This window comes from Conger conger, chromosome 11, assembly GCF_963514075.1.
Source record: "Conger conger chromosome 11, fConCon1.1, whole genome shotgun sequence".
NCBI lineage: Eukaryota > Metazoa > Chordata > Actinopteri > Anguilliformes > Congridae > Conger > Conger conger.
Genome location: NC_083770.1, coordinates 18,568,053 through 18,634,973, shown reverse-complemented (window position 1 = coordinate 18,634,973; position 66,921 = coordinate 18,568,053). Strand labels below are relative to the sequence as shown.

Sequence of the window (66,921 nt, the reverse complement as noted above, 5' to 3'; positions counted from 1 at the left end):
TACCGAACACTTCCATAGGCCAGTAAAAATGGAATGTGTTTTTCTCATTTTATTGCTTGATAATTGTGCGACCCTGTCTAACAATTATCAGTGAACCGTTAAATGCCTAGGTCTGCATTGCCAGGTTCGCTAAGTGACTCACAGCATTTTAACTCAGTTTAATGGATGAAGAGCAGGAAAGGAAGGAATTTTCAAAACCAGTAGCCATGCAATTGATCCAATATGGGCCAAAATTCCCAATGATTCATTTTGAAGCTATGTGTTAACCAACCATAATTCCCTAGGCAAACAAGCAAACGTTTAGTTTTTTTTTTTGTTTTTGCTAATGGATGTCGCAGTGGAATGTAGGTAGCATACAGCAGGGATATTTAGCATTTAATAACATTCTTCTGACACATTGCTAACCATCTTAATTACAGCTCGAGCAGTTACGTGTGAATGGCACCATAAATCTTGAAGTAAAAAAGTAACCACAACCGCCCCAGGTTCTTTCCTGCCCTCCGCAGAACACCCAACCTGTCTGAGGGGAGAGCATCTGCACGTAGTTAGCGCCGGGCGCACCCAGCTAGCGGGCGAATATTTCCAAAGTTTTTACTCCATCCTGCTTCTAACTTTACAAAGCAAACTAATGAACGGTTTAGGTGCGGTTGGCGAAGGGAGGGTTTGAAAGGGGCCGGGGCGGACTCTAATGAGGAGGGAGAGCGGACTTCTGTGCGCGCCCGCGGCAGTTCCCCGGGGCAACGGGTTTACGGCGCTTTTTAAAGGCCGAATTAAAAGCGGGTCCCCCGCACTGAACCCTAAACACAGCTCGCAAGGCTTCAACCACCGGGCCCGTGATAGGGGGCTCACTGGACCTTCACGGGCGCGACTGCCAGAGGCAGCGAGCGTTCACTTCTGAGGCCTATCCGCCTCGACCCGCCAACATTTCGGCACAATGGGGCAGCTACAGCGCCAGAACCGAGACATCGCTTTGTTAAAGATGACTTTATTAAGAAGGCCAATGAAGATGTGGAGCTGAGCTACGGGGTGCGGTCAGCTTTGTGTGGTGGAGGTCTACCATGCACAGGCTTATTAGTCTGGGTCTGCAGAGACGTTAATTAGAATAAGAGGTCTTGTTCGGCTTCCCGTAAAAGCAGCCCGCAAGACAACTGACCCAAATGTAGCGAATCTGTGACGGCAGACCCGCAGAGAAACCCCACTCAAAATTACCCTCGTGGGGAAGGACAGCGGGGAGAAATCTCACAGTTACAGCCGCTTAAAAAGTTCATTCAGAGTTAGAGACGGTGCTCAGGCATCTGGGGTCATCCGGTCACCCTGGCCTGGGAAGGGTAACAGTGTCTGTGCTGCTGGTTCAGTCCCCGTCAGAGGTCAGAGGTCAGAGGGGCAGCCTGTAGGTACTCTGCATGACTGGGACCCGGAAGGTTGGTGGTTCAAGCCCCGGTGTATCCACAATAAGATCCGCACAGCTGTTGGGCCCTTCATCAAGGCCCTTAGCCCTGCATTGCTCCGGGGGGATTGTCCCCTGCTTAGTCTAATCAACTGTCAGTCACTTCAGATAAAAGTCTCAGCTACAGTAAATAACAAATAAGAACAGGCTTGTCTCCATAGGGGAACTCTTCATAGTCCTAGATGGAACCCTCTTTGGCAGGTGTGAAAAGTGCAGAAGTTCTCAGATTTTTCCTGATAAAGAGCTCTTGAACTAGATGTGGCTCTATGGAGACACAGAGGAGCCTTCTGAGAGTGTGAAGTACAGGGTCAGTTGGGGGAAAACGGAGACCATTCGCATTTTCGGGCTCCCATTAATTCTCCAGCCTGAATAAAGAGGACCGGAGCAGGCTTTAGAGTACAGATGCAGACCCCTGTGCGTCTGTCTGAAGGACTGACTATGACAGATGTTATTAGCATCTATTTTCACAGCTCTGGGCTGAAGAACCCAACAGCGTCAGCATGAAGGTTTGGGCCTTTGCTTTATCGTTAGTGATACACCGGTTCCTCCTGAAAGGGGGGGGGGGGAGCCTTAAAGCAAACTTGGGCTGCGAGTACCTCCAGGCAGCGGGGAGTGAGTAGCAAGTCATTCTGCGAGCCTTCTGCAGGAGGGGAGCAGATGTGCTTTGGCTGACGCAACATCTGTCAGCAGGCCAGGATCAGAAAAACAACCAAGACGCCGTACCCACCGGAACCGGGAGCATCTGACGACTATGGAGCACCCAGGGAGGACCTGACGATTATGGAGCACCCAGGGAGGACCTGACGACTATAGAGCACCCAGGGAGAACCTGATGACTATGGAGCACCCAGGGAGGACCTGACGACTATGGAGCACCCAGGGAGGACCTGATGACTATGGAGCACCCACCACAGCCCTGCACTGACAGAGGTTCCTCAATCCACTCCTTCTCTCCATAAGCCTGCGTCATCACAACAAAACAGCGCCACTGCATTCTTTCCAACAGGAAATGAACTCGCTTCTCAAGTAGTCTGTCCTCATTGGAGGGGTTCTTTTTTTTTTTTTTTTTTTGGTGGGGGGGGAGAAAAATGAGGACAACTCCTCAGAAAGCTAATTAGACAGAAACAAATGTGGGCAAACAGGAAATCTGACCCTGTCCCACTGCCAAACGGAATATCATTTTCATTATTTATTTCATAATTTATTTATGGATGCGTTCAGATGGAATTAATAATAGACGCCCTCCGAGAAAAATGTTTGTGCTGCGATCCCATTACTGGCAGGACACGACCAGCACCGTTGTTTAGCTAGCAGGCGCGATTGTACAGCCCTCGCCCCCCCCACCTTCAACAAAAAACACAATTAGTGTTTGTTTGTTTGCCTTCATTCCTGGAGTTGACATTTTGAAAAATCAACAATCCTCTAAAGTATCGATGTTTCAATGAAATCACTTCTTTCCTGAAATAAAAAAAATTAAATTAAATTAATGTTGCTTGATCCAAGTAAAACCGAGTCCTTGGTAATTTAGAAAAAAAGACATCTTTAGCTTCAGACAAAATATTTGTGACACCTTTGCATAAACCAGGAGAATGAATCATACATAGAGCAGTTCTATAGTTACAGTAGAGACCATTGGATTTAATGTGAAACTCTCATTCTATAGCCTACTAGCTTAGAGAGACTGAATGACTTTGATGATTACAATTTCCTTTAACTTTATAAAGGTATCAGGCTGTTTTATGAGTGAAAATGTGCTGAAGCCATGCACTCCTCCATTAAAAAAATACAATATTTTGGGTTAGGGTCCTTGGTAAAATGTGGAGACCTGAAAACACTGTAGATACTTTTCCGGGATCTGTCTTAGCCCTGAGTCAGACCTCCTTCACTCCTGTGTCTCAGTGTTGTGCCACAGCCTTGTGCGATTAAATCATAGCTAAATCTTCACTGCTCTCTTTTGTTTCTTTAAGGACGTGCCCTTACCCCCGCCAAGGAGCTACTTAAACATCAACGTCACCGCGCTCTGGTTTTCAACGCCTGGCAAGGTCATCTCATTAGCCACTAATTGGCAGACTTTTCTTTTATTGTACTCTTCTTTTTTTTTTTGCGATGTGATTTGCGTTTCTTCTGGAAGGGGAGGAGGGAGAGCAGCGAGCTTCAGAAGCAGAGTTACTGTACACCCGCATTACACAACCATCAACCCTCCTGTCCTGCCATTAACCTTCCATAGAGCGGGGCTGCACGGGGCACCTACAGGACGTCATTAGCCCAAGAGTTATGTTTCATTTTTTGGTGTTTTCCCCAACTGGAATACACACAATACATATCAAAAGGGACGAAGTAGTGTACTACCATAGTGCTGCCTTACAAGTTGGCATACACCTCTCACATTGCTCCAAATGTGTTTAATGAGGCAAGGAGAGATGACATTAAGGACAAGAATAGTGGAAAAAAAACACTTATTTTAGGCTACATACTCAGGTTACACATACATTTAAATTCTTTAATATATCTGGGGAAAGTACCTTGGAATATTGTTCAGTGATTCAAAATGGCTTTGTCTTCGACTTATGAAATCAGTCATCCGTCAACAAAAGTAGCTGATTCTCATACAATTATCCGGCTCGAGACGCTGTTTACTGAAGGGCCTTCGTCTGAAAAGCGTCACAAGGGCGCAGCAGAGATCTCGAAATGTGACTTTGATGAGCCGATCCGCCAGAAACGCCATCGTACGGTTTGCAGGTTTAACATCTCAAACACCAAAAGGCTGTTCTGAATCCTCAGAGCTTGATCCAGACGTTCCCTTCTCTCTCACACACACAATCGTCACTGTCCTGCATACAAAGGAAAGTTGGTGGAGAGGAATGTTGGGTGGCACTTCTAGAGAATTCCTGGAGGTTTAACAGCACTCCGGTGCAACTTTTCCCATTGTTCTGAAGTGAAGCAACGGCACAGTAAGAACAGCCAAACTCAAAACAGCTCACATGCAGAGAGGCAATCGAGCATAGCAGCAATTAAATGTTTAATTACACATTTTATCCCAGCACCACTTTCACAGAAAGCATGGTTACTTATTGTAAGGATGTTTACTGATGCCTGGGTACGGCACCCACTGAAAACGGCCTTCGTTGGCTCAAAGAAAGACATGCGTCAAGGTGACAATCTCACAAAACAATAGACAACAGAGCCAGCGATTAGTATCCGTCACAACAACAAACGGTCAGAATAAAGTGCGATCATTAGGATCTTTGCATACACTACAATTTTCTCTATTTACATATGTGCAGCCATTTGGACATTTAAATTATAGATTACGTAGGCACTGTATATCTATACATAATTGAGTAAGGGATAACATATTTTAGCTTGCATTTTCCCAAATACTTTTTAATAAGAATAATCATTCCGTTACAATTGTATTTAAATGCATTTAATTCTGTGAAGTACTTTTCAACAGGAATTATATTATGATATTGCATTCCTAGTTAAATGGATTTGACTCCCTGAAATACTTGTACACTGGAATAATATATTTACATTTGTTGTAAAATGCATTTGAGTCCGGGAAATACTTTTCAACATGAATAATCAAATTGCATTTGTAGTTAACTTAAGTAAATAAAATGGTTACAAATCTTCAACCCTTTTGACTACAGGCATAATCCTGGTCTCTATTGAAAGGTTACCCTTTGGGGTTTGTTTTCCCAATAGTCAAAATTACTCTATTACTCTAAAGAAGTTAAAAAAACGCTCAAAAACTGTGGTTTTGTAATATTTCTTCTCCTAAAAATATTTTCTGATTATTGAATGGATACTGATTATTGTGGCATTTTTTATTTAGACACTATAACACATGTGGTTGGACCCTTGCCTTAAAAAGGACACTGACATTACATTGATTTGTGTAGTCTGTCGATTTACAAAATGAAGAGAAGGTGAGGGCCCCCCACACTTGTTTTGCCACCCACATGTTACAAAATAAGGAACTGCTGCTGCTAAAGCAATGGCATCTTAAAATAGGCTATACAGATGAGATGTATAGCCGTGACCGTGCCAAAGCGTGAGTTAACGCTTTCAAGCGCTATATCCTGTTACCATAGTGATAAAAGATTGCACCATGAAAAAAGGAATGAATGCAAAAAAGACTTAAGGGGTTAAATGTATTTGAATTTGTGAAATACTTTTTAACAGGAATAATCTAGTTTCATTCATAGTTAAATGCATTTGACTCTGTGCTTGCAGCAGGGCTTTAACCCACTGGACTCCAGCGGAATTCACCAGTGGCGGAATGACGCACACTGGGTGGGGGCTGGATGGGCCAGGAGAAAAATGATGGTTGCAATTACCGACCCGTTTCTGAAGTGCTGCTCTGCTTTGTGTTAGGAGGAGAAATGTCAAACAGGGAAGAAACCCATGTCTGACTGCTCAGCCGTTTTTTAACACCTGTATTGGGGCAAAATGAGAAAGATACTCACAAATCTCTCTCTCTCTTATGCCCTGCTCCCCCTTATCAAAAAGCAGCAGATTAACTCAAGCTAACTGCCAGATTTAAATGAGAAAAATATCGTTCTTTTTTTCATGGTTAACAATGTCACATCATTGGAGAGGGCCAGGGAGGGGGGGTCTGTAGGGGTGGGGGGCTCCACACGCCCCAGGCTTCACCCTGATCCACAGGGAGCCCACGCCAAAGAGGTGCTGACACTGACCTCCCTAAAACTCAGTTTATGAAACAACCCCCCTGAAGATGTTACCACGTCTCCTTCAACCCTGGTCAGCTGCACAGGGGAGTTCTGTTAGCACTATGTACACTCCTTGGCTTGTCTCCATAGAGGAACCCTTTCTAGTTCTTTATGGAACCCTCTATCATAGGTGTGAAAGCTTCCAGACAAATAACCATTTTGCCAGACAAAGAACATTTTATCGAGATTCTTCTCGATAAAAGAAGGGTTCTTCTATGGAATCACAGGGTTCCTCTTGGAACCAAATTTGTTGAAGACTGTATCCAACGGTATTAGTATACCTGAATATCTGGGCTTTACAGAACCGGATCTCTTTTCCAGCTGTACATACAAGGGCCATGGGTTTTGGTTTGTACCAGGGACAGGTGTGTGCAGTGTGGTTCTGAGTTTGTACCAGGGGCAGCACAAGTGATTCATTTAAGGCCACACACCTTGTTTTTAAGGCCTTAATTAGCTGCTGATTGAAAGGCAAATTCCACAAAACCAGTAGATACTGCGGCCCTCCAGGACTGGAGTTTGACACGCCTGGTGTAGAATTTGTTACCTTGACCCTTCCCAGCATGCATTTATGCGGGGTGGCCTGAACCTGCGAGACTCTGGCAGGGAAGAGGCGTGTAAACGCGTATAAAACTGGCGAAAGGGCTGGAAATTATTCAGCAGCCATAACTGACAGACAGAGAACAGGCCTCACATCCTCCTGCGTATCTCAGACTGAAACTCCATCCTCCAGGGCAACCCCAGTCTGAGGGCAGGAAGGGTCGGGGGTCACAGGTGCACAGGGGTCAGAGGGCAAACCGGTCCAAAGGCAAGTATGCACATATGTGCACATACACACGTTCCCACAATTGCACACCGCTTACACAAAGGCATGTGCACACACACACACATACATACGCACACATACACATACACGCACACACATACATACGCACACACCAAACACACATACACACATACATACGCACACATACACACACACGCACACACACACACACATACATACGCACACATACACATACACGCACACACATACATACGCACACACCACACACACAAACACACATACATACGCACACATGCACACACATACATACGCACACACCACACACACATACACACATACATACGCACACATACACACACACGCACACACACACACACATACATACGCACACATACACATACACGCACACACATACATACGCACACACCACACACACATACACACATACATACGCACACATGCACACACGCGCACAAACACATGCACACACACATATGCATGTATGTGCGCACACATACACACACAAACATTAAAAAACACATTTTTATTTGATATACTTTACATGCCATGTCGTGTTTAACCGGCTATATTCAGTGTGGAGAGGCCCCGCGTCCTCTCTCTCTCTCTCTCTCTCTCTCTCTCTCCGCTGCCATCGGGCAGGCGATCACGAACGCGCGTTCGTTGGGCGAGGAGCCTCATCTGTTACGGCGAGCCCAGCCGCACCTCCGAGCGAAGGCGGGCGACAGGGTGTCAGGGCCGCCTGACAGTGATGGATGCGCCAAATTCTCTAGGCAAGTCAGGCGCTTGGACACATTAACAACAGGCACCTGCTTTCCCGTACAAATCTATTAAAAGATAACGGCAATGGCCGCTCGCGCTATATTAGTAAATTATAGCTCCGCGGTACCTGTGAGCACGGATTTCCTTTTTTCTCACACACACACGCACACGCACACACACACACACACACACACACACACACACCCCTCCGTGTGAGTTGGCCAGTCTAACAGTGCCACCTAGTGTTACACCTGAGTTACTTCAGTTTCCACATTCAATGATCTGACCCACCTTCACACTCAACGTGGACAATGTCTCCTCACATGCTTTAATATATGATATGCAACAGATATAAAATCAAACTTAGGCTATCCATAGGTGTTGGACTGTGCATGTTCAATATATAAAGGCATAAAGAGAGCAAAATATATACAAAACCATAACAAAAAATATATTTAAAAAATATACTGTACATTAGGTATAACAAACGTACTGTAATGAGTTCTGGAATACAAACAATATTTAAAAGATTAGCAGTGATAATCTAGACTAAGTGGAGAAAATGCATTGCAGATGGCTCGACACTAATCCACAGAATGAATATTGTACAAGTGAACCTAATCGCCATCTTAAACGTACGCACAATGTATGTTCAGAAACATAAGCCGACTAATAAAGTTAAAGAGAGTATAAGACTCACATAATGATTAATCTGCCTCAAACTCATGACTCCCTTAAAAGCCTTCACTCTGTCTTTGTCTAAACCTGCAGCTGTTAATTCCACACATAAATATAAAAGTTGTGGGTTGTTATTATTGATAAAATAACATATTCCACCATGTTTTGTGTTTTTCTTCACTGGTCTCTTGCCCGTTTGAGGAGAGCATCCTCTTTTCAGAACCTGCTTTGCTCAAAGAACTGTGCAAGTTAAACGTTGCTTTTCCTCCACAATGTCTTTTTTATTTTTCTCATTTTTGTCAGGTTACATTGGCAAAGCACTTGAAATGTATTTACATTACCCCCAGTGAAATTAATAGAGTTATCCCCCAAACTGATTTTCGCGAACAAATATGCCATACACTCATCTGCCATAACAGCATAATAACATAACGGGTTTGTCTCAAAGTTTGCGTTATTTGTTCATTAATTTATTGTTTTACCACTGCTTCCTGGAGATTTGTTTTGTCATTTATATTAAATGATGACACAGGGAAATACCATTTTAAAATAACAGAAATATGAGGAATTTTCAAAACGGAAGGACTGGTACATTCGAGATACGAACCCCACTCCTATTGAGCTACTCCCCAAACCATCTGTGGGCCACCCTCCTGGGCCTGGTTCACCATTACATTACATTATTGGCATTTGGCAGACGCTCTTATCCAGAGCGACATACAGCTGATTAGACTAAGCAGGAGACAATCCTCCCCTGGAGCAATGCAGGGTTAAGGGCCTTGCTGAAGGGCCCAACGGCTGTGCGGATCTTATTGTGGCTAGACTGGGATTAGAACCACCGACCTTGCATGTGCCAGTCATTTACCTTAACCACTACGCTACAGGCTGTGCCTGTACCCAGAGGGGTCTGTCTTTACGGTGAGCCACTGTCACCTTTGACCTGCACTTGTGGGGGTTTAGGCCTCAATAGCCTATGGCCTTATCGACAATCACACAACAGCGTACAGGTACACTTGCGTACACTCGTATACACGCACACATAAAATGTGCAAGTAGTGGTACTCAGTGCATTACTCAGAGCTCACTGCCCACACCTTTCCAAGACCTAAGGGGGGGCTTTTACTGCAAGTGTAGTGTGGTTGGCTCGGCTAGTTCGCTAGTAAGCACGGATGGTGCAGTGAAAGCGAAGGCTGGTAGCAGGTTATCGCGACAACACTCCCCGATGACGTAACCCTCAAATTCAAAAGAACGTTGCTGCCCTTGGCTAGAGGCGAGTTCGTCTTTAGCTGACTGGTAACGCGTCGTTCAACAAATATTTGGACAAGTGAGAGGCCGGGGTTCAAATCCCACCTCGGACTCAGGCAATTTCTCACCTGTTACACAAGCTTTGAGAGAATGCGCGTGTGTGTGTGTGAGAAAGAGATCAGGTCAGACAGCCACCTAATCCGGAAGATGACTAAATTACGATACGATCCCAAAACGAACTCGCCGTCCAGTTACGCGCTGGACACCGAGGGCCAGCCGCTCAGGCCACATTCCGGGGGACACAGCGGGCCTGAGGCGGCCGGCTGCCTGCAACAGTCATATTTCATTACGGGAGGAAGGAAGACGACCGCGTAGGCCTTCAGAAAAAGAAAAAAAACAAATCAATAGCATCCTCTTAAAGCCCAGGCCGTGAGTTGTGTATTATTCGCCGTGGCAACAGCGCAGGACTGTAAATCCAATTCTCCTCCACAGTGATAATGAGGGGAGACTGCTGCCTAAATGATCACAACGCGGTCGATATAAAAGCAGCGATAGGTCTGACGCGGAGGGCCAGGTAGAAGACTGAACCTTGTAAATTTGCAGTAAGTAAATATTTGAGTGCACAGGGCAGAATGAATGGGAACAGTAAATACTTTATGGCCGGCACTTTGTCAGCGATGTAAGTGCCTACGCTCCTCAACACTCGAGCCGGCGCAGAATTTACAATCATTTGAAAAGTGACAATGCGCAGAAATGACTACTTTTTCAGACCGCCGAAACCCTTAATAAATCTCCATCCGGGATGCCTCTTATTGTCAGTTATCATCTGGTGACAGTGCTTTCTGCCACCGTTGTCCTGACAGAAATATGATATGTGAAACAGCGATGTCACATCACTTAGCGTGATTTAGTCCGAGTTGGCCCGCGCCATTTTAATCAATCAAATTTGTCACGTTTTACTGTAATGATCTGGTGGTGGGGCCCCGGCGATAAGGTGATGTATAAGCCTTATCTGCAGCTTGATTTAAAACAGCCCGGAGATAATGTGCTGGGGAAGCCACCCTCTCTTTCCTCACCAGGTTTCTGTCAAATTGGCAAATCAGCTGGAGTATTATTGCCTTCACTGGAAGTGGGGGTCCTATCCCTTCACACGGTGACTTTATGTGCACTGGGAAGCCTATATATCTATACACACGGGTCATGTGACAAGCTCCATGATGTCAGTAAATCATTGAGTTTCAGACCAGGCCCTGTATGGGGATAGCGTAGATCCAGATGCTTTCTGGGTTGTTGTTATTTCATGGGTCAAATAGAGCCCATGACCCAAAAGTTTTTTGTTTTTTTTGTATGACCTGCCTTGCAAAAATAAAATAAAAAATAAAATAATTAAAGCTCTCATACATCAACAAGCCACCACTTCAGATTAAGTCCTGCTTCACCTGATTTCAACTTTTGCCACTGGTGTGAGTGATTAGCGCCTCTCTGTGAGCACTGAACAATGACAGAGCACATTTGTAGCCGACCGGCCGGCCAGATGGACAATCAAACAGTGACCAACCATATACACTTTCAAACTCACGCCTTCCATTAAATCAAATGGGAGAAGAAGAACAAGTTGATAGCATTTCTACATTTTCACACTTTACCTGCTTGTAGTATCCCTAAAAGCATAAAGCCTGCTGATGAGTGTTCTCCACATGTTGTGTAGAAACAGCCAGCTAAATCAGTGACATGCCATATCCATATACTTTTAGTATGCTGCAGTCTACAGGACAACACATTCAAGGAAAAAGGTAATAAAAAAACTTTTGTGTAGGTGTCCCTTTCGGACATCATCATTCATTGTTGGGCTGAATGTCCGGTCTGTTGTGTTGTGTTGTGTTGTGTTGCGTTGTGTTGTTCTATGTTATGTTATGTCATATTATGTTATGTTATGTTACAGAATGTTATGTTAGAGTATGTTATGTTACTGTATGTTATGTTGTGTTGTGTTATGTATGAGTATGTTATGTTACTGTATGTTATGATGTGTTGTGTTATGTATGAGTATGTTATGTTACTGTATGTTATGATGTGTTCTGTTATGTATGAGTATGTTATGTTATGTTACTGTATGTTATGATGTGTTATGTTATGTATGAGTATGTTATGTTACTGTATGTTATGATGTGTTATGTTATGTTAGAGTATGCTATGTTACTGTATGTTATGATGTGTTATGTTATGAAATAAGCAGCAGAAGAACAAAGAGGGGTTGTCACAGTGGGCAGAGAGGACGGGGTACCTGTTACTACAATGGAGTGACAGGACCCGCACGCCAACAGCTTGACCCGGCCCAGCTTCCCCGGGGTGAAGGCCTCCAGCACCCCCTCTTGGGGGCAGATGTCCCTGCCCCCTCCCTGGCCCGTCTGACCAAGGTCTCCAGAGCCCCAGCACAGGAGCTCCATGCCCGGGTCACACACTGCCTCCTACAGGACGGATAAGAGAACAACACATGCTGCCTATTACACGGTCAGATAGATAGTCCAAAAAAACCCCCGAAAAATACTAGAACATTAATTTAATTTAATTTATTTGTATATTTGACGACATTTCTGTAAATGAATTCTGTATAGAGTTCGCAAGGATGACTAATTTTCAACTGTAAAATGCGTTTGGATTTGGAAAGAAGGAAGAATTAACTCATTTTACACTCAAGAGTAAGCTACATTTAATTCCTCTTGGACTCTGCAGATGTGAATTAACAGTGAACATTTTATATTTTACTTCATCAGGCAACATGAATTGTCGCTCCGCTTAAAACAGTTTTTTTATTTTGCTATATTAAAATGAGGATACAACACAGGCAGACTGGAGAATAAATAGATACTGTGACGGATTTGCTAAAAGATTGAGGATATTTTTTCAACAGCTGGAACAAATCACTAGAACAACAAAGGTGCACTTTATCACAAGTCCCAATCAATAGGATGACAATGGCAAACAATGACATCTACTCTCAAAGCGGAGGATCAAATCACATTACTACAGTATATTGACATTGCTGAGGCTATAGCTATGGCATCTTTAGCACACTTCTGGCTTATTTTCCCCCAAGCCTGTATATTCTGCAATATTGCTCAAATAAAATAAGTCACTGTTTCAGAAGAGAAATCTTGAGGATTGTGTAAAAGTATTTTATATTTAAGTATCAATCTTGATATTGACATATTGCTTTTTTAAACAAAGGAAATTATTCTCATCCATTTTCCAAACAAAGATTTAAACACACATCTTTAACTTAATCATTGTTCTAACTTTGTCGAAATTTTCATTTGTTGAACTACAAGACTTCTCTATGGCATTTCTTATACCAGTTTCACAAAAACAGTTTAAGCCTAGTCCTAGACTAAATTGAGCTTTGTATCTTCATTCAAAATTGGACTAGGCTTAATCTGTGTCTGTGAAACTGGCCCTATATCTCACATCTTATAAGCTAAAAATTCACAGAACACAGAAATATGGCTTTATGGCTATGTGAACTTTTAAATTACCAGTTGGACCAAATACATTACATTTTATTTACAGTTAAATATTCTAAGCCACTTAAAGCAACGAGTAAACACTGGTTTTAAACAAACACGTTTTTAATGATTCCAAGCAGCACTATCCCAGTTATTAAAGTTCTCATTGAACCTGGCTCTGAGGCAAATCGCAGTGGTGGCCTAAACACATTTTTATCATTATTTAGAAAATTGCCCTTTATACTAATTAGAGATTGACCCTGAAAATGCTGCATGACCTGAACGTCAAATTCACACGAATGCCTTGACAGTGTTATTATAGTTTTATTCCCAGGGAAGGAAGAAATCTTAATTCTCTGAAAGAGCAAACCAATAGGTAACCTATTACAAAAGTTTAAGAGATCAATAGCTAATTTCTCTGCATTGATTACCACTTGAACATTTAAAATGTGCCCTGCAGCCACAATATGCGTTCGGGAGCGAGTTCCCAACCGGTCCTCATAAGTATTAAAATTATTGATTAAGAACAGAGGACTAAAAATGTCAAACTGTTCATTAATCTTATGAGCTGTACTTGATCAAGACCACCTCTTACACTAAGAAGACAGAATATATTTGTTTTTACAGTATTCCACAGATCACATGAAACTAATTAAGTATATAAATTATATTATTTGAAATATATTATATTTTATAAAGCGTTTATGTACTGTTACTTCACATGTAACATCTTGAACAAAATGTGCGCAACCCAGTTCTGAATGTGACCACCAAGGTGCAGGACTGAAGGTTTGATGTAGCCCTACAACCAAGTTGATCCAGCCGCCCAAACCACCATCAGCAGGCCCCGCTGTGTGAGCATATCTCCTGCTAGTGACGTGGATCACCACCCTGCTTCAGAAGCCGTTAGCGTGGATCACCACCCTGCTTCAGAAGCCGTTAGCGTGGATCACCACCCTGCTTCAGAAGCCATTAGCGTGGATCACCACCCTGCTTCAGAAGCCATTAGCGTGGATCACCACCCTGCTTCAGAAGCCATTAGCGTGGATCACCACCCTGCTTCAGAAGCCGTTAGCGTGGATCACCACCCTGCTTCAGAAGCCATTAGCGTGGATCACCACCCTGCTTCAGAAGCCATTAGCGTGGATCACCACCCTGCTTCAGACGCCGTTAGCGTGGATCACCACCCTGCTTCAGACGCCGTTAGCGTGGATCACCACCCTGCTTCAGAAGCCATTAGCGTGGATCACCACCCTGCTTCAGAAGCCATTAGCGTGGATCACCACCCTGCTTCAGACGCCGTTAGCGTGGATCACCACCCTGCTTCAGACGCCGTTAGCGTGGATCACCACCCTGCTTCAGAAGCCGTGAGCGTGGATCACCACCCTGCTTCAGAAGCCTTTAGCGTGGATCACCACCCTGCTTCAGAAGCCATTAGCGTGGATCACCACCCTGCTTCAGAAGCCATTAGCGTGGATCACCACCCTGCTTCAGAAGCCGTGAGCGTGGATCACCACCCTGCTTCAGAAGCCGTGAGCGTGGATCACCACCCTGCTTCAGAAGCCGTGAGCTTCATCACTACGACACTATCCCCTTTTGTGAGGAGCAGGAGCAGGAATGCCAGGAGACTTCCCCGCTCCTACAAAGCGCACTTCCTGGACTTCAGGCAGTTAGAGCAGGGTCCCTGGGTCAGAATCAGAGGTCATCTTCAAATACACTATTAGTCCAGAAAATGATTATTTTCCGGCAGGCAAATGTATCGATGTCAATTTCCAAATGCATACAAAACCGAGGGAAGGCACACCTACTGTAACTCTCACAAAAAAAGCGAACTGGTCATGCAAATCTGCCTTTCATTTGAAAAAGCTATGTATGTTGGTTCTGCTCATACATGGCATATCACACGTATAAGACTCATATATGGTATATCATACATATAAGACTCATATATGGCACATCACACGTATAAGACTGCAGCGTAAACACGGTGAGAATGCTGAACAATCAGCTCTCATGTATCCACGTTGACTTTCCTCAGCTGGTTTCACATTATCAAGAAAATGTGAAACGAGTACTTTCAAGTGTTGCGGTTTACTTGGTTTATTTAATCAAAGCAGACGTTTGACACGCTGAAAGGTCTGGGTGTCACTATGCAGTGCAGAGAAGCGCTGTTCCTGCACTGTTTCAGCACTGTTCCTGCACTGTTTCAGCACTGTTCCTGCACTGTTTACGGTCCGCCGTGTGGACTGGATGTGGCTGAAGTACCATAAGGGGTCAGCTGTCCCTGGCCAGGCAGAAAAGGTCCGACATTTTCTTTTCAAAAGTGAATGTTAAATAAGACCAGAAATTACTGACCTGGGAAGACATGCCCTGGACTGCCAGCGTGTCACTTGTGAAAGAGCGAATGGCGTCTGCAGAGGGGGCTGTCGCCATGGCTCCCCCCAAGCCAGCTTGAGTTGTTCAGGCCACTCCCTCCCCCCTGCCCACCGCCATTCATCACACAGCCACGGCAACCATCACCGTAGTTACCGCTGTCCTGGCGCACCCACATTCAGCTTTGTTCACTCTGAGCTTAGCTCACCACCAGCGGCCTGTTATTGCAGCCTGCAGCCTACAGCCACCTGACTGACTCACTGGCCTCTCCACATGTATTACATTCCCAACCCAAGCAGAGAGAGCCCGGTCTAGCCAGCCTTAGAATCAAGTCAGTATAACAACGCCATCAAAAACGGTCTCACAATCAAAATTAATGATCCATATGCCAGTAGTGTTCTCTTACAAAATCATCTGCACAACTGCCAGAGCAGCCAGATCTCCATTTGCTAATAAAAGCATTTTAAAGCCAATCAGGATTTTTATTTTGCACCCAGAAACCACCTCCTCTATTTTCATTTTATTCTTTCACCAGAGTGGAAATCACATCAAATTTTAAAATGTAATTTTGTCTTTTATTCAGCGAATGGCAACACGTTTTAGTATCTGGCACCTCCACTGAGAAGAAAAAATGATAGCCACTTAGGTAAAGTTATTATGTCATTCATGTTAACAGAACACCTTTCTTCCATGGATTGGCCATTGTTTTTATGTTTCCTTGTTCACCGTTTTTATAGCCAGTTATATTTTGGCACATTTAATATGAGCATCTGCAACACTTCAATTACAGACATCTGCACATTGAAGGATCGTTTGTTTAATACTACATATCTGAATGAACATCAACATCAAAAAATTTATTTTCTTCAATTTCTTTGAAGAAATTTTAATTGCTGTGACCTTTAAATTTTAAAAATATTTCTGATGAATGAGTTGATATTATAAAATGGATGCATCTGTAACCATAAAAGAGATTTAAGGTTTAACTTACTGAGTGTTTATTGGTTGCCACTTAAAGGTTGGCTAGAGGCTGTTCCTGGAAAATGCCCAGTAGTGTTCCTGAGAGTATTACATATGTGAAGTTAATTTGAGTAGGTTTGAATTCATGTTACTTTTTCTGGGGGGATTGCCATTTTCAAATTAACTGCCAAAAACGTTTGCATAGCCAGACAGTCCACATTGCACTCTCAGAAAAAAAAGCAACAAAAAGTGCCGCAAGAGGTACAAAAGCTCGTCGCTGGGATGGTACCTATACGTACATAAAATTGTATTTGCCATTGGATTAATAATTAATTTGTAAATGTTTTGTTTGTAAAAGGTACTTATTCCTACATGTAAACACCCCTGCAGCCTGTATTACACTTTGTAATACAAAATCCTTAAAAAAAATACTTAAATCCAAAACATTCCCACCGAATGAGAGGAAATTAAACATTCCATTGCAAATACTGTACACGCGCTTCGTTCTGAATTCAATATCGCAAAAGGCTCATGGCTCATGTATTTTAGTTACATTACTTGAACAGCAGGGGGCACTTAGACTCCATATACGCACCAAAACGATTAATCAAGCTGATCCCTATTACAGTTTTTTACAATCGTTTTCACACTTGTCTCAATACCATGTCCACTTTTTCAAAACTCTTCACACAGTGTGCTTTTGAAACACGCACCTGAGCACATCAGTTAACATTTGGTGCAAAATGCACTTCAACCACCAAAACACTTCATATTTCACCCAAAAGTGACTCATGCTGCCATAACTATAGCACATGCTTTCTCCCATAAGACTACTTTGTCACACAATGTTCAATGAACTACAAAACACAAACAACTTGGAGCATTGGTAAATACATATATTATGTGTTTCCCTTTCCTCTATTTGTGCATCCACAAATATTTCAAGCCAAGCAGCTAAAGAAACTTTTGATCTGTTGATTTGCCTCTCACAATAGATGTCATGACTGAGTGTAGTAAATTTACAGTAAGCTGTTTTGACATTTGTTCTCACAGTGCAATATACTGTAATTCAGAAAATAAAAATACAATACAATCAATTACTCAAAATACATTACAATCAATAACAAATACATACCAAAAAGCAATATTTTCACTATATACAGTAATTCGCACATATATTGTCTGCCTATTGGTATCTGAGTTCCTCTGCATTTGGCCATAGATTTTCATCAACATCACTCCAAATGTTATCTCTTTCTATACACCGAGGAAAACATCTCTTTGTGTGGCTTTTCCAGCCCTGGATGTGTTCCACTGTTCCACCATACACCCAGCCGGCATTGCATCTGGAAGTGACTTTTCATGTGGGTGGTGGTCCTACACCTTCACATATATTGGTATCTGAGTAGCTTGACACCCTCAGAGTTCCTGTCAAAGGGGACAGTGTACAACTGTTTCATCCTGATCTGATGTTTCTGTAGCACTCTTGAAATGGTTGTAGTGCTTACACTGTCAGTGTTTGGAAATATTTTGTTGTCTGCGATTATGTTGTTGCATATTCGTCTTAGCCTGATGCTGTTGTTGACAATGACCATCCAAACTATTGTATCCTCCTGTTGAGGAGTAAACATTCTTCCCCTTCCCCCTGTGTGACTGTGTGAGGTAACCGCTGGGTCCTGTAGTGAGTCAAAGACAAATGTGCACTGATACATCTGCTTTTTCTGGAGACTTCTCAAATCACAGTACTGCTGTAATATACACATCAATTGAACTCCTTCAGTCACAATGCTGCAAATACTGTATAGTACCTGTTGGTTTGCCTGAAAATCCTCACTATTGAAGCCACTGTGGATCTAGGCAAGTTTGGTTGAACCCTCAACCTGCTTCCCTCAGGGACAGACCATGATTTACCAATGACTGTGGCTCTGATTTCATCAGACACAACTGTTCTTGCTCTTCTGCAACATCTTCTTCCTCTGCCTCTGGCTGCATCCATTTTCCCTACCAAGGCTAAAGAATTACAGTTTTTTACAATCGTTTTCACACTTGTCTCAATACCATGTCCACTTTTTCAAAACACTTAACACATTCACCATATCATTAGACTATGGATAAACTGTGGATATTTTTGCATTGCTTTCATACTAAAGGCATTCAATCACCACTTCTTCCAAAATTCATGAATACCGCTCTCAGTCAATGTTCACTACCAGCAAAAGTTTGTCCAAATACAGCACATTTTGCAGACATTTAGATACTCTGTTCAAAACAGTTAACTTTCAGTTCAAAACCCAATAAAATTCTGATCATTGTGGAAGGAAATATGCTGCATTTTGGCAGAAAAATGAAACTATATGCTACGTAAGACAGATCATTCTGATTTGAGCAGAAAGTTTATTCAGTTTATTCAATTTTTTGGTTTGCAGCCTTGTTACCATCTGTGCAAAAGTGATCATACTTGCATTGAAATGTGCACGTATATAGGGTAAATATAGATGTAGTTGTTACTGAAGAGATTTTTCCGCTATTACTGCTGTATATGTACTGCTGAAACACCTGGCTGTCATTTCAGTGAACAACCTGCCCAGGTGTTTGTTGTTTGTGCCCCGTTACCAAAGGGGCCATCTTTGGATTGGCATTTGAATTCTTTAGCCTTAGTGGGGAAAATGGATGCAGCCAGAGGCAGAGGAAGAAGACGTTGCGGAAGAGCAAGAACAGTTGTGTCTGATGAAATCAGAGCCACAGTCATTGGTAAATCATGGTCTGTCCCTGAGGGAAGCAGGTTGAGGGTTCAACCAAACTTGCCTCCTAGATCCACAATGGCTTCAATAGTGAGGATTTTCAGGCAAACCAACAGGTACTATACAGTATTTGCAGCATTGTGACTGAAGGAGTTCAATTGATGTGTATATTACAGCAGTACTGTGATTTGAAAAGTCTCCAGAAAAAGCAGATGTATCAGTGCACATTTGTCTTTGACTCACTACAGGACCCAGCGGTTACCTCACACAGTCACACAGGGGGAAGGGGAAGAATGTTTACTCCTCAACAGGAGGATACAATAGTCGGGATGGTCATTGTCAACAACAGCATCAGGCTAAGAGAAATATGCAACAACATAATCGCAGACAACAACATATTTCCAAACACTGACAGTGTAAGCACTACAACCATTGTCAAGCTACTCAGATACCAATATATGTGAAGGTGTAGGACCACCACCCACATGAAAAGTCACTTCCAGATGCAATGCCGGCTGGGTGTATGGACATAACAGTGGAACACATCCAGGGCTGGAAAAGCCACACAAAGAGATGTTTTCCTCGGTGTATAGAAAGAGATAACATTTGGAGTGATGTTGATGAAAATCTATGGCCAAATGCAGAGGACAGGATGGATGGGCCAGGCCAACAGTAGACTTCTGATACTGATAGGCAGACAATATATGTGCGAATTACTGTATATAGTGAAAATATTGCTTTTTGGTATGTATTTGTTATTGATTGTAATGTATTTTGAGTAATTGATTGTATTGTATTTTTATTTTCTGAATTACAGTATATTGCACTGTGAGAACAAATGTCAAATACTGTAAACCCTCTGAAGAATACTGTTGCTTTTGTGATTTGTTTCTTTATCATATATTGTTTTACATTACACAGTAAAAATTGTTATTCTGGGTTTCCAATATAGTAAAACACTCATTCATTTACAGTTTACTGTAAATTTACCACACTCAGTCATGACATCTATTGTGAGAGGCAAACCAACAGATCAGAAGTTTCTTTAGCTGCTTGGCTTGAAATATTTGTGGATGCAAAAATAGAGGAAAGGGAAAAACATAATATATGTATTTAGCAATGCTCCAAGTTGTTTGTGTTTTGTAGTTCATTGAACATTGAGTGAAAAAGTAGTCTTATGGGAGAAAGCATGTGCTATAGTTATGGCAGCAAGAGTCACTTTTGGGTGAAATATTAAGTGTTTTGGTGGTTGAAGTGCCTTTTGCACCAAAGGTTAACTGATTTGCTCAGGTGTGTGTTTCAAAAGCACACTGTGTGAAGAGTTTTGAAAAAGTGGACATGGTATTGAGACAAGTGTGAAAACGATTGTAAAAAACTGTAAAATGCCAATCCAAAGATGGCCCCTTTTTTATATGTGGTAATGGGGCACAAACAACAAACACCTGGGTAGGTTGTTCACTGAAATGACAGCCAGGTGTTTCAGCAGTACATATACAGCAGTAAGCGGAAAAAATCTCTTCAGTGACAACTACATCTATATTTACCCTATATACATGCACATTTCAATGCAAGTATGATCACTTTTGCATAGATGGTAACAAGGCTGCAAACCAAAAAATTGAATAAACTGAATAAACTTTCTGCTCAAATCAGAATGATCTATCTTACGTATTTCAAGCATATAGTTTCATTTTTCTGCCAAAATGCAGCATATTTCCTTCCACAATGATCTGAATTTTATTGGGTTTTGTACGGAAAGTTAACTGTTTTGAACAGAGTATCTAAATGTCTGCAAAATTAGCTGTATTTGTACAAACTTTTGCTGGTAGTGAACATTGACTGAGAGAGGTATTCATGAATTTTGGAAGAAGTGGTGATTGAATGCCTTTAGTATGAAAGCAATGCAAAAATATCCACAGTTTAGTTCACATAGTCTAATGATATGGTGAATGTGTTAAGTGTTTTGAAAAAGTGGACATGGTATTGAGACAAGTGTGAAAACGATTGTAAAAAACTGTAAATAGATTGCGCCCTGTGGTTTTGAAATCCACGTTACATGGGACGTTTATACGTGGAACATATTCACGTCAACCTTCAAAGTCACCCTTAAGATGTGCGGGAGACCTACAAGTTTCCAAGTTTTCTGTATTTTAGGTGTGGGATAGGCTCACCTCTTCCTTCGCAAACTCACTCCATCACTGCATGTTTATGTTTTATCAACTTTTATCAACGAGTTGCAGGAGGAATTTTGAAAGAGCGCTTACCATTCTTTCTGTATGTCCCGCGTCTACGGATGCGGTGCAATTATTTGTGAGAGTGCGCCTGCTCATGCACGCGGTCCTAGACAAGAAGGAGCGCGACCACGATCAACTTACCTACTATCCTGTGACCAATACGGTGTTGTAGATACGGTGATGTCAGGTTAAAGCTTTGAGGCACTGTGCTCTTTAAATATAAGCAGCCAATCACTGAAAACGTCTTTTAACTACTTATAACCAGAATTTCACTTTTGCATAATGAGGGTGTTAAACCAAAAACAGACTATTTAACAGTTTGCAGAACTGTATTATGATTAAGTGTTTTATGAAGTCTTTTAATTTTACAAGACAAATTTGCCGAATACACATTGTTTTTCGTGAATAAGCGTTTGAAGAACTGTATAGCACACCTCTTGGTAAAATGGGACAATAATTTCAGCTAAATTGGGACAACACTTTTTTAAAGTGCTAATAGTTGCAATAAGATCCCAACTTTATCAATTATGCAAATAATTAAGTTATTGTAATTATTGTTGTATTCATACAACACCTGATTCCCTATTTGACTCTGTTCATTTCTGTCCAATTGTTCAATTGTACCATTTTCAAATAAAAAATACTGAAATTTGAACTGAAAATGAATATCCCAATTTAAATTACAAGCTGTCCCATTTCACCTGAACATTCCATCAGCGTGAGAAAAGGGGCCTTGGTGCTGTTTTAAGGTCAGTAGTTTCTAAACAAGTATACAACGTCATTGGAGTGAGTAACCACCTTTTTTGGTGGTCTCCCGGTAATTCTACCAAAAAGTGTCCCAAATTACCTGATTCCACTATATGTGTGCCACGGGTTTTACATTTTATTCGGTGGCCATCGTCGACTATCTAGTCTAGTCTGTTCTGGTCCTCTAGTGCACTTAAGTTGGCAGAAAAAACAATGCATCTAACGTACTACAAGGCTATTGCACCTACAGACAACACATCTGCCCGAAAGGCATCACAACTTGCTGGAGTGTTCTCGATGAAATGTGGAAGTTTAAAAAAAAATCTTTTTATCTATGTGCCCAGATTGGATGTGGAGCGTTTTCCCCTCAGAAAGTTGGAACAGGAGTCCGATAATGAGATGAAGCGATAGGCGGAAGAATTTTTGGCGGTATACGGAGTAAAATGTCAAATTAAAAAAATGTAGTACTTACTACTACTAGTAAGCCAGACTGTTTAAAATTGATGCAGCCAAAAGGCACTTTTGCTGTTCGGTGGGGGGACATACGCTTCAACAAGTTGATTCCGTGCCATCAGCGCACCGGAAATATGAAGTAACTGGAAAATCGCACATCAATCCAAGACATGTGGACAACAGATGGGTTGCATAACAGGATATTACGCAAGCAGAACGGTTCTTATTCGTGGATAAAAAGTATTTCACTACTACTGCGATAATTAGGCATACTATACGTACTATAAGTTGGCGCAGGCATTTCAAGCCCGGATCACACAATAGGCTACTACAAGGGTAGGCAAAATGTTTGAAGGAACAATTGAATCATTTACCATAACATACGATAGCTTGAACGAGAGAGAAACTTTATCATGCGGCGATGTCATAAAAGGGCAAATAAGTTTCAAAGTTAGTCAACAAATGAATATCTGTGCAATCATGCTTGCTATAAAGGGGGAAGCCAATGTCGTGTGGTACAACGGTTACGATAAGAATCGAAGAACCTACAATGCAAGAGAAGAGTACTTCAACATTAAGGAGGTACTTCTGGGAGAATATAATAACGGTAAGCTGTTTGTAAACTGTGCTAATGGTTTTTAAATAGTTATTTTATACAAGCCTAAATGTTGTAGAATTTATATGCTGTGGTGATGGTAAATTATCTAACATTAGGTGTAATTCATCAGTGCCGTTATCTGGGTTTCTTTACGAAGTAGCTATATGATGTCAATGCAAGTTTCAGCAGTAGGGTGCACAGCTCCAGTCCTGGAGGGCTGGTCTCCGAGCTGGTTTTTGTTTCAGCCAATTAACTTAACGCTGATTAATTAAAATGACGCTGGTTCACTCCAGTACAAATGTCTGCTCAAGACATTATTTCGCTAATGAAATAATTAAGAGCAGAATTGTAACAAAATCCTGAAGCGGATCAGCCCTTGCACCCCTCATTTAACTTCAGACCTTAGTTCAGACCTGAGCCAGTTTGAATGCAGATCCTTGGACTAGTGATTGTAACCACATACCTCCGTAGGCTACACTGTAACAGACCCAAAGAATATCAACACTTTGTCATTTCTGAGCATTTTTTTTTTTGCTTCTGACTTTTCTATTTTGAAACACCTTCAGGTCTTGGGGAAGGCAAAATCGTCCTTCGAGAAGGAACGCACGTCTACCCTTTCAGCATCCAGCTACCACAAGGGTGTGTCTTCTTATATAAAACTAATAATCAACTACAGTGTTATCTATATATATTCTAAAACTCAAATCAGTTGTCTCCTTTTTTTATCATTCAGCAGCAGTTGAGGTTCTCAAGAGCAGAAATATTATTAAAATGCAGAAATAGCTTATATTCGGCTTGACAATAAATGACAATGAAGTAAGTAAAATGAAATGATTTTAAAATGCACGTCACTCTAGGGTGCATTTTCAGTAACCATTGTAACCTTTGCCCAAAGCAGTGGTTCCCAAACTCGGTCCTTGGGGCCCCCTGTGTATGCTGGTTTTTGTTCCAACCACAATTGCAATCTCAGAACTTTAACAAGTTCCATGTTCAGAGGGATTATTCTATGTTCAGAGGGATTATTTACCCTCTTAAGCCACATTTTCTCAGACATAGCTATGAATGCCACAAAGAATAAAACTCCCATGTTTTTAATGTGCTATACAGCAAACAATGATGTAAAAATAGGTAACATTTTTTTAAATCAAATGTTAGACTGGTTAAGCAATGTGCTCCTAACTGCTGAACACATGTGTTTAATTTCTTTCATAAATGTATCAACACAATGCAGGTTTGGCTCTGTTTTCGAATTTTTAAAATCATTTTCCATGTGGGCAGCACGGATGGTGCAGTGGGTAGCACTGCTGCCTCACAGCAAGGAGGTCCTGGGTTCGAATCCCCGTCGGCCGGGGCCTCTCTGTGCGGAGTTTGCTTGTTCTCCCCGTGTCTGCGTGGGTTTCCTCCGGGTACTCCGGTTTCCTCCCACAGTCCAAAGACATGCACGTTAGGCTGATTGGAGAGTCTAAATTGCCCATAGGTATGAGTGTGTGTGTGAGTGAATGGTGTGTGTGCCCTGCGATGGACTGGCGACCTGTCCAGGGTGTATTCCTGCCTTTCGCCCAATGTATGCTGGGATAGGCTCCAGCCCCCCTGCGACCCTGATCAGGATAAGCGGGTTCAGATAATGGATGGATGGATGGATGGATGGAATTTTCCATGTGTGGTTAGTTTTCGCTCCAATTAGGAGCCTATTCATTCATTTCAGTCTTTAGTTCGATCAGTTAAAAATAAGTTAACAGCTTGTTACAGTTCTGGGATTGCAATTGTGGTTGAAACAAAAACCAGCACAGGGGTCCCCCAGGACCGAGTTTGGAAACCACTGCCCTCAAGGTTGCGTTTTAAAAAGCCATGTTTGTTTGAAATTGCAATTGTCTCTGTCTCTAACATTGGCTAATCTAGAATTATATCTAGATTGTGTCCACTCATAACCATTTTCAAATGTTTTTCCCATATAGAAATTTCCCTTCATCATTTAAAGGGCTTCATGGAAGCGTGGTGTACTGTTTGGAAGCTGAGATACACAGACCGTGGCGAATGCCTAAGGAGTTCCGGTCGGAATTCAATTTTGTCAACGACATAGATGCCAATCATCCACAACTGCTGGTAAGACATTAGTCAGTGCTTTTAAACATTGTCGCATGTTGAAATATCAGTCAACTGCATCTGCAACATTTACTTTTTGTTGAAGGGGAATTGTTCGTAGACCCACCCCTGGAAGGACTGATTCCTTACAATATTTATTAGTTCTGTCTTTTTTTTCCATAAAGAATTTTGTTTTTTGCCATTTAGCTGGGATTACTGTTGCTTCAAACTGGAGAATAACAACAGAAAGTGTGCCACAGGGTTATGTACCACAGGTATGAATAGTGCACAGTAGTTAGCCTGCATGTATGGGTGATGCATTCTTGTGCATTTGAAGCCTGGCTGATTTCCACCAGTTCATTCACCACCCCCCAAACGCACACACACACACACACACACACACACATACATGCACACACACACACAAACACACACACAAACGCACATACACACACAAACACAAGCAATTTCATTTCTCAGTAATTCAGTAAAAAAAAAGAAAAAAGAAGATAGGACCCCTAGCGGTCATAAGCAGTATCGGTTAACCGGTTAACCGTTTAAAAAATGGGATTGTAACCAGTTACAAAAACTGATGATTTGTCACATCCCTACTTGCAACCATGCTTGCATGTTAGTTGCTTCAAGTTAACAAATTGTGTTCAATGCATAGCCATGTGTAGCGGTACATATTGTAGAATTATATATTTTTGTCTATCTTGCTTTGCTGGGGAGCCAGTTTAACATTTGCAATCAGCAAATAAAGTTGAGCTGATTTAATTGTGTTGGATGGACAGCTATGCTTCTCCTATATCAACATGTGTAATCAGAAGACATTTCTGTCATTGCAGATGTTTCTTGGCATAGGGGAAGTAGGTGATTTGCAGTAGCCTAGTGACATACCTAATGGAATACTCTCTTCACCTCTACTTATAACAAAGTCAAGGTTGACCTCTCACCGTTCTGATCCAGGTGCCACAGGTTGCTTCCAGTAGCAAGGAGCTGTGTTGTCTCTGCTGCACCACAGGGCCTGTCGCTCTAGGCTTTCAGCTGGAGAAGAAAGGTTACGTTCCAGGTACTGGAGAACTTCTCACAAATGCAACATGCGCTACCTGGGCTCTGTGCTACAGCTTGTAGTCCTAAAACCCAGAAGCGAAGTTGCATTTTTTTAGCCTTGGGTTCCATCGCAGGTTTGCAACGCCTTTTTCCCAATAGGGATTTTGATTTCTGGCAAAAATAGGGTCTGTAGTTAATGAAAGCTTAAGATGCTTTTGTTTTGTTGACGTTAAATGCATTACATTACACCCATTAATAACTCCATGAATTTCAAAGATGTAATTTGCTTTAAAAGGCAAGTTGCTAATAATTGCCATATTGAATCTGCAACAACAGTTTTGTTCATAACAGCGATGAAATTCACAGCTGAGATATTAACAGATGCAACTTGTTGAACAAAATGTGAAACTCTCTGAAGCTTACCGTAACAACAGACCTTATTTTCAGCCAAAAACGAAATCCCTATGGGGGGAAAAACCATTGGGAATACCCAGTGGGAACCCATGAAGGATTAAACTTCCAGATTTACCTCTAGTAAATTTTTTTTTTGCACCATTCTTTGCAAATTCTAGAGACTAGTGTACGTGAAAATCCCAGGAGATCAACAGTTTCTGAGATACTCAAACCACCCTGTCTGCCACCAACAATCATTGGTCAAAATCACTTAGATCACATTTTTTCCCAATTCTGATGGTTGATGTGAACATTACCTGAAGCTCCTGACCCATGATTATATGCATTGCACTGCTGCCACACACTTGGCTGATTAGATAATTGCATGAATACGTAGGTGTAATAAAGTAAAAATGTTCCTAATAAATTGCTTGGTGAGTGTATATTTGCCTACAAAAAGACATCATCAATGTAACACCAAAGCCCATAATTTGTCACTGGAAAGAAATGATGTTACATTGGATTCTCTAAATTGTGCGTGGTTTTAGATTGTATGTGTGGATGAGACTGAAGTATCTATTGTTTGTTTGTAAAATAGATTTCATGTATGGCACGCAATCATGATCATGAGATCACCATTTGATTTGTCTTCCTTGCAGGAGAGACGATTAAGATCATTGTGGAGTTTGAGAATGCCACTTCACGTACACTTATCCCAAGTGTGGCACTCGTTCAGACCCAGACCTTCTACACTCGTTTTCGAACGTCAAAGAAACATGAAAGCAGAGATCTAGCCCTCGTTGAAGGGGAGCATCTCACACCCCACAATAGTACTGTATGGGAGAGTGCGATGCTGCAGATACCTGCCGATACCCCGACCAATCTCTCCCGCTGCCGGATTATGGAGGTGGAGTACTCCTTAGAGGTGAGCATCCCCACTCTTGGATCATTTTGTCATTGTATGGTTACAACTGTATTCACGTACACTCTCAAAAAAGAGAGTGTACTACTTTCGTAAGTAAGAAAGTTAACTACTTTCGTGTTACTTTCAACACATTTTGAGGCAGTTACTACTTTTGTGTATATACATTGTATGTGCTACTGTTATTTTATGGAGACTTTTTAATGCAGACTGTTGCAAGCAAAAAAAAAAGTATTCTCCTTACCTATACACGGAGATGTGTTAAATGACACATTATGTGTTGTTTTTTACGCGTCTGGTTTGAAAGTGTGTTGAATCGCGTGTATGGTATGGTTGTTTGCAGGTGCGTGTGAGCATTCCAAGGGGATTCAACCTCAGAGCCACTGTCCCTCTGGTCATTTGCTCTATTCCCGCCTGTCAGCCTTCTGCTTAGGCGATCAACTGCCATCTTGTTTTTTGCCAAATTGCCATAGAAACGAAACTGGAACTCTTCTCAACACCTGTGTGCCTTGTTTTATTTTTGTATTATTTTGTGGTTGGCAGGGGTTATGGATATTGTTATTTCCATATTAATTTTTAATGTCAGGCATGAATGAGGTGCTGAAGCGTTTATTCTTTTTTGTTTCAGCTCCTCTCCCTGTACCAAATGATTGCTTTAACACAGGTCACTTGTAAAATACGACACACACACACATACACACATACTATGCTTTTATAACATAAACCAGGGCGGCCTGTAGCATAGTGGTTAAAGTAAATGACTGGGACACGCAAGGTCGGTGGTTCTAATCCCGTTGTAGCCACTATAAGATCTGCACAGCCGTTGGGCCCTAGAGCAAGGCCCTTAACCCCGCATTGCTCCAGGGGAGGATTGTCTCCTGCTTAGTCTAATCAACTGTATGTTGCTCTGGATAAGAGCGTCTGCCGAATGCCAATAATGTAATATGTAATGTAATCTTCTATAGGACAAAATGTCTCAAATCTTTGTTAGTTCTTAACAGGGTTTACTAGTACTATTAGTCTGTAATCTTTTATAATGTTAGGCAAGAGGATGAACTTTAGATCAACATTGATCACTTTTTTCACCATTCAGCCAAATGTATTTTCAATGAATATACACCCGGGCCTGTCTGAAAATATTTGACTAGACTAAAATCATATGATGCAATCAAAGAAAGTGAAAAGTGCTGTGCATCGAGGGAAGAGACAGAAAGCCCAAGTTGGAGGGAGACGACACGCACATTGCCCTCCAGGAATGGAATTTGAGACTTCAGAATTATAGAGTGCAAAAAATGTAAAGGTGAATTCATTACCATGCCTTAGGCTAGAAGTAATGCACATTGGATGTAACTGTCCTGTTTTCTGGGGTGGAACATTTGGGTTGCAGTGGTTCCACAGAGCACTCACAAATGACCTTGGAGTGTGACACGCTGGCCGGGTGCTCATGTCAGAGAGGATGTGGTTTTTGTGCAAAAATTACAAAAAAAGGCAGACCAGTGACGCAATTTAATATTCTGTGCTTTGTAGAGTCCAACTTAGTTCTTAGTTCTAGATTTTACTTGTAATATTTTTTGGGTTGTTTGTGAACATATTTCAGTGTTTTCAGGTGTGATTTCCTTGTTTAGACGCTAAAATGTGATGTACAAAGTAAATGCAGTATTGCCATCTATATCCGCAGTCTGTTACATTAGTAGTTAGTAAATAGTTTCAGCACACACATAAAATCTGAAGGCTACATAGTAACTAAAAGTGATACTGTGAGTTATTTGGGCATGTTATTGGCATGTACAGAACTGTGCAAAAGTTGTAGGCGGATGTGGAAGAGTGCTGTAAAACAAGAATGCTTTCAAAAATAGAAATGTTAATAGTTTTTTTTTTTTATCACTGTCAGTATAGCTATTTCATAAGTATGGTGCAAAACTTCTAAGGGCAAAACATGTTGTTACTGGATGTGTTTGGCTGGAATCTTCAGCCTGTGTTTCCCAGGTAACGGGCACGCATGCAGAGACTGGTTTATAGACAGCCACTCATCCAGGAAATTACTTGACACTCCCAGAAAATATGGTAACGTTACCATACAAATATCACAGGACCTACCTTGGTTAGTTTGAACGATACGACAGACAGCCCTGACTTTGCAGAGTTAGAGAACAAGCTTTTAGATTTTTCAAGATTTTGATACAGCTTGTTAGCTACATATTTACTTCCTCGTTGCTTAGTTGCCCTCCTGGACCCCTTGGTTGTGGATACTTCCAATTAATCTGTCGGGAAAATTCACGGAACAAGAGATCTCCCTCCTAATCATGATAATCAATCACAAGTCAAAATCAGACTCAACCCTAATGAGCAAGCTGGTTCCTCCAAAACTCTTAATGATTCATGCTAAAAGTGTATCAATATATATATGCGGCCTGTAATCAATATATCATTAATTATGGATGAGCTTATGGAAACGCAAGAAACCACAGTGTCAACTGTAGAATATGTAATCCAATTAACCTATATGATTAATTACAGATGAGCTTATGGAAACGCAAGAAACCACAGTGTCAACTGTAGAATATGTAATCCAATGAACCTATATCATTAATTACAGATGAGCTTATGGAAATGCAAGAAACCAGAAACAAAAGAATGCGTCAGGCTGAAAAACCACACTTACTCCATTAATCAAATATTAAAGTATGATTAATTATGCCTGTATATTTTCAAACTTATAAACTACTAATTTCTGCTAGAAGTACACAGTGACCTATATGTAACCTGAGTTGAATAAAATAATGTGTATGCCCATATGTAACCTGAATTGAATACAATAATGTGTATACTTAAAAGGAAAATTGGAAAGTACAGAATAGCACCATGTTTTGCATAATTCATCTTTTATGATTCCTCTTTGTTAAAAAGCAGATTGCGGGACGGGGGTATCTTGAACAGCTTGCAGGGCAGGGCATCTTACTTTGTAAGCTGTCTTTGCCAAAATAGTTTGCGGGACAGTTTACAGAACAAGAGGTCTGGTATGCTTGTACAATGTGATAAGAACATTTATTTTTAAGAACAGCTTACAAAGCAAAAATATCTTGTAGGCCTGTGCAGTATAATAAAAACATTTATTTTTAAGAGGTCATTTGGGCGATTGCCACAATGATGTTGGCACCCAAGAGTGTTAAATCATTGTGGCGCCACAGAGACCAGCTGGTGTTTTTAGGAATGTTTTAGGAGGAGTTACGTTGAACACAGTGTATAAAATGGGTGTAAAACTGACAATCGAGGTTCAACTCTGCAGAGGCTTTGTGCACTTGTGCTAATAAAGCCTGATATTTCTGAAGAGCTTGCTGCCGTGGTGTCTTTTCCCCGTGAAGTTGTTTTTCTACAAATTAGAGATTGGACTTTGAATTCTGTCATTTCCTAGACACGACAAATCCTTCTAAGTTGCTGAGTACTGCAGGATGTAGCAAGGGTTCAAAGTAATTATTCGCAGTGATGCAAACTCCATGTTCGGTTGTCCGTGTTCCGCCCAGTGGCGGTGATTAGGGTTGCCACCCGTCCTGGATTCTCCGGGACTGTCCCGGATTTTTGTTGTCTGTCCGGTAAAAAATAATGAAACGAAATGTCCCAGAATCTTAAGTATTTTCAAGTGTTGCATACATTAGTATTGCTTAATGAAATGTAGACAGTGTATCCAGTGTTTGTTCCAAATGGTGCAGAGACTTTATTAACCTTCACAAATTACAGTATTTATTTTTGTAATGAAAGGGGAATTGGCACCAAGAACAAGGTAGTTGCGCACCAAATTCCTTCAGGTTCACGCACCCTTGAGGGCGATTGACAGTCCGGCTTACTCAGTTTGCCAGCTTCGTATGTGTCCAGGATTTTTACAGGACTGAGATGGCAACCCTAGCGGGGATATAGCAGGTGCAGCGGCACTGGGGCTGTGGTTAAGGAGGGCTCATGTCTTTTAGGAGGGCCCATGCCCATGTCTTATATCAGTATGTCCGTTTATTTTTCCAGGTCTTTATATTTTAACCACTCACAGAGACTACCTTTGCTTTTCACAGTGGTGTGTGTTTATATCCTTAAATAAGCAAACTCATCTGTCATGTTTATTATACTTTCTTTGTACAATATACAATTGGACAATTGTAATATGTGATCATGCTAAATTTATATTGTGTGTCTATTTTACAGAAAAAAGACTATAATGTATGAACTATTCAATTAAATAACTTGTGACTGGCTAATTAATTTTGTGTTGGTATAATTTTCTGTAAAGAGTGCTGGCGGGACATTTTCCAATGTGAACTGTCTTGATCATGTGTTGATAGCTAGTCTAATGCATAAAATATTGAGTGCCATTTAGCTGCCTAGTGTGAAGATGCCCTTGAAGCACAAAAGTAGGTAGCAGAAAAGAAGGGATAAAAAAGGACCAGGAGGAAAAGGTAGCAAAACTATCTAACCTGGACAGCTTTTTGAAAAAAGAAATTGCTCAACTGCTACCCTGTTCCCAGTAGCAGTTGCCCATCGCAACCGCTGCACCCGACAGCAGCAAAACCTTGCAGGTAGGATAGCGAGCTAGATATAACATTAGCATTCTGTACTTTTTCAGGAGAAAATCCCGCTACATTTGGCTGAAAGGTGAATGTTTTCTAGCAACTACAACATAGCCATACTATAGCCAGGTAAACCCTGAGCTGTATTGGTGTTAACCTGGTCCGTCTATATGTCAAAAACGTCTCGCAGGTTATATTTCCACCCCCTAGACGTCTAGATCCAAGTTTTGCTCAATGCAGTAACGTTAATGTGCGTTAAAGCTAACTTCATTCTTACATTGCTCAATCTTGCAATGATCAATTAACATTAGTCAAAGTCTGTAAATGTACTTCACAAATGTACTGCATTGCATTCAAATTAGCCAAGGAAGCTGCTAATTCTCCTAGCAGTTACCATGTATTAGATTTGTTTGTTCAATTGCAGGACTGGTTTTCTGCTGTAAACTCAGTGTTCCACCGATGTTAATTCAGGGGGCTGTAGGGGGATATAGAAATTATAAATTGTATCGGTTAACAAAGATGAAGCGACCAAATGGGTGTGTGGACGTTTGATTGGCAAGTTTGGTCCATTTAGTTTTATTAACTGCAGGAGGAGTTGCATCCATAATAAGAATAAGTACCAGCAATAAATAGAAATATACTGTTAATTTTTTAAATAATACTGACAAGTTGAACGATAAAACAAAAGGTGAGAAATTAATTGATTTCCATACATTAGTTCATATTTTATTGTAAAAAGAAAAAGAAAAGAAGTGAATTAGGCATAAAAACACATTCAGTGAATTTTTTGTGTTGTTCTTTTACTCTGATACTGACACATGAGTGGCCTATAGGCCTAAGCTTTAATTATGTAAAAATCCCAACTATCGTGAGTTGTTTTGTTGTCTTGTTGATTTGATTCTATGACCATCCACGTTGGTCTATGTTTCTGACTTGATTTATACAAATGTTCAAAAGTATCGCAAACAATGTAGCCTGTGTCCCAATAACCAAAGTTACTCATGAGCCAAATAAAATCCAAACTATTTTCTGTAAAATGTATGTTTAATGGTGCTGTGTTTACGTGCGTGCGTGCATAGGTTATATGGTTGTATACGTAGGCCAAAGAATATTTCCGAGCTAGAGGTGTTCTGCCAGGAGGAATCAGGAAAAGTCCAAAAGAGAGAACTGAAAGACCCTTAGCAGACTACAGGAGGCACCAGAGCAAAGAGCTCCCTGCCGACCAGACAGTAGCCGGAAATCACTGGGTGGTCAGGAGGGAACCAATTTTTCTACAGTCTATGGTACTCGTCTGAGTCGCGGTACCTCCAATAGGAATCAATGGGACCAGAAAGGGGAGACGGTGTCCAGCTATGCTATTTATACTGCGTATCTCGATGCGTGGTTCAAATCACGCCCCCTGCCACAAATTACGGTCCTGCACGTTACACCCTGGTTTTGTTTTGCAGTGTGCGGACAGACTCATCTCGATGTACTGTGAACCAGATATTGGAAGATATGATTACATCCGTTGGATTAGATTACGACGAGCCGAATGGGAGAGACTTTTTCTCATGCGGCGATGTTATTTTAGGGCGACTTATTTTCGACTTATCAAAAGAAACGAGAGTTAATTCTATCACTTTGTTTTTAATGGGAAAAGCAATAGTTCAGTGGGCTTCTGGATCAAAAAAATATAGTCTTGGAAGCGACGAATATTTTAAAATAAAGTGCGACATCGTGCAACAAGACGGTCGTATATTTCATGCATTAGCTTATGTTAAATTACTTTACGTGTTTCATTTACTGTGCAATTGTAGTTGGATAACTAACCAGCACTGTGTCTATGATTGCATTGGAGTGCTAATGTTCCTTTCCATCTTTACAGTGGCTAGTGGTGCTGGTGAGACGGTCCTTCGAAGAGGAACGCATACCTACCCATTCAGGATGCAGCTACCCCTAGGGTGTGCACATGTTGTGATGTGAAATCTAATGAATGGTCAATTCACTTATTATAATGTAAAAAACTTTCCCCCTTGGTTTTCCAAATAGAAATTTTCCGTCATCGTTTCAAGGGGCTCATGGCAAAGTGACGTACGCTTTCGTTGTTGAGATACACAGACCATGGCATTTTGCCCAGAAATACCGGATGGAATTGAAATTTGTCAGCCAATTTGACGCCAACAACCCACAACTGCTGGTAAAATATTGCTCCGTGCATGTACATATTAACACGTGTTCATTATTGGTATTTATAATACTACATCATGTGTTCATGAATGAAAAGCCTTTGTTGTTGTCCGTGCAATTTGAATTGCCTGGGGCATGATCTGAAAACGTTTTGCTACGGTTTCTGTGGTGAACGATATGTTTTTCCCAGCGGTGTGCAACGTTTTGCGACAGTCTTTGAGATATGTTTGCTCTCGTTGTGTCGGGGGTGTAGCCCATCGTGTAGCCCGAATTAATAATGACGTAGACGTGGAAAACGCCTTCTCAGACGCCATAGGATCAAACCGTACGATGTAAGTCAGTCCGCCCACGGTTTGCATCAGGATGTTCGCGCCACCGTTTCTGTTTAAGTAAATGGTAAATGGCAGGCATTTATATAGCGCCTTTATCCAAAGCGCTGTACAATTGATGCTTCTCCATTCACCCATTCATACACACACTGACGGCGATTGGCTGCCATGCAAGGCCCCGACCAGCTCGTCAGGAGCATTTGGGGGTTAAGTGTCTTGCTCAGGGACACTTCGACACCGCCCGGGCGGGGGATCGAACCAGCAACCCTCCGACTGCCAGGCAGACGACTGCTCTTACTGCCTGAGCCATGTCGCCCCTAAAATAAACATTGTTTGTGAGTTTGTTGTAGGCCTGTTCACACTAAGCATGCTCAGAAGGCCACATGGTGAGGGGAGGCAGGGCTGACCTGACTGAGCATGCTCGGAGGGGCGGGGCCTTAAGTAAACGTTTTGCTACGTTTTGTCGAGGCTGAACTTGACCCTGGGTCTCTGTTGTGTTATGATTAGGCAGTCTGCATTATTAAACCTTGTTACCATGTCATAAGGAGCTGACAGTTCTGCATCCTGTCCATTTAAACATCTCAAGAGAACGTTCTGAACTAACTAGTTGACTTTACTAACTAACTAATTGCATTTTGGTTGAACAACAAGTGTTAAGAAGTGATGTAAGGTGACCTGGGGGAAAATAGTGTAGCACATATCTTCTCCTTCTTAACCAGAGTTAGCCATTTTTTTTGTTTTCCTTATGATGTGCATCTTCTGGAATGGAGGCTTCAAAACAGTGCTGGTTTTAGTTTTTAGCTGTAGTTCCAGCCAAATAAACTTGGTGAGGTGATTAGCCTCTGCCTGCGTGACCATTTGTGACCTGTGTACCAATATCAACTTCTTTAATTCATCAATGAAGTACTGAGCAAATGCAAAAAAAACAAAACAAAATTCTGTGACTTTTAGCATACCTTAGCTTACATACCGTCACATAAATCGTAATGGACTGATGGTTGACTTCTCACCTTTCTTATCCAGGCACCGCTGTCTGCGTCCAAAAGCAAGGAGCTGTGTTGTCTCTGCTGTGCCTCAGGGCCTGTCTCCATGGACGTTCATCTGGAGAGGAATGTTTACTTTCCAGGTACTGGAAAACTCCTCACTAATGCAATCTTTTAATCTACCAAGAAGTGCTCTTCAGACAATTAATTCACATTCATTGGGGGTTCGGTGACGGTCCCAATATCAATGTGTTCTCCTGTCCTCCACTCGTCTCCTTCTCCTACCGGGAAGTATGGTGGGAGGAAACGAGTGGAAGAAAGGAGGATGCATTTTTTAGAATATATGTTGAAATGTCACCCATGGTATACAACTTTCTGTCTTGGTCCAGGTAAACGGGTATAGTTCTATTGCTGAGCTAATTATGACTTTATCATAGTATTTTTAGTGTTGAATTTAAAGGGCATCAAGACAGTACTGAAAGAAAGAGAAACGCAGCTGTTACATAGTCAGCACTAGGTGCGGCACCAGTAGTCTCACACGATCACTTGCAAGCACACAATTTGCCAGTTTAAAATGAACGCTTCTCTTTCACAGGAGAAATTATTCTGATCAACGCAGAGTTTGAGAACTCCTCTTCCCGGACAATCATTCCCAGGGCAACGCTCATACAGACGCAGAAATTCTACACTACCAACAGATCGGAAAGTACCACCGTAACCAAAGAGCTGGTCTGGGTGGATGGATGGCGTGTCATGCCCCATAGGTCAGGAGTATGGGAAGACGAAAGGCTGCAGATACCTGCCAACGCACCCCCCACCATCTCAAACTGCCAGATTCTGGAGTTGGAGTACTCTTTACGGGTGATCATCTTCAGAGCTGGACTACTTTATCGCATCCTTACATTCGTATCACTGTTAATTTCTGAGCACATTCACATATTGATTCATGTTGTTGTTGTTCATGATGTTGTTCTTACTTGATTACAGATGAGGATGTACACTCCTTATGGAACCTACTTCAGTCTAGTTTTCCCTCTAGTGATTTGCTCTGCTCCTGTGGACCCTCCTCCTGCTTAGACACGGTCTTCTAAAAACCCCAGATCGCCATGGAAATGAGACTGCTGTCATCAGTACCTGAATGGGTGTATGCCTTTTTAACATAATCTCTGTATGCATGTTGAAGGGGTTCCAGTACATCACCACTTTTTTTCATTTACATGAGATCTGTACAGACTCTACAATTTCAGGGTTACATTTTCTGTCTGAGGTATTTTTATTTCTGCCATTTTTGTACTGTGTTTTGTACCGCCTGGTGCCTGGTTTAATACTCAGAACAACTGACCTGCATAAATAATGTGTTACACTTTTTTGTTTTTTACTATTGAGCCATTCCTATCTCTGGAACCGTCAATTGCCTTATCTGAACTGAGGTCAGAGTAGCTTGAGAGAAGTACCCGTTTGCCTGATAACGGCAGATGAAAGGTCTTTGTAAATATTTCCTTTTTTTAATATTTTATCTTCTTGAGTTATCTATTTTTGAGTGTTGCTGCTGTTTTTAATCCTGATGACTTGAGAATGAATGTGCTGCTCGGTCGGATATTTTTTTTTTTTTTCATACAGTCTATGGAGGGTCTGCTACTGTGTATGTTTACATGCATCATTTGTTATTGGAGCCACACAAGCTCTTTGGATTTAACAAGCCATTCTGAACTGGGCTTGGGTGGCTGAAGGGTGGGAGGTGATTGACATTTGCAATATTTTAGTGGGTTGGGGACAGTCTTCGCTGTCTCTAAAGCTTACCTGTTCTAACCTCATTTGTAACTGTTTAACCCTGTTGTGATATTAACACAGAATATCCTCTGTGATAGATTACCTCTTAACTAGTAACACTGAGCATGTACACACAATTGTAATCTTTATATAGGGTTTTATTTATACTTATTTATATTGTAACTGTTTGAGGATTTTCAGTCTGCCTTGTTTTATGCTGTTCAGTATGTGCATCAAATGCAGATCCATCATGGATACAATTTTGTCACAGGGATGCTGATCCATTTTTAAAAAAGAGAAATTCTGTGAACAAAATTTCTGCTTGTTTGGATGTAGAAATATCTGCCAACCAAAAAGTACCTTGAACTCACAGAAGTAATTAAGATGGCAGATTAAAGCAAAAATGCGCAGTGCAGCAAGTATTTGGACAGTGACATAATATTTTATGTTTTGTCTTTGTGTTCCAAAACGAGCAAAAACTACAAAAATTGTATTACTGTCCAAATATTTACACATGGTACTGTATATGCGGCTTGGTGATAAAGATAACAGGCGCAGGTTTTGTGCAAGTTTATTTCTGTTACTGTATTTGAAGAGCCCAGGGAGTCAATGTATTTATAATGGTGAAACCAATAGCCTTTCACCAGTGTATAAATTGTGTATTGCAGTATATACAGATATACTGTAGCATCACCTAATGCTTCATGATGGGCATATTTTATCGGGAATTGTAAAGGCATACTATTAGGATGTTTGGCCTTCCTGTCATCCTGTTTACAATCAAAGTAGTCTCTTCTGTCCTCAACTCCACTCTTCCCTCTTTTTCCTCAAACAGAAAAGAGGATCATGCTAAGTGGGTGGGGCTTGGTTAGTGCTTGGTACCCTCCTGGGAAAACTAAGTTGCTGCTGGAACCAGTGTTGGTGGGTCTGCAGGGGGTGATCTTCCCTCTGGTCAAATTACCCACAACTCCTCAAAGCAGTGATGGGGACACTGCTGTAGGAGACAGCGTCTTTCAGATGAGACGTGAAAGTGAGGTCCTGGTCATTAAAGATCCCTTGAGTAGGGGGTAGTGTCCTGGCTAAATTCCCAACCAGGCACTTTCAACCAGCCACCTAATAATGCCCTGATCTCTCCACTTCAGCTGGTAAGTGTTGTGGTGTCATAATGGCAGCCGTGCATCCCACCACAAGTGCTACACATTAGTGGTGGTTGATGCAAGCTTCCCCTCATCACTGTAAAGTGCTTTGATTGTCTAGAAAAGTACAATTTTAATGTGGTAATCTTTCTATCTGCTGTACATCTTAGAGGAAGAAATACAGGGAGGGGAGCACAGATTCAGCAAATAGCTCAGCAAATGTTCAAGGTGAAAAATCTGCATAGTATGCCTTAAAAAAGACATAATGCCAATCCCTGGCCCTTCAACAGGCAATTGAGCTTTAAATAAAAAGCCTGATTGAATGTACAGAGCTGCTGCTTGTGGAACAGGGGCTACTATTTTATATGTAGTTTAACTGTTTGTTTTGTTTAATAAATAAACATTTGCATGTAGGATGTAACATCTAAGTATGATATGTTATAATACTATTGTATATGACCGCCTCTATTGGGGATAATGGAATGCACTCACAACAGAACCCAGGATGGTGGAGAAACTTAACAAAACTAATCTATCATCATAATAGCATAATAATCAAAATTATATGTAATCTGAGTTCATATAAATAATATAGGAATGTTTCATATTCAAGTAGAATACAGGAGTGAGGCTAAATAAGTTAATAAATCTAATGAGTTGCTTAACTTCCAAAGAAATGCCAAATTTAGGCCTACTTCATATACATGCCTGAAATGTGTGGAGACAGGGTGTGTCATATAAAACGCCTTTACATAAAATTGACAATTGTCATGTTTTCATTTTCATTAAAAAATGCTTTATTTGTGAGGCAATGGCACTTATGACAATACATAATCGCATGAATAAGTAGGTGTAATAGTTAAAATGTTCCTAATAAAGTGCTCGGTGAGTGTACATATGTAACTTGTGTATGTTCTTAAGAAAATAAAAACATGAAAAAATGCTCTACCTCTGATCTAGCTGTTATTGTTCATGGCATCACATGCATGAATTGTGCAGATTTGTGCAGTGACCACAGGCAAAGAAGGAAAATTAAGAGTTAGCTATATATCATGGCATAGAAGGCTTATTATTATAGTGTTGTTGAGATTAGCAGAGATGAGAGGAAATGTGGAATATTCATATATTTTCTGAAAGAGACAGGGTTATCAATGAGATTGTAAGAAATAATCCGAAATGAGAATGAAGTAGGATGAAATCATCAGGTTTCGTGGTGGAGGCGGGCATTTTTGTTTATTTTTGTATACCAGCAGAGGGCGATAATACGTCACGGATGTAAAACGTCCAAATATAGCCAAGCAGTTGACTACATTCAACTGAAAAACTACTTGCCTACAGTTTGTGAAGCAAACATTCCAAAGATGTTCGGAGATAAAACGTTTAAATCCTTTACTATAGATTTCGACGCACCGAATGGGATACACGTTTTCTCAAGCGGCGATGTTGTTTCAGGGCGAATTATTTTCGAATTATCTAAAGAAATAAGAGTTAATTCGATCACTGTGATTGGAAAGGGAAAAGCAAAAGTTGCGTGGAGCACCGGGTCTGGAAAGAGTAGAAGACATTATTCTGCAAGAGAGGACTATTTTAATATGAAGAGCGACGTCATACAACAAAACGGTTTGGCAGCTTTGTATCTTGTGTAGCTCACATTAGCTTGCTGTCTTTGCGAAGTGTTAAATTTCCGTGTTTTTCGTTTACTGCGCAGTTGTAGTAGGGCAACTAACCAACAGCGTGTGCATTGTATGATTGTATTTGAGTGTTCACTTTTCTTTCCACCTTTACAGGGGCTATTGGTGGTGGCGAGACGGTACTTCGCGGAGGAACGCATGTCTACCCTTTCATAATGCCGCTGCCACAAGGGTGTGTAAACATAAGGCGTTATGTAAAATCCACTTTCAGGACAATTGACTCATTATGTTCGAATACTGTAGTTCAATTCTTCGGAAATGCCAACCATATGATGACACGTTTTTCTTGATTTTGCAAATAGAGATTTCCCGTCAGCATTTCAAGGGGTTCACGGCAGAGTGACCTACGCTTTGGTAGTTGAGATACACAGACCATGGCATTTTGCCAAGGAATTCCGGGCAGAATTTAATTTTGTCAGCCATATAGATGCCAACCACCCACAACTGCTGGTAAGCCAATGCCTGTGTATGTCCATGTTGTCATACAATTTCCACTTTCCGTGAATAATCAAGACCAATTTACATTCTGGACAGATGCAGGTGAGACCGGGGACCAAAAATCTTAGGTTTTTGTTTCATTAAAAAATATATACACTTCTTAGAGCGAAAAGTAAATCGATAATTTGACAATAGAACATCCGTACAGTACAAAGTAATCCCTGCCGATTACTATAGTTCAGACAATAGTAGCGGGAATGAAATTTTCAAAGTGCCCCGACTACAGGTCAATATTTTGTTTAACTGCATATGAAGCCATTCATGGAAAGAATGTGTCGGGAAAAAGTGATGAACGAATGCTACATAGGACTGAATAAGTGCACGGGGATTACGTGGAATATAGGCCTACAACGTTACATTAAAATATATTGTGGCTGATGCATTGATAATGTGTTGGAACACGTTACAATAGTTGTACTACTGCATGGCTCACAGTTTCTGTTTGCTTGTGAGAATGTGTCAAAACTGTACCATTTTATAATCCACTAGTCAGTGATTTAAATGACGTACAGTGGTGTGAAAAAGTGTTTTGATTCCTGATTTCTTATTTTTTTGCATGTTTGTCACACTTAAATGTTTCAGATCATCAAACAAATTTAAATATTAGTAAACACAAAAAGCAGTTTTTAAATGAAGGTTTTTATTATTAAGGGAGAAAAAAAAATCCAAACCTACCCTGTGTGAAAAAGTGATTGCCCCCCCTGTTAAAACATAACTTAACTGTGGTTTATCAAACCTGAGTTCAATTTCTCTAGTCCAGTGGTCTCCAACCCTGGTCCTGGAGAGCTACTGGGTCTGCTGCAATTAACTATAATCAACTGCTCTAATTTAATTTACTCACCTCACCTGGTTACCTGGGTCTCAACAGGTGCTGATTTTAAGGTGAAAACAAAAACCAGCAGACCCAGTAGCTCTCCAGGACCAGGGTTGGAGACCCCTGCTCTAGCCACACCCAGGCCTGATTACTGCCACACCTGTTCTCAATCAAGAAATCACTTAAATAGGACCTGCCTGACAAAGTGAAGTAGACCAAATGATCCTCAAAAGCTAGACATCATGCCAAGATCTAAAGAAATTCAGGAACAAATGAGAAAGAAAGTAATTGAGATCTATCATTCTGGAAAAGGTTATAAAGCCATTTCTAAAGCTTTGGGACTCCAGCGAACCACAGTGAGAGCCATTATCCACAAATGGCGAAAACATGGAACAGTGGTGAACCTTCCCGGGAGTGGCCGGCCGACCAAAATTACCCCAAGAGCGCAGCGACGACTCATCCAAGAGGTCACAAAAGACCCCACAACAACATCCAAAGAACTGCAGGCCTCACCTGCCTCAGTTAAGGTCAGTGTTCATGACTCCACCATAAGAAAGAGACTGGGCAAAAATGGCCTGCATGGCAGAGTTCCAAGACGAAAACCACTGCTGAGCAAAAAGAACATTAAGGCTCATCTCAATTTTGCCAGAAAACACAGGGTTCCCACGGTACCTGGAAACCATGGAAAACATGGAATTCATTTTTTCATTTTCCAGGTTTGGAAAAGTCATGGAAACTGAGCAAAAGTGAACACTTACATGGAAATTGAAACAGTTGTCCTGGAAAATTTTATTGGATGATGTGTAAAATTGTAATAAAATGAAACTATTGAGCACAGAATTAAGATGAGTTTATAAAAACTCTTTATATGTGAACAGCTTTTACTGTAGATACAAATGGATGATCCCATGTCGTAGAGCATGCTCTTGGCATCCTATCTGGTATATTGGATGTTGGAATTGCAGGCAACCTGGTGATATGGACTTTGAAAGTATAGTTTCGGATTGGTGGACTTCGGGAATAATAACCGAGAAACGTTACTCGCGATCTCAATAGAAGGGTCAAATACATGCATTTCCCAGCCAACACGGGAGCCTTGACTTCTACAGTGAAACTTCTTATGCAAGTTTATCCTCAAATGTAAGTAGCTGTGTGGCAAACCTGGGTTTATCAACGTTACTTAGTAAGCAGTGCAATCTTGCTAACTAGCTAGCTAGCTAGCAACTTGCTAGCTAGCAGTTTACACTAGAATTGTTGAGGTAAGTTTTACCTTGCTTTTAAAATACTAGAACTATGTTTGATCCCCATATGTATTTCACTCATTGACTTTTCCTAAAACCGTGTTATTCACCACATTTAGGGGAGTTTGTTTTGAATTTGGATTCATTAATGATGGTTAGCAAGCACATGCAGTGCAATCTTGCTTGCCAACATTCAGCTTGCTAACTAACTAGCTAGTGTTGGCTTATGAGTCTTACGTAGAAGGGGTAGTATGCCTACTCTTACTCTGTAAAAGCTTTTGTAAATCAAACTAATGAACCTAAAAGGGAAAACATAAGGCTGGTTCCCCTGTGGTCCCTTAGCTTAACAGTATAGATGTATAGAATCAGTCTGGTGATGACCAGACTGATTCTATACATCTATACTGTTAAACTAAGCTTACTAGTGAGGTTGCTGTACTGAGGAACCACAGGGGATATCTCAGTGGCAAAGAAGAGTATGCAGAACTGTGGAACATTATGAAATGTCTCTTCATGCTGTCTCATGGACAAGCTGCAGTAGAAAGGGGGTACTCTGTTAACAAGGATATGCTTGTTGAAAACCTACAGGAGAAGACGCTAATAGCAATGCGCTTGGTCCACGATGCAATGGCTGGGCACACAGATGAAGCTCTTCCAAAAGACCTCAAGCAACACTGCAGAGGAGCAAGGACAAGATATGAGATGTATCTGGAAGACCAGAAGAAGTTGAGAGAGCAAACCACCAAAGAGAAGAAAAGAAGGAAATCCAGAAAGTGAAAACAAAGTGGCAAAAAGTAATGACAAGTGCTGAAACAATGGAGAAGGAAGCACATGAAATGGCAGTCATGGCAGAGAAGAAGCACGATTTTACACTGCTGTCAAAATCAAATGCCTATCGGAAAGGGGTTGCTGATAAAAAGGAAGAGGTGGCAGCTCTAGACAAAGCCCTGAAAGAGCTGCAAGAGTCTGTCAATAAGTTAAAGCAATGAGGTATGTGCAATAGCCTTTATGGATGTATGAAAGATTGTAATATTTATTTACATTTATTTATTACACTGTTTTAGCTTATGGAGATGTCCAATTTTAACTCAAAATAACATTCTGTTTCAGATCTTCAGACTGTAGAGAGGAGGAGGAAGAGGAGTGGAGAGGGGGAGGAGCCAGGAGGGCACAGAAGGAAAGAGGGAGGAGGAAGAGAAGAGGGGAGAAGATGAAAGAGGAGGAGAAGAGAGGAGGATAAGAGTAGAGGATGACAGGAAAAGGGAGAAGAGTGGAGAGGAGTTGAGAAGAGTAGGAAGAGAAGACAGGAGCGGACACGAGAGGGGAGGTGTGGAGAGAAGAGGACAGGATGAAATAGGAGAGGAGTGAAAGAGGGAACATATATCAATCCCAGTGCTCATGTGTCTCAAAGTTCCAGTTCAATAAATTGTTGTTCATCTACAGCTTGTTGCATTATTTCATGCATTGATATTATCAATAAGACATAATCTCTAAGCATTTACAAAGTAGACTTAACTGGCACATCTTTTAAATCAAGTAAGTAGTCAGGTGTCCTAGGGGGTTGTGTGTGTGAGGGGAGGGGGGCGCGGATGGGGGTGGAAAGCTTCAGGGGCCTATAGATCATCACTTAATATGGTACCTGGAAAATCAGGAGGTGGCATTGAAAGCAAGCGTGGGAACCCTGAAACATCTTGATGATCCCCAAGACTTTTGGGAAAATACTCTGTGGTCTGACGAGACAAAAGTTGAACTTTTTGGAAGGTGTGTGTCCCATTACATCTGGCATAAAAGTAACACTGCATTTCAGAAAAAGAACATCATACCAACAGTAAAATATGGTGGTGGTAGTGTGATAGTCTGGGGCTGTTTTGCTGCTTCAGGACCTGGAAGGCTTACTGTGATAAATGGAACCATGAATTCTGCTGTCTACCAAAAAATCCTGAAGGAGAATGTCCGGCCATCTTTTCGTGACCTCAAGCTGAAACCAACTTGGGTTCTGCAGCAGGACAATGATCCAAAACACACCAGCAAGTCCACCTCTGAATGGCTGAAGAAAAACAAAATGAAGACTTTGGAGTGGCCTAGTCAAAGTCCTGACCTGAATCCTATTGAGATGCTGTGGCATGACCTTAAAAAGGCAGTTCATGCTCGAAAACCCTCCAATGTGGCTGAATTACAACAATTCTGCAAAGATGAATGGGCCAAAATTCCTCCACAGCGCTGTAAGAGACTCATTGCAAGTTATCGCAAATGCTTGATTGCAGTTGTTGCTGCTAAGGGTGGCCCAACCAGTTATTAGGTTTAGGGGGCAATCACTTTTTCACACAGGGCCATGTAGGTTTTCTCCCTTAATAATAAAAACCTTCATTCAAAAACTGCATTTTGTGTTTACTTGTGTTGTCTCTGACTAATATTTAAATTTGTTTGATGATCTGAAACATTTAAGTGTGACAAACATGCAAAAAAATAAGAAATCAGGAAGGGGGAAAACACTTTTTCACACCACTGTATATGTGGCATTCACGCATTATCAGTTAATTGAAAAATACTTTGGCGAAAAATCATTACTTGCATGGTGCAAAAACACAGATTTGTTAATAACTCAACGTGTTCAAATCATCCTGCCGCTCACACATGATAATATAGAGATAATAAGTGAAAAGAAAGCCATCATTCTTGCATGTTGTCTCAACGTCTCCCCTACCTGAAAGGAAGTTATGGTTGACTTTCCAGGAACCATTGGCGGCTTCCAATAGCAAGGAGCTGTGTTGTCTCTGCTGTACTTCAGGGTCCGTCGCCATGAACGCTTATGTGGAGAGGAAGGGTTATGTTCCAGGTATTGGAAAACTCCTCACTAATGCAACATTTACTGTACTGTGGAATGACTTCACATTCACCCAGGACTGTGTCCCAATATTCAAAAACAAGTACTAAAAGAAAGCGAAAAATGACTAGTATTAAAATCTGCTATATTTATTGAATGTATGTGGTGCTTTCAATGAAACATCAGTGAGTAATTTTTTTTCATATATAGAGTCATGGACAAAAGTATTGTATTGCAATTCTGTCAGATAATGCTCAGTTTCTCCCAGAAAATTGTTGCAATTACAAATGCTTTGGTTTTAATATCTTTATTTGTTTGGCTTGCAATGAAAAAACACAAAAAAGAATAGACAAAAATCCAAATCAGATATAATTTTACACCTAAATCAAAAAAGGGCCGGACAAAAGTATTGGCACCCTCAACTTAATATTTCGTAGCACAGCCTTTAGAAAAAATAACTGAAAACAATCGCTTCCTGTAACCATCGGTGAGTTTCCTACACCTCTCTACTGGAATTTTGGACCACTCTTCTTTTGCCAACTGCTCCAGGTCACTCAGATTTGAATGGTGCCTTCTCCAAACTGCTTTTTTGAGATCTCTCCACAGATGTTCTATGGGATTCAGATCTGGACTCATTGCTGGCCACTTCAGAACTCTCCAGCACTCCCTCAAACCATTTCTGAGTGCTTTGAAGTGTGCTTTGTGTCATTGTCCTGCTGGAAGACCCATGACCTGTGACTGAGACCCAGCTTTCTGACACTGGGCCCTACATTGCGCTCCAAAATTCTTTGGTAGGCTTCAGATTTCATGATGCAATGCGCACAGTCAAGGAGTCCAGTCCCAGAGGCAGCAAAGCAACCCCAAAACACCCTGGAACCTCCACCATATTTGACTGTAGGGACTGTGTTCTTTTCTTTAAAGGCCTCATTTTGTTTTCTGTAAACATTGCGTTGATATCCTTTACCAAAAAGCTCTACTTTAGTCTCATCTGTCCACAAGACGTTCTCCCAAAAGGTTTTTGGCTTCCTCAGGTAAGTTTTGGCAAACTCCATTGTGGACAGATGAGACTAAAGTAGAGCTTTTTGGTAAAGGATATCAAAGTATATCTGATTTGGATTTTTCTCCATTCTTTTTTGTGTTTTTTCATTGCAAGCCAAACAAATAAAGATATTAAAACCAAAACATTTGTAATTGCAACAATTTTCTGGGAGAAACTGAGCATTATCTGACAGAATTGCAGGGGTGCCAATACTTTTGTCCATGACTATATTTATGAAATTTTATAGCTTAGTAGCCTTTTACTGAGTCACTAGGTGTGGCACTGGTTTTGTTGTAGTCTCACACTATCGCTTGTTCAAAATGACCATAAATCGCTTCTCTTTCACAGGAGAAATGATTCAGATCAACGCAGAGTTTGAGAACTACTCTTCCCGGACAATCGTTCCCAAGGCAATGCTCGTACAGACGCAGACCTTCTACACAATCAGCAGATCATCGAGGAGAACTGTAATGAAAGAACTCGTCAAGATTGAGGGAAGGCACCTCATGCCCAATAGTACAGGAGTGTGGGGTGACCAAATGCTGCAGATACCTGCTAATACACCCCTCACCATCTCAAACTGCCAGATTCTGGAGGTGGACTACTATCTGCAGGTAAGCATCTTCAGAGTGTTGGACCAGTTTATGGCATCCTTACATTAATTTGAGTTAATTCCTGACCATATTCACATCTTGATTCATGTGACTATTGTTCATGATGTTGTCCTAACTTGATTACAGGTGAGTCTGAAAATTCCCAATGGAGTCAACCTCAAGGTTATTATCCCTCTGGTGATTTGCTCTATTCCTGTGGACCGTCCTCCCGCGGTCTTCTAAAAACCTCACAGATGCCTTGGAAATCAGACTGCCACTATCCTCAGTACCTGAATGGGTCTGTGCCTCGTGTTGTTTTTTATATCATTTTTGTAGGTTATGTAATATCACCACTTCGTCCATTCAAGCCAGGTCTGTACAGAATCTACAATTTCAGGGTTGCATTTTCCTGTCTGGAGAATTTTTAATCTCTGTATTTTGTATTGCCTGGTGTCTGGTTTATTACTGGCTAAATAAGATGTTTTAACTTTGAAGCTATTTACAGCACAAATCAATTTCCTTATCTCAGCGAAGGTTAGAGTTGTGCTACAGAAGTATGTGTTTGCCGGTTATCGCCAGACGAAAGGCCTCGTATTTGATTTGCAGATATTTACTGTAAATCTTTTATCTAGTTTTGAACGTTGATGCTCTTTTTAATCCTGATGACTCGAGAGTGAATGTGGCAGTCGACATTGGCTCAGGAGGTAAGAGCAGTTGTCTGGCAGTTGGAAGGTTGCCGGTTTGATCCCACCCTGGGTGTGTCAAGGTGTCCCTGGGCAAGACACCTGACCCCCAAGTGCTTCTGACGAGCTGGTTGGTGCCTTGCATGGCAGCCAATCACCGTTGGTGTATGTGTGTCAATGGGTGAATGAGATCAATTGTACAGCGCTTTGGATAAAGGTGCTATATACAACATGCAGATCATTTACCATTTGATGCTCGGTGAGATTTATCTTCATAAATTATTATTAATTCCATGCATATGTAAAAACATACCTGTATTTTTCTACATTATCTTACACAAGTAATGTATAAAAAAGTAAATACATTTCACATTCATATCCCAAATGCCATCTATAGTGTCTGCTGTATGTTTATACAGTGCATCCGGAAAGTATTCACAGCGCTTCACTTTTCCCACATTTTGTTATGTTACAGCCTTATTCCAAAATGGAATAAATTCTTTTTTTTCTCAAAATTCTACACACAACACCCCATAATGACAACATGAAAGATGTTTTTTTTGTTTTTTGTTTGCAAATTTATTAAAAATAAAAAACTAAGAAATGTACATAACTATTCACAGCCTTTGCCATGAAGCTCACAATTGAGCTCAGGTGCATCCTGTTTCCACTGATCAACCTTGAGATGTTTCTACAGCTTAATTGGAGTCCACCTGTGGTAAATTCAGTTGATTGGACATGATTTGGAAAGGCACGCACCTGTCTATATAAGGTCCCACAGTTGACAGTGCATGTCGGAGCACAAACCAAGCATGCAGTCAAAGGAATTGTCTGTTGACCTCCGAGACAGGATTGTCTCGAGGTACAAATCTGGGGAAGGGTACAGAAACATTTCTGCTATTTTGAAGGTCCCAATGAGCACAGTGGCCTCCATCATCCGTAAATGGAAGAAGTTCGGAACCACCAGGACTCTTCCTAGAGCTGGCCGCCCGTCTAAACTGAGCAATCGGGGGAGAAGGGCCTTAGTCAGGGAGGTGACCAAGAACCCGATGGTCACTCTGTCAGAGCTCCAGTGTTCCTCTGTGGAGAGAGGAGAACCTTCCAGAAGGACAACCATCTCTGCAGCAATCCACCATCAGGCCTGTATGGTAGAGTGGCCAGACGGAAGCCACTCCTTAGTAAAAGGCACATGGCAGCCGGCCTGGAGTTTGCCAAAAGGCACCTGAAGGACTGTCAGACCATGAGAAACAAATTTCTCTGGTCTGATGAGACAAAGATTTAACTCTTTGGTGTGAATGCCAGGCGCCATGTTTGGAGGAAACCAGGCACCGCTCATCACCTGGCCAATACCATCCCTACAGGGAAGCATGGTGTGGGGATCCCCCCATGCTGTGGGGATGTTTTTCAGCGGCAGGAACTGGGAGACTAGTCAGGATTGAGGGAAAGATGAATGCAGCAATATACAGAGACATCCTGGGTGAAAACCTGCTCCAGGGTGCTCTTGGCCTCAGACTGGGGCAACGGTTCATCTTTCAGCAGGACAACAACCCTAAGCACACAGCCAAGATATCAAAGGAGTGGCTTCAGGACCACTCTGTGAATGTCCTTGAGTGGCCCAGCCAGAGCCCAGAACATCTCTGGAGATATCTGAAAATGGCTGTGCACCGACGCTCCCCATCCAACCTGATGGAGCTTCAGAGGTGCTGCAAAGAGGAATGGGCGAAACTGCCCAAAGATAGGTGTGCCAAGCTTGTGGCATCATATTCAAAAAGACTTGAGGCTGTAATTGCTGCCAAAGGTGCATCAACAAAGTATTGAACGAAGGCTGTGAATACTTATGTACATGTGATTTCTTTGTTTTTTATTTTTAATAAATTTGCAAAAATTTTAAAAAAAACTTCTTTCGTGTTGTCATTATGGCGGCACGGATGGTGCAGTGGGTAGCACTGCTGCCTCACAGCAAGGAGGTCCTGGGTTCGAATCCCCGTCGGCCGGGGCCTCTCTGTGTGGAGTTTGCATGTTCTCCCCGTGTCTGCGTGGGTTTCCTCCGGGTACTCCGGTTTCCTCCCACAGTCCAAAGACATGCAGGTTAGGCTGATTGAAGAGTCTAAATTGCCCATAAGTATGAGTGTGTGAGTGAATGGTGTGTGTGCCCTGTGATGGACTGGCAACCTGTCCAGGGTGTATTCCTACCTTTCGCCCAATGTATGCTGGGATAGGCTCCAGCTTCCCTGCGACCCTGTTCAGGATAAGCGGGTTCAGATAATGGATGGATGGATGTTGTCATTATGGGGTGTTGTGTGTAGAATTTTGAGGAAAAAAATGAATTTATTCAATTTTGGAATAAGGCTGTAACATAACAAAATGTGGGAAAAGTGAAGCGCTGTGAATACTTTCCGGATGCACTGTATGCAGCATTTGCAACTGGTGCCATACAGGCTCATATCGGATATAACAAACTCCTTTGACCTGGGCTTGGGTAGCAGATGACTGACATTTGCAGTATTTTAGTGAGTTTTAGTGTCTAGAAAAGTGCTATATACACTCAGTGATCACTGAGGTAAACCAGCTTGTTAATGCAAATATTTAATCAGCCAAACATGTGGCAGCAACTAAATGTATACAAGCATGCAGACGTGGCAAAGAGGTTAAGCTGTTTTTCAGACAAAATGTCAGATTGGGGGGAAAAAAAATGTGATCTAAGTGACTTTGACTGTGGAATAATTGTTGGTGCCAGACAGGGTTGTGATTTTCACGCACAACAGTCTCTAGAATTTGCCGAGAATGGTGCAAAAAACAAAACACATCTACTGAGCAGCAGTTCTGCAGAAACACGTTGTTAATAAGAGAGATCAGAGGAGAATGGCCAGACTGATCGAAGCTGACAGGAAGGTGACAGTAATGCAAATAATCACACATTACAACAGCGGTATGCAGAAGAGCATCTCTGAACACACAACACATCAAACCTCTAAGGCTGCAACAGCAGAGGACTTAAAAAGTAAAAAAATAAGTCTAATAAATACCTAATAAAGTGCTCACTGAGTGTCGATACAATGATCTATCTTTCTATCTACATCTAAGAACAGGGAGAGGAGTACAGATTTGGCAAATGTGGTCAAAGACAGATGGCCAGTCTGAGATAGTTGAAGGTAAAAATATTGCATACACAGCTGCTGCTGTGCAACAGGGCCTACTATTTAAATGGGGCTCATTTTTAAATATGAAGGATATCAGGTGTAGCATCTAAATATGGCATATGTTCATAATAATACTTGTATATGACTTCTACTCAGGATAAGGGAATGCACTCGCAACAAAACCAAATATGGTGGAGAAACTAACAAATCACATGTTATTTGAGAATGGTGTCTGCCATTTGTAATCAGATTGTAGATAATAATCTATAGGCCTAATCTGAACATTGTTACAGTTTTTTACAATCATTTTCACAGTGTGCTTCTGAAACACACCTGAGCACATCAGTTAACATTTAGTGCAAAATGCACTTCAACCACCAAAACACTTAATATTTCACCCAAAAGTGACTCATGCTGCCATAACTATAGCATATGCTTTCTCCCATAAGACTACTTTATCACTCAATGTTCAATGAACTACAAAACAAAACAACTTGGAGCATTGGTAAATACATATATTATGTGTTTCCCTTTCCTCTATTTTTGCATCCACAAATATTTCAAGCCAAGCAGCTGAAGAAACTTTTGATCTGTTGGTTTGCCTCTCACAATAGATGTCATGACTGAGTGTGGTAAATTTACAGTAAATTGTAAATGAATGAAGGTTTTACTATATTGAAACCCAGAAAAACTATTTTTACTGTGTAATGTAAAACAATATATGATAAAGAAACAAATCACAAAAGCAACAGTATTCTTCAGAGGGTTTACAATATTTTGACATTTGTTCTCACAGTGCAATACACTGTAATTCTGAAAAGAAAAATACAATACAATCAATTACTCAAAATACATTACAATCAATAACAAATACATACCAAAAAGCAATATTTTCACTATATACAGTAATTTGCACATATATTGTCTGCCTATCAGTATCAGAAGTCTACTGTTGGCCTGGCCCATCCATCCTGTCCTCTGCATTTGGCCATAGATTTTAATCAACATCACTCCAAATGTTATCTCTTGCTATACACCGAGGAAAACATCTCTTTGCGTGCCTTATCCAGCCCTGGATGTGTTCCACTGTTATGTCCATACACCCAGCAGCCATTGCATCTAGAAGTGACATCTGTTCATGTGGGTGGTGGTCCTAAACCTTCACATATACCTTCAAAAACTTCATATTGGTATCTGAGTTCCTTGACACCCTCAGAGTTCCTGTCAAAGGGGACAGTGTACAACTGTTTCATCCTGATCTGATGTTTCTGTAGCACTCTTGAAATGATTGTAGTGCTTACACTGTCAGTGTTTGGCTCAGATCATGATTTACCAATGACCGTGGCTCTGATTTCATCAGACATAACTGTTCTTGCTCTTCCGCAACGTCTTCTTCCTCTGCCTCTGCCTGCATCCATTTTCCCCACCAAGGCTAAAGAATTCAAATGCCAATCCAAAGATGGCCCCTTTTGTATATGTGGTAACGGGGCACAAACAACAAACACCTGGGCAGGTTGTTCACTGAAATGACAGTACATATACAGCAGTAATAGCGGAAAAATCTCTTCAGTGACAACTACATCTATATTTACCCTATATACGTGCACATTTCAATGCAAGTATGATCACTTTTGCATTACATTTACATTTTACATTATATTTTAGTCATTTGGCAGACGCGTTTAATCCAAAGCGACTTACAAGTGCATAGGTTCTACCACAAGTCAAAGCATCACATCCAGAACTAGGAAAATACACCTGGACTGCTGTTCTAAACATATAGTTGTCATCATAAGTGCAATAATTTCTTTTTTTTTTTTTTTGGGGGGGGGGGGGGGGGGGGGGGGTTAGACAAGGATAGGGGTATCAGAAGGGGGGGGCAGGGTAAATCAGGAGGGAGGACTAAGGTAGAGTTTGAAGAGGTGTGTTTTGAGTCTGCGTCGAAATAGGGGGAGGGATTCTGCTGTCCTGACAGTGGTAGGCAAGTCATTCCACCACTGAGGAACCAGAACGGAAAACAGGCGTGAACGTGCAGCTCGACCGCCAGGTGCCCGTAGAGAGGGAACCGTAAGGCGACCAGAGCTGGCAGACCGGAGTGGTCTAGCTGGGGAGTAGGGAGTGATCAGGGATTGTATGTAATGTGGGGCAGTCCCCTTAGCAGCCTGAAATGCCAACACTAGGGCCTTGAATCGGATGCGTGCGGCAATAGGAAGCCAGTGGAGGCCAATGAGAAGCGGGGTGACATGAGCCGACCTGGGCTGACTGGTGATCAAGCGGGCTGCAGCATTCTGGACCAGCTGGAGGGGCTTGATGGCGCACGCTGGGAGACCGGCTAGGAGGGAGTTGCAGTAATCCAGGCGGGAAATGACGAGCGCCTGGACTAGGAGCTGGGTGGCTTTCTCAGTCAGGAGATGACGGATGCGGCGTATATTATACAGAAAGAACCTGCAGGTTCTGGCAGTGGAGGATACTTGTGGAGCCAGGGAGAGGCAGTTATCAAGAGTCACCCCAAGATTCTTTGCCGTACGGGAGGAGGAAACTACAAAGTCCTCCACAGTCAGTGAGAGGTCGATTGACGGAGAGGACTTAGCAGGGATGTAGAGAAGCTCAGTTTTGGCAAGGTTGAGCTTCAGGTGATGGGAAGTCATCCACGCAGAGATATGCAGTGAGTTTTAGTGTCTAGAAAAGTGCTATATACACTCAGTGATCACTGAGGTAAACCAGCTTGTTAATGCAAATATTTAATCAGCCAAACATGTGGCAGCAACTAAATGTATACAAGCATGCAGACGTGGCAAAGAGGTTAAGCTGTTTTTCAGACAAAATGTCAGATTGGGGGGAAAAAAAATGTGATCTAAGTGACTTTGACTGTGGAATAATTGTTGGTGCCAGACAGGGTTGTGATTTTCACGCACAACAGTCTCTAGAATTTGCCGAGAATGGTGCAAAAAACAAAACACATCTACTGAGCAGCAGTTCTGCAGAAACACGTTGTTAATAAGAGAGATCAGAGGAGAATGGCCAGACTGATCGAAGCTGACAGGAAGGTGACAGTAATGCAAATAATCACACATTACAACAGCGGTATGCAGAAGAGCATCTCTGAACACACAACACATCAAACCTCTAAGGCTGCAACAGCAGAGGACTTAAAAAGTAAAAAAATAAGTCTAATAAATACCTAATAAAGTGCTCACTGAGTGTCGATACAATGATCTATCTTTCTATCTACATCTAAGAACAGGGAGAGGAGTACAGATTTGGCAAATGTGGTCAAAGACAGATGGCCAGTCTGAGATAGTTGAAGGTAAAAATATTGCATACACAGCTGCTGCTGTGCAACAGGGCCTACTATTTAAATGGGGCTCATTTTTAAATATGAAGGATATCAGGTGTAGCATCTAAATATGGCATATGTTCATAATAATACTTGTATATGACTTCTACTCAGGATAAGGGAATGCACTCGCAACAAAACCAAATATGGTGGAGAAACTAACAAATCACATGTTATTTGAGAATGGTGTCTGCCATTTGTAATCAGATTGTAGATAATAATCTATAGGCCTAATCTGAACATTGTTACAGTTTTTTACAATCATTTTCACAGTGTGCTTCTGAAACACACCTGAGCACATCAGTTAACATTTAGTGCAAAATGCACTTCAACCACCAAAACACTTAATATTTCACCCAAAAGTGACTCATGCTGCCATAACTATAGCATATGCTTTCTCCCATAAGACTACTTTATCACTCAATGTTCAATGAACTACAAAACAAAACAACTTGGAGCATTGGTAAATACATATATTATGTGTTTCCCTTTCCTCTATTTTTGCATCCACAAATATTTCAAGCCAAGCAGCTGAAGAAACTTTTGATCTGTTGGTTTGCCTCTCACAATAGATGTCATGACTGAGTGTGGTAAATTTACAGTAAATTGTAAATGAATGAAGGTTTTACTATATTGAAACCCAGAAAAACTATTTTTACTGTGTAATGTAAAACAATATATGATAAAGAAACAAATCACAAAAGCAACAGTATTCTTCAGAGGGTTTACAATATTTTGACATTTGTTCTCACAGTGCAATACACTGTAATTCTGAAAAGAAAAATACAATACAATCAATTACTCAAAATACATTACAATCAATAACAAATACATACCAAAAAGCAATATTTTCACTATATACAGTAATTTGCACATATATTGTCTGCCTATCAGTATCAGAAGTCTACTGTTGGCCTGGCCCATCCATCCTGTCCTCTGCATTTGGCCATAGATTTTAATCAACATCACTCCAAATGTTATCTCTTGCTATACACCGAGGAAAACATCTCTTTGCGTGCCTTATCCAGCCCTGGATGTGTTCCACTGTTATGTCCATACACCCAGCAGCCATTGCATCTAGAAGTGACATCTGTTCATGTGGGTGGTGGTCCTAAACCTTCACATATACCTTCAAAAACTTCATATTGGTATCTGAGTTCCTTGACACCCTCAGAGTTCCTGTCAAAGGGGACAGTGTACAACTGTTTCATCCTGATCTGATGTTTCTGTAGCACTCTTGAAATGATTGTAGTGCTTACACTGTCAGTGTTTGGCTCAGATCATGATTTACCAATGACCGTGGCTCTGATTTCATCAGACATAACTGTTCTTGCTCTTCCGCAACGTCTTCTTCCTCTGCCTCTGCCTGCATCCATTTTCCCCACCAAGGCTAAAGAATTCAAATGCCAATCCAAAGATGGCCCCTTTTGTATATGTGGTAACGGGGCACAAACAACAAACACCTGGGCAGGTTGTTCACTGAAATGACAGTACATATACAGCAGTAATAGCGGAAAAATCTCTTCAGTGACAACTACATCTATATTTACCCTATATACGTGCACATTTCAATGCAAGTATGATCACTTTTGCATTACATTTACATTTTACATTATATTTTAGTCATTTGGCAGACGCGTTTAATCCAAAGCGACTTACAAGTGCATAGGTTCTACCACAAGTCAAAGCATCACATCCAGAACTAGGAAAATACACCTGGACTGCTGTTCTAAACATATAGTTGTCATCATAAGTGCAATAATTTCTTTTTTTTTTTTTTTGGGGGGGGGGGGGGGGGGGGGTTAGACAAGGATAGGGGTATCAGAAGGGGGGGGCAGGGTAAATCAGGAGGGAGGACTAAGGTAGAGTTTGAAGAGGTGTGTTTTGAGTCTGCGTCGAAATAGGGGGAGGGATTCTGCTGTCCTGACAGTGGTAGGCAAGTCATTCCACCACTGAGGAACCAGAACGGAAAACAGGCGTGAACGTGCAGCTCGACCGCCAGGTGCCCGTAGAGAGGGAACCGTAAGGCGACCAGAGCTGGCAGACCGGAGTGGTCTAGCTGGGGAGTAGGGAGTGATCAGGGATTGTATGTAATGTGGGGCAGTCCCCTTAGCAGCCTGAAATGCCAACACTAGGGCCTTGAATCGGATGCGTGCGGCAATAGGAAGCCAGTGGAGGCCAATGAGAAGCGGGGTGACATGAGCCGACCTGGGCTGACTGGTGATCAAGCGGGCTGCAGCATTCTGGACCAGCTGGAGGGGCTTGATGGCGCACGCTGGGAGACCGGCTAGGAGGGAGTTGCAGTAATCCAGGCGGGAAATGACGAGCGCCTGGACTAGGAGCTGGGTGGCTTTCTCAGTCAGGAGATGACGGATGCGGCGTATATTATACAGAAAGAACCTGCAGGTTCTGGCAGTGGAGGATACTTGTGGAGCCAGGGAGAGGCAGTTATCAAGAGTCACCCCAAGATTCTTTGCCGTACGGGAGGAGGAAACTACAAAGTCCTCCACAGTCAGTGAGAGGTCGATTGACGGAGAGGACTTAGCAGGGATGTAGAGAAGCTCAGTTTTGGCAAGGTTGAGCTTCAGGTGATGGGAAGTCATCCACGCAGAGATATCAGCCAAGCAGGCAGAGATCTGTGTGGTGATTTGGGTGTCGGGGGGGAAGGAAATGAAGAGTTGGGTGTCATCAGCGTAGGAGTGATAAGAGAAGCCGTGGGAAGAGATAACAGAACCAAGGGACATGGTGTATAGCGAGAAGAGGAGAGGCCCAAGAACCGAGCCCTGCGGGACTCCAGTGCGTAGGGGTTGAGGGTCGGAGAGTGCGCCCCTCCCAGTCACCTGGTAGGAGCGACCAGAGAGGTAGGAGGAAAACCAAGATTATGCATAGATTGTAACAAGGATGCAAACCAAAAAATTGAATAAACTGAATAAACTTTCTGCTCAAATCAGAATGATCTTACGTATTACGTATTTCAAGCATATAGTTTCATTTTTCTGCCAAAATGCAGCATATTTCCTTCCACAATGATCAGAATTTTATTGGGTTTTGAACTGAAAGTTAACTGTTTTGAACAGAGTATCAAAATGTCTGCAAAATTTGCTGTATTTGGACAAAACTTTGCTGGTAGTGAACATTGACTGAGAGAGGTATTCATGAATTTTGGAAGAAGTGGTGATTGAATGCCTTTAGTATGAAAGCAATGCAAAAATATCCACAGTTTAGTTCACATAGTCTAATGATATGGTGAATGTTTTAAGTGTTTTGAAAAAGTGGACATGGTATTGAGACAAGTGTGAAAATGATTGTAAAAAAAACTAATATAAATAATATAGGAATATTTCAATTAATATTCAAGTCAAATGCAGGAGGTAAGCAAATTATGTAAATTCATTTATATAGTAGTTATCTTTCCATGAAATGCCAAATTCAGGCCTACTTCTTTGAAATTCTGTATAATTTGTGGACCGGGTCGTGTCATATAAAATGCTTTTCAATTGTCCTGTTTTCGTCTTCATTCAAAGTATATCATGAAAGTCTTCCAAATGAAATAAAAATATAAAAAATGCTCTACCTCTGATCAAACTGTTGTTGTTCATGACATCACATCCATAATTACTGCAGATGCACAGTTATAGGTAGCTATATATCATGGCTTAGGAGGCTTATTATAGTGTCGTTGAGAATAGCAGAGATGAGAGGAAATGTGGAATATTCATATCTTTTCTGAAAGAGACAGGGTTATCAATGAGATTGTAGAAAATAATGGGAAATGAGAATGAAGTAGCATGAAATTATCAGGTTTCCTGGCGGAGGCGGGGAATCAGTTTTTTTCTTTTTGTAATATATTGTATACCAACAGAGGGCGATAATACGTCACGGATGTAAAACGCCTAAGTACAGCCCAATCCCAAGGCTACATTCAACTGAAAAACGACTTTGTTTACAGTTTGTGAAGCAGACATTCCAAAGATGTTCGGAGATAAAACGTTTAAGTCCTTTTCAATAGATTTCGACGCACCGAATGGGATTCACCTTTTCTCAAGCGGCGATGTTGTTTCAGGGCGAATTATTTTCGAATTATCAAAAGAAATAAGAGTTAATTCGATCTCTGTGATTGGAAAGGGAAAAGCGAAGGTTGCGTGGAGCACCGGGTCGAGGAAGAATAGAAGACATTATTCTGCAAGAGAGGACTATTTTAACATGAAGAGCGACATCATACAACAAAACGGTTTGGCAGCTTTGTATCTTGTGTAGCTCACATTAGCTTGCTGTCTTTGCAAGTGTTAAATTACATTTCCGTGTTTTTCGTTTACTGTGCAGTTGTAGTAGGGCAACTAACCAGCGTGTGTATTGTATGATTGCATTTGAGTGTTGTTGTTTTTTTCGACCTTTACAGGGGCTATTGGTGGTGGCGAGATGGTCCTTCGCCAAGGAACGCATGTCTACCCATTCACAATGCAGCTGCCACAAGGGTGTGTACACAAATCCACTTTCAGGACAATTCACTCATTATGTTCGAATACTGTAGTTCAAGAGATTATTCGGAAATGCCAACCATATGATGATACGTTTTTCTTGATTTTGCAAATAGAAATTTTCCGTCAGCATTTCAAGGGGTTCACGGCAGAGTGACCTACGCTTTGGTAGTTCAGATACACCGACCATGGCATTTGGCCAAGGAGTTCCGGGCAGAATTGAATTTTGTCAGCCACATAGATGCCAACCACCCACAACTGCTGGTAAGGCATTGTCTGTGCATGTCCATGTTGTCATAAAATGTCCACTTACCGTGAATAATAAGGAACAGTTTACATTCCGGACAGATGCAGGGGAAACCGGGGAAACAAACACTTTTATTTTTTCGTTTAATTAAAAAATATATACACATATTAGAGCAAAAAGTTAATCGATAATTTGACTATGGAACATCCGTATAATACAAGGATATTCCTGGCGATTACTACAGTTCAATCAAAAGTAGCGGCAGTGAAATTTTCAACGTGCCCCGACTACGGGTCTATTTTTAGTTTGACTGCATTTGAAACCATTCATATGTAAATAATGTATCGGGAAAAATTGATTAGAGTGAGTGCGACTTAAGACCGAATAAGTGCACGTGGAATATGAATGGTAAATGGTTGGCATTTATATAGCGCCTTTATCCAAAGCACTGAAGCAATTGATGCTTCTCATTTACCCATTCACACACTCACTCACTCACAGCAATTGGCTGCCATGCAAGGCACCGACCAGCTCGTCAGGAGCATTTGGGGTTAGGTGTCTTGCTCAGGGACACTTCGACACAGCCCAGGTGGGGGATCGAATCAGCAACCCTCCGACTGCCAGACTGCTCTTACTGCCTGAGCCAATGAGACGACTGCTCTTACTGCCTGAGCCAATGAGACGACTGCTCTTACTGCCTGAGCCACGTCGCCCTTTATAGGCCTACAACGTTACATTAAAATATATTGTGGCTGATGCATTTATAATGTGTTGGAACACGTTACTATAGTTGTACTACTGCATGGCTCACAGTTTCTGTTTGCTTGTGACAATGTGTCAAAACTGTACCATCTTATAAGCCACATGCCTGTGATTTAAATGATGCATATGTGGTGTTAACACATTATCAGTCATTATCATGCGAAAAAAACACAGATTTGTTAATAACTCAACGTGTTCAAATCGTCCTGCCGCTCACACATGATAATATAGAGATAATAAGTGAAAAGAAAGCCATCATTCTTGCATGTTGTCTAAAGGTCTCCCCTACCTGAAAGGAAGTGATGGTTGACTTTCCAGGAACCATTGGCGGCTTCCAATAGCAAGGAGCTGTGTTGTCTCTGCTGTACTTCCGGGCCCATCTCCATGAACGCTGGTCTGGAGAGGAAGGGTTTTGTTCCAGGTACTGGAAAACTCCTCACTAATGCAACTTTTACTGTACTGTAGAATGACTTCACATTCACCCAGGGTTGTGTCCCAATACTCAAAAACAGGAGGAGAGGAGACAAGTGGAGGAAAGAAGGATACATTTTTTAGAATATATGTTGAAATGTCACCCATTGTATACAACTTTCTGTCCTGGTCCAGGTAAACGGGTATAGTTCCAGTATCTATTGCTGAGCTAATTATGACTATCATAGTATTTATGGTGTTGAATTTAAGGGGCGTCAAGACAGTACTGAAAGAAAGAGAAAAATGAAACCCAGGGACTAGTATTAAAATCTGCTTTATTTATTGAATGTATGTGGTGCTCGGCTTAGTAACCGTTTAGTGACAGCTGTTAAGGAGTCACTAGGTGTGGCACTGGTTTTGTTGTTGTCTCACACCGTCACTTGCAGACACACAATTTGTCTGTTCAAAATCGCTTCTCGGGGTGGCACGGATGGTGCAGTGGGTAGCACTGCCGCCTCACAGCAAGGAGGTCCTGGGTTCGAATCCCCGTGGGCCGGGGCCTCTCTGTGTGGAGTTTGCATATTCTCCCCGTGTCTGCGTGGGTTTCCTCCCACAGTCCAAAGACATGCAGGTTAGGCTGATTGGAGAGTCTAAATTGCCCGTAGGTATGAGTGTGTGAGTGAATGGTGTGTGTGCCCTGCGATGGACTGGCGACCTGTCCAGGGTGTATTCCTGCCTTTCGCCCAATGTATGCTGGGATAGGCTCCAGCCCCCCTGCGACCCTGTTCAGGATAAGCAGGTTAGGATAATGAATGAATGAAAATCGCTTCTCTTTCACAGGAGAAATGATTCAGATCAACGCAGAGTTTGAGAACTCCTCTTCCCGGACAGTCATTCCCACGGCAACGCTCGTACAGACGCAGACCTTCTACACAATCAGCAGATCATCAAAGAGACTTGTACCTAAAGAACTCGTCAAGATTGAGGGAAGGCATCTCATGCCCAATAGTACAGGAGTGTGGGGCGACCAAATGCTGCAGATACCTGCTAATACACCCCTCACCATCTCAAACTGCCAGATTCTGGAGGTGGACTACTATCTGCTGGTAAGCATCAGTGTTGGACCAGTTTATGGCATCCTTACATTAATTTGAGTGTTAATTCCTGACCATATTCACATCTTGATTCACGTGACTATTGTTCATGATGTTGTCCTAACTTGATTACAGGTGAGTCTGAAAATTCCCAATGGAGTCAACCTCAAGGTCCTTATCCCTCTGGTGATTTGCTCTATTCCTGTGTACCGTCCTCCTGCAGACTTCTAAAAACCGCACAGATGCCTTGGAAATCAGACTGCCACTATCCTCAGTACCTGAATGGGTCTGTGCCTTGTGTTGCTTTTTTACATCATATTTGTAGGTTATGTGATATCACCACTTTTTCCGTTCAAGCCAGGTCTGTACAGAATCTACAATTTCAGGGTTGCATTTTCTGTCTGGAGAATTTTGTAATCTGCCATTTTAATCTGGTTTAATACTCAGAACAACTGACGTGCGAACATTTTTTGATTTTATAACTTTGAAGCTATTTACTGCACAAATCAATTTCCTTACCTCAGCGAAGGTCAGAGTAGTGCAACAGAAGTATGTGTTTGCCGGATATCCCCAGACGAAAGGTCTCGCATTTGATTTGTAGATATTTACTGTGAATCTTTTATCTAGTTTTGAACGTTGATGCTCTTTTTAATCCTGATGACTCGAGAGTGAATGTGGCAGTCGACATTGGCTCAGGAGGTTAGAGCAGTTGTCTGGCAGTTGGAAGGTTGCCGGTTTGATCCCACCCTGGGTGTGTCAAGGTGTCCCTGGGCGAGACACCTGACCCTCAAGTGCTTCTGACGAGCTGGTTGGTGCCTTGCATGGCAGCCAATCACCGTTGGCGTATGTGTGTCAATGGGTGAATGAGAATGAGAACAGTTGTACAGCGCTTTGGATAAAGGCGCTATATACAACATGCAGATCATTTACCATTTGATGCTAGCTGAGATTTATCTTCAAAAATAATAATTAATTCCATGCATATGTAAAAACATACCTGTACTTTTCTACATTATCTTACACAAGTAATGTGTAAAAATGATACATTTCACATTCATATCCAAAATGCCATCTATAGTGTCTGCTGTATGTCTACATGCAGCATTTGTAACTGGTGCCATACAGGCTCATATCGGATATAACAAACTGCTTTGACCTGGGCTTGGGTAGCAGATGACTGACATTTGCAGTATTTTAGTGAGTTTTAGTGTCTAGAAAAGTGCTGTATACACTCAGTGATCACTTTATTTGGTAAACCAGCTTGTTAATGCAAATATTTAATCAGCTAATCATGTGGCAGCAACAAAATGTATGCAAGCATGCAGACGTGGCAGAGAGGTTAAGCTGTTTTTTGGACAAAATGTCAGATTGGGGAAAAAAAAAAGACCATGGAATGATTGTTGGTGCCAGACAGGGTGGTTTGAGTATCTCAGAAACTGTTGATCTCCTGGGATTTTCATGCACAATAGTCTCTAGAATTTGCAGAGAATAGTGCGAAAAATAAAACCCTTCTAGTGAGCAGAAGTTCTGTGGGCAGCAACACCTTGTTAATGAGAGAGATCAGAGGAGAATGGGCAGACTGATCGAAGCTGACAGGAAGGTGACAGTAACGCAAATAACCACACATTACAACAGCGGTACGCAGAAGACCATCTCTGAACACACAACACATCAAACCTCTAAGTAGATAGGCTGCAGCAGCAGAGGACTTAATAAGAAAAAATCTAATAAAGTCTAAAATACCTAATAAAGTGCTCACTGAGTGTAAATACAATGATCTATCTTTCTATCTACATCTAAGAACAGGGAGAGGAGTACAGATTTGGCAAATTTGGTCAAAGACAGATTGCCAGTGCATCATGCCTGAGATAGTTGAAAGGAAAAATACTGCTTGGTATGCCTTAAAAAAGACAAAAAAGCCAATCCCTGATCCTTCAACAGGCAATTGAGCTTTACAAATAATCTGTACAATGTTATGTAATAATTATACACATTTGTATAATCTTTATAATTTGTGGACCAGGTCGTGTCATATAAAATGCTTTTCAATTGTCCCGTTTTCGTTTTCATTAAAAAATATATCATGTAAGTCTTCCAAATGAAATAAAAACATTAAAAATGCTCTACCTCTGATCAAACTGTTGTTGTTCATGACATCACAGGCATAATTTCTGCAGATGCAGTTACCACAGGCAAAGAAGGGAAATTAAGAGCAACTGTATATATCATGGCTAAGAAGACTTTGTAAGAGATGAAGGTTAGTATGCATGTATTGTAGGGTTAAGTAGATAAGCCAAGCAGTTAGTCTGCCTGCTTGGCTGATATCTCTGCGTGGATGACTTCCCATCACCTGAAGCTCAACCTTGCCAAAACTGAGCTTCTCTACATCCCTGCTAAGTCCTCTCCGTCAATCGACCTCTCATTGACTGTTGAGGACTTTGTAGTTTCCTCCTCCCGTACGGCAAATAATCTTGGGGTGACTCTTGATAACTGCCTCACCCTGGCTCCACAAGTATCCTCCACTGCCAGAACCTGCAGGTTCTTTCTGTATAATATACGCCGTATCCGTCATCTCCTGACTGAGAAAGCCACCCAGCTCCTAGTCCAGGCGCTCGTCATTTCCCGCCTGGATTACTGCAACTCCCTCCTAGCCGGTCTCCCAGCATGTGCCATGAAGCCCCTCCAGCTGGTCCAGAATGCTGCAGCCCGCCTGATCACCAGTCAGCCCAGGTCGGCTCATGTCACCCCGCTTCTCATTGGCCTCCACTGGCTTCCTATTGCCGCACGCATCCGTTTCAAGGCCCTAGTGTTGGCATTTCAGGCTGCTAAGGGGACTGCCCCACCTTACATACAATCCCTGATCACTCCCTACTCCCCAGCTAGACCACGCCGGTCTGCCAGCTCTGGTCGCCTTACGGTTCCCTCTCTACGTGCACCTGGCGGTCGAGCTGCACGTTCACGCCTGTTTTCCGTTCTGGTTCCTCAGTGGTGGAATGACTTGCCTACCACTGTCAGAACAGCAGAATCCCTCCCCCTATTTCGACGCAGACTCAAAACCCACCTTTTCAAACTCTACCTTAGTCCTCCCTCCTGATTTCCCCTGCCCCTCCTTTCTGATATCCCTATCCTTGTCTAACCCCCCCCCCCAAAAAATAAATAAATTAATAAATCATTTACTTCCGATGACAACTATGTTTAGAACAGCATTTCCTGTGTATTTTGCTAGTTTCTGGATGTGATGCTCTGACTTATGGTAGAACCTATGCACTTGTAAGTCGCTTTGGATTAAAAGCGTCTGCCAAATGACTACAATGTAAATGTAAAATGTGGAGGAAGGCAATGGGGATGTGGCGGTTGTGCTGGGATATAGTACGACTGTAAGGTACATGTGCCAGCTATCTTCCAGTTATGGAAAACAAAGATTGCTAAATTGCATTAACATCACGTTAATTTTTCCTACAGACTCCCTAGTTTTCCATAATTGTCATTGTTACATGTGCCAACATTGCACAATTCTGTTTCTTTGCCTTGTAAGTAGGGTTTTTGAAAACTGCCCTTTTGTCTTATTTGCTGTACCGAATGTTTGAAAGGAATTAAAAAAGGAATTCCACGGTCCTACGCTTGGTCCACAAGTTCACATGCAGCAGAAGTCATGGGACCAACTGGCATATTGACTACTTGCAAGGTAAGCAAAATATTACAGAATTTCAGTGAACTGATAACTTTTAATGTTGATGAATTAATATATTTTGTTAGTGTAGCTCACCGGTTTAAAGTCCACTTTCTACTTGTCACTCTAAAAATATTAAAATAATGACATAAAAAAAGACTTGAGACTTGCCCTGTAAGACTTGAGACTTGACTTGGACTGGCCCTTTAAGAATTGAGACTTGACTTGGACTTGCTCTGTAAGACTTGAGACTTGACTTGGACTTGCTGAAAATGACTTGGCCACAACTCTGTCCCCGACGGATCAAAAGATCCACATACAGGTAGAGCGGGTTCGATTCAAGAGGTGCCAGAATTTGGGATCTTTGGTCTCAAGAGGCTTTCAAACCATGTGTCTGGCTATACTGCAGAGATGGTGGCAATATTGTTTGCACTGCAATGGATGGAGGAGAGGAAGCCAGTTAAGGTGGTGATTTGTACTGATTGAACTTCAATGCTGCAAAGCTTAGACTCATTATAGCAGACATGATATACAGGTGCATCTCAACAAAGTGGAAAAGTTCCTTTTTTTCCATAATTCTAAAAGTGAAACTTTCATATATTTTCCAAATCCAAAAAATTATATTCTATATATTCAAAAATCAAGTATCTCAAAATATTAGAATATTACATAAGACCAATCAAAGAAAGGATTTATAATACAGAAATGTCGACCTTCTGAAAAGTATGTTAATTTATGCACTCGTACTTAGTCAATCATGGGAAAGACTGCTGACTTGACAGTTGTCCAGGAGACACTCATTAATACCCTCCACAAGGAGGGTAAGCCACAGAAGCTCATTGCTGAAAGGGCTGGCTGTTTGCAGGGTGCTATATCAAAGCATATTCGTGGAAAGTTGACTGGAAGGGAAAAGTGTGGTAGGAAAAGGCGCACGAGCAACAGGAATGACAGCAGCCTTGAGAGGATTGTCAAGCAAAGCCAATTCAAGATCTTGGGGGAGATTCACAAGGAGTGGACTGAGGCTGCGGTCAGTGCATCAAGAGCCACCATGCACAGACGTGTCCAGGAAATGGGCTACAAGTGTCACATTCCTAGTGTCAAGCCACTCTTGAACCAGAGACAATGTCAGAAGCATCTTAAGGAGAAAAAGAACTGGACCGTTGCTCCTTACTTTACTTTCAGATGAGTAGATTTTGCATTTCATTTGGAAATCAAGGTCCCAGAGTCTGGGGGGAAGAGTAGAGAGGCAAATAATCCAAGTTGCGTGAAGTCCAGTGTGAAGTTTCCATAGTCAGTGATGTTTTGGGGTGCTATGTCATCTGCTGGTATTGGTCCACTGTGTTTTATCAAGTCCCGAGTCAACACACTGTCTACCAGGAGATTTTAGAGCACTTCATGCTTCCATCTGCTGGCAAGCATTATGGAGATGCTGATTTCCTTTTCCAGCAGGACTTTGAGACGGCTGCATGGGGGTTGGACCCAAAATGCACAACTCGGACAACAAAGATGTGATAAAGTTCCATCAGGGCTTTATTAGGGAAATGTCGAATGAGTGTAGTCGAGAAACAAGCCAAGTTCATACATGTATAATCCAGCCAAAACCAAAGTACAGTACCGAGGGAGAAGGCAGTCTCGAAATCGGTACACCATGCAAAAAGTCCAGTAACCAGGAAAGCTGTCAGTGGGGCAGTAGTGCAGACGGATGGCAGGCAGGCTCGGAGTCGAAGGCGGTG

General features: G+C 41.7%; 3 protein-coding genes across 9 annotated transcripts; all 3 read left to right on the top strand.

The window, feature by feature from the left end:
* The first annotated feature begins 22,904 nt into the window (after positions 1 to 22,904).
* Positions 22,905 to 39,614, top strand: LOC133140792 (arrestin domain-containing protein 3-like). Of its 6 annotated transcripts, none has more exons than XM_061260999.1 (10): positions 22,905 to 23,288; positions 23,846 to 23,918; positions 25,235 to 25,382; positions 26,331 to 26,433; positions 27,467 to 27,732; positions 28,073 to 34,011; positions 34,147 to 34,222; positions 34,311 to 34,458; positions 35,801 to 35,903; positions 36,356 to 39,614. In XM_061260999.1, exons 6-10 carry the CDS (start codon positions 33,600 to 33,602, stop codon positions 36,739 to 36,741), a joined length of 1,125 nt encoding a protein of 374 aa, XP_061116983.1. In that variant the 5' UTR covers positions 22,905 to 23,288; positions 23,846 to 23,918; positions 25,235 to 25,382; positions 26,331 to 26,433; positions 27,467 to 27,732; positions 28,073 to 33,599; the 3' UTR covers positions 36,742 to 39,614. The 6 variants fall into 6 exon arrangements, with proteins under 6 accessions (XP_061116983.1, XP_061116982.1, XP_061116986.1 ...); XM_061260998.1 differs by having other exon boundaries at positions 28,073 to 34,222; positions 36,356 to 36,621; positions 36,748 to 39,614; XM_061261002.1 differs by lacking the exon at positions 28,073 to 34,011.
* A 505-nt stretch (positions 39,615 to 40,119) lies between these two features.
* LOC133141277 (arrestin domain-containing protein 3-like) lies at positions 40,120 to 47,722 on the top strand. The gene is made up of 6 exons (XM_061261773.1): positions 40,120 to 40,286; positions 40,454 to 40,529; positions 40,660 to 40,807; positions 45,644 to 45,746; positions 47,122 to 47,387; positions 47,514 to 47,722. The coding sequence occupies exons 1-6, from the start codon at positions 40,259 to 40,261 to the stop codon at positions 47,607 to 47,609; spliced, it is 717 nt and encodes a 238-aa protein (XP_061117757.1). The 5' UTR covers positions 40,120 to 40,258; the 3' UTR covers positions 47,610 to 47,722.
* Positions 47,723 to 58,302: 10,580 nt separating this feature from the next.
* On the top strand, positions 58,303 to 63,588 carry LOC133141097 (arrestin domain-containing protein 3-like). 2 transcript variants are annotated; one of them, XM_061261493.1, is made up of 6 exons: positions 58,303 to 58,757; positions 58,926 to 59,001; positions 59,121 to 59,268; positions 60,332 to 60,434; positions 61,265 to 61,530; positions 61,654 to 63,588. In XM_061261493.1, the coding sequence occupies exons 1-6, from the start codon at positions 58,499 to 58,501 to the stop codon at positions 61,747 to 61,749; spliced, it is 948 nt and encodes a 315-aa protein (XP_061117477.1). In that variant the 5' UTR covers positions 58,303 to 58,498; the 3' UTR covers positions 61,750 to 63,588. The 2 variants fall into 2 exon arrangements, with proteins under 2 accessions (XP_061117477.1, XP_061117478.1); XM_061261494.1 differs by having other exon boundaries at positions 58,303 to 59,001.
* Positions 63,589 to 66,921: the final 3,333 nt, after the last annotated feature.

Coding starts and splice junctions, on each gene's coding strand:
- LOC133141277 (XM_061261773.1), top strand. CDS start 40,259: ATGAAGAGCGACGTCATACAACAAAACG. Junction 40,808..45,643: donor CCAACCACCCACAACTGCTG/GTAAGCCAATGC, acceptor TTGACTTTCCAG/GAACCATTGGCGGCTTCCAA. Junction 45,747..47,121: donor GAGGAAGGGTTATGTTCCAG/GTATTGGAAAAC, acceptor TCTCTTTCACAG/GAGAAATGATTCAGATCAAC.
- LOC133140792 (XM_061260997.1), top strand. CDS start 33,600: ATGGGACCAGAAAGGGGAGACGGTGTCCAGCTATGCTATTTATACTGC. Junction 34,223..34,310: donor AGGATGCAGCTACCCCTAGG/GTGTGCACATGT, acceptor TTTTCCAAATAG/AAATTTTCCGTCATCGTTTC. Junction 34,459..35,800: donor CCAACAACCCACAACTGCTG/GTAAAATATTGC, acceptor TTTCTTATCCAG/GCACCGCTGTCTGCGTCCAA.
- LOC133141097 (XM_061261493.1), top strand. CDS start 58,499: ATGTTCGGAGATAAAACGTTTAAGTCCTTTTCAATAGATTTCGACGCA. Junction 58,758..58,925: donor CGACATCATACAACAAAACG/GTTTGGCAGCTT, acceptor CGACCTTTACAG/GGGCTATTGGTGGTGGCGAG. Junction 59,269..60,331: donor CCAACCACCCACAACTGCTG/GTAAGGCATTGT, acceptor TTGACTTTCCAG/GAACCATTGGCGGCTTCCAA.